This window comes from Carya illinoinensis, chromosome 1 (genome assembly GCF_018687715.1).
Source record: "Carya illinoinensis cultivar Pawnee chromosome 1, C.illinoinensisPawnee_v1, whole genome shotgun sequence".
NCBI classification, from domain to species: domain Eukaryota; kingdom Viridiplantae; phylum Streptophyta; class Magnoliopsida; order Fagales; family Juglandaceae; genus Carya; species Carya illinoinensis.
Genome location: NC_056752.1, coordinates 29,530,951 through 29,603,039, shown reverse-complemented (window position 1 = coordinate 29,603,039; position 72,089 = coordinate 29,530,951). Strand labels below are relative to the sequence as shown.

The 72,089-nt window shown below is 36.5% G+C and overlaps 2 protein-coding genes across 6 annotated transcripts; one reads left to right on the top strand and one right to left on the bottom strand.

Annotated features, from left to right (window-relative positions):
• Positions 1-45,229: 45,229 nt before the first annotated feature.
• Positions 45,230-64,007, top strand: LOC122314816 (UDP-glycosyltransferase TURAN). Of its 5 annotated transcripts, XM_043130442.1 has the most exons (18): positions 45,233-45,894; positions 46,075-46,224; positions 46,797-46,872; positions 47,446-47,479; positions 49,306-49,361; positions 49,443-49,583; positions 51,665-51,813; positions 51,898-51,987; positions 52,089-52,155; positions 52,238-52,301; positions 52,394-52,508; positions 56,279-56,445; positions 56,560-56,670; positions 56,753-56,814; positions 56,929-56,981; positions 57,105-57,180; positions 63,015-63,143; positions 63,724-64,007. In XM_043130442.1, exons 5-18 carry the CDS (start codon positions 49,359-49,361, stop codon positions 63,742-63,744), a joined length of 1,248 nt encoding a protein of 415 aa, XP_042986376.1. In that variant the 5' UTR covers positions 45,233-45,894; positions 46,075-46,224; positions 46,797-46,872; positions 47,446-47,479; positions 49,306-49,358; the 3' UTR covers positions 63,745-64,007. The 5 variants fall into 5 exon arrangements, 4 of the variants coding, with proteins under 4 accessions (XP_042986375.1, XP_042986370.1, XP_042986376.1 ...); XM_043130441.1 differs by lacking the exon at positions 46,797-46,872 and having other exon boundaries at positions 45,232-45,803; XM_043130436.1 differs by lacking the exon at positions 46,797-46,872 and having other exon boundaries at positions 45,232-45,884.
• Positions 64,008-69,543: 5,536 nt separating this feature from the next.
• On the bottom strand, positions 69,544-70,808 carry LOC122282243. Its single transcript, XM_043094213.1, has 2 exons — positions 70,745-70,808; positions 69,544-70,250 (listed from the first exon to the last, which is right to left on the bottom strand). Exons 1-2 carry the CDS (start codon positions 70,806-70,808, stop codon positions 69,544-69,546), a joined length of 771 nt encoding a protein of 256 aa, XP_042950147.1.
• Positions 70,809-72,089: the final 1,281 nt, after the last annotated feature.

The window sequence follows — 72,089 nt, the reverse complement described above, 5'->3', positions numbered from 1 at the left end:
CTTGTCTACTCAAAAGAATGGTCCTTTCAACTGTTTCCCAATGATCAACTGCTTTAGCGCTATCGATAATCTCTTAACACAATTTCGATTTGGATCGCGTAAGGACCCAAGAATACCCTCTCTGTTTTTTTTTTTGGGGGGGGGGGGGGGGGGGGGGTAAGTGAGTAGTAGTATAAATGAGAAAAGACTGTACAAAAGCACGGTTGTTCGGAAGGACAAAGCGGCTCAACCAGAGGGCCAAGAATGTGGCCAAGTCGTCTCACTTGAGAATTCCAGAGTTGGGCAGCAGCAAGGACTTCTTCTTCTCCAACATATTATGCCGCTGGACTTGTGGTAGAATGGAAGTAGGACTTTTCTTTCTTCCCCTGCCCCTGAATCCCTTCTCTCTCTTTCTATTCTAGTAGTCGCAAGTAGTAAGCAGGAGTCAGGGCACAAAAGCCTCCTTCAAAAGTGGATTCTTAAGATTTTGAACTCCTAGTACGCCCGCCATAGCATCTTGGAAAGAACAATTGCACTGTCGAAGTGTCCTTCGTAGGCTTTAACATCCGAAGCTAGAGTCATTTCTGAGCTAGAAGCCACATCCATATTCACGTCCAAGCCCTATAAAGTAAGGGGCCCGATTCCAGATCTGAAGCAGTAGCAGCCACCAAAGAAGGAGCAGCTTATGACTTTGAAGTAGTAGGATATGCCTTTTCTTTCCATTATGTACTTTGGTGGTTTGAATGTATGCATGGAGTATGCCTATTGTAGAGTCCATAGTCCATATACTCTTTGTTTGCATTATTTTGTTTTTTGTTCTTTGGATTTTTTGTTTCGTTGGTTTTTTTCCTTTTTTTGTCAATGCAGAAACATCTACCCCAAGCCAACAGATATATACTTCAGGGAAACTTCAATAATAGTTACTTGCATGTTATTGGTTTGCTCATGATTTACATGATAATGGATCGATTTGCCCAGCGATGGTGCGGATTGAATTGACATTAGTAGGATCAAATCAAATACTGAAACTTGTTTGCTTGACTAATTCAACAAGAATGATGTGTATGAAAATCATAATAACACAAAGCTTCAAAACTCATAGTGACCAAGAAAAAATCATCAAATAAACCATGGGTTTAAAACTTTAAACAGCTTGCAATGACAACAAATCTCTGCTCTAAAGTCATTTTTTTTCAATCCAGTTATATGAAACACAAGAAACGTCATAATCTTTTTTTTCAATCCAGTTACAAAACTCAAGTATATATACTTGAGTTTGTGGAAGGGTGGTAGCCTATATTAGGAATACAGAGCATGGCTTACTTGGGAATATATTGGGAATACATAACATGGCTTATTCATTGGGAATACAGAGCATGGCTTACTTGGGAATACATAACATGGCTTATATATAGGGAATACATGGCTTATATAACTCAAGTATACATACTTGAGTTTTTTTTCAATCCATACCATCTGCTAGTTAAACTAGATAAATCATTCAAGGGTATTTATTCAAGGGTGAGTTGAAAGTAAGGTACCAGAATATGGAAACACGTCATGAGTTTTATCAGATTTACTTGGCAAATCTGATAATTAAACCTTGAGCTTTATTCAAGGCTGTAATAATTAAACCTTGAGTTTTATCATAATATCACTCTCTGTTTCTTTTAGTTATTTTAGTTGATTTATTTTCACTTAAGCACAATCTTTAGTATCTTTATTTTCCTTTGTTTGGAGATGCTACTAATCCTTTAGTGAGTTGAGTTCAACTTATCAAGCTTAATTGTCTAGTTATTTTCAAAGTTCAGAGAACAAGGAATTACAAGAAAGAGTGAATAGCCTTTAGTAGTTGGTCTCATTCATAGGTGATAAGTCATCAACGTCTTCAGAATAGTATGTATCTGGAGAATGTATATTGATGAATTGAAAAAGAAAATTCAGTCTCAAGTAATCATATGGCCTATTTTGGATTAGAATAGCTAAAGAGATTCAATTATTTTGGTTGTTGAGGTGGAGAAGAATGCATATTGTAATGGGACTGTGGTAAGGGTGTTTGTGTTTGTAGAGTTGGTTTCCAGTGGCAAGGGTGGTTGTTCTGTTTCACATACCAAAGAGTATATATTGTTCTATTTCATATACCAAAGATGTGTAGAATTCGAACTAAAGAAGAAGAAGTTGGATGATGTACATTTTATGTATGATCTAGTGCTCGGACCCTTGATTTTTCCTTGTTATTTATAGGGTTTCATTAGCTCAAATGAAAGTTTTTGTGCATGAAGTAGTACTGCATTCAGATTAAAAAGTTGTACTATGTAGGAAAATATGAGTAAGGAGATAATTATTATAATTTTTTTTTTCCTTTTTGGTTTTGATTTATGTGCATTATATTTATTAATTAATATATGGAGTGTATTTGTAAAATTTTTAAAAGAATTATAAAATATTATTAAAATATATAATATTATATTACTATTTTGGCTTTAAGATGGCTAGTCCAACATGGATTCACCTAGCCAGAGTTTAACTTTATAGCCAAAACTTGAAATTCTAGCCAAATTTTGGACTTGGCAATGGCTAGGCCATTACCAATGCTCTTAGCTATAGTTACTTTAGAAACCAATGCATCTGTATTAATGCATATACTAAAATCTCACCTATATCCCATACGTCTTAACTATCTCATCATGATCTTAAAAGTAAAGCCACTAAATTTATATTGAGAAATTACTATTATAACTATCTTTTTTTTTCCTAAGCACTATTATAACTATCTGATCATGCATGTTCTCCTTTCTTTCTAAAGTTTCGTCCTTCTCAAGGTTGCCTTCATTTTTTCTATCTTTTTTTATTTTTATTTTTTTCATTTTGTCTCTCTTTTTTCAATATATCCGCTTTTGGCATGAGATTCTAAAAGTGTGGTTTGTATCGTAAGGTAGATCTAATGGATTACAGAAAATTACGTAATTTTGTGAATTTATTTTTGTGTAACCCCCTTTGTATCTAAAGCATTTCTCTATTCAAAAATTTAAGCTAATAGGAAGAGGTGGTCCAGACTCATCTTCAATAAGCCTAACACGTGGAATATTTAATCGAACGAGGTAGAGTGTAAAAAGTCAGTTTAAACTCAGAGCCTCCACTCTAATATCATGTGAAATCATAACTACGTATCTCAAAAATTTAAGTTAATAGTAAGACATAAATTTAATTATTTGTATTATATTCTTAACAGAAGATACCTTGACTTCCTATTATGTGTATCTCAACATGCATGGTAGGCTTTGTTTCTTTCCTCTTGGTATGCTACTAAAACCCTAAACTTGTACTTTCTAATCCTTTGCATGGGATGAGTGTGATGCTCCCAAGTTTTGACTTTAATCAAAACATCTCCAAAAATTTCAAAAAAAATAAAACCTTACTTCTAATATATTCATAACATTATCTTAAGATCAACTATACTTTAAATTATCAAACAAAAATCACCAAAAATCACAAAACAACACTTGGAGTTTTTGGTTTTACACTTAGTCCAAAAACAAAAACTTTTTCTCAATTAACTTTAATCAATCCCTTGATCCATGACTTAAAAAGATGAGTTCTTCAAACTATAACATGGTTTACAAATGTGTCCTAAAGAAGATCCAACTATCAAACTTAAAATCACATGGCTAAAAATCAATAAAACATGGATCTAATCCAAAAAATCAAATCTTAAGCCTAACTGAAATCCTCTTGCATAGAAAAATCATATCTTTGAAACTAATACTAAATATTTTCAAACTAATATTCTAACATGCAAATAAGAGACTTAGGATCATTATATAAAATATATCAAAGCGTTTAGAGTAAGATCAAACCACGAAATATTCAAATTTTCTTAAAATAAAAACAGCTTTTCCACTTTTAGTTTTCAAGTTTCTAGATCTAAGAAAATTTATCAACAAAAGCTTTAGTCATGCAACAAAACCTCAATAAGCACACATAAACACATGCTAATAGCACTCCATAAAAATTTTGAACCAACATATGTCCATTAGCTTGGTCAAAAATTTCAAAACATAACATATTCTCTAATTTCACTCCTAGAATGACCTTTGCATGGTTAAAAATACTTTTGACTAATCCAATGACCATGAAATGTAAAGAATAATATATCTATGAAAACTACACTTAAAGAAAAAAAATATGAATGAGTCATCATGCGAAAATACTTACAAAGTGTTGAAAATCTCCACGTAAAAAAACTCATAAATCTACCCAAGAGAGCTCTTTTGAAATTCTCTCCAAGAGTGGGGTGAAGAAGTGATGAAAGAGAGTAAAATATATCTTACACGACTTTAGAATTCCGGAGGGGGGAGGTATGGGCTTGAATGACTTTTGATTGGAGGTGGCTATGTCACATAAAGTGAACAATAGTGAGGGGCAAGGATTGCCTCATGCAACTGTGAGGTATAGAGGGTAATGAGATGCATTTCTCCTTTACATCAAGACACTATTGGGTGCAGCTAAGGGCAGTGGATGACCTGTCATGTAGGGGAGGAATTTTCTTCAAGAAGCTTTTCAAGGTGGCCAAATTCATGGGTCTTGGTGGGCCTCAACCAAATGGGCTTCAATTTGGGGTTTAAAAGGGGTTAAGTAAGGGTTTGAAATGCTATCAACCCAAATCCAATTTTTCTTGGCTCAATCAAATTTTTAAGATTTAAAATATTGGATAATGATGTCATAATAAGAATCTGGTGAATTAATAGCATGTGAAAGTGATTTAATCAAGTGATTAAACACAATTCTAGAAATTGGATCAAAAAGGGTTTGGAGGCCAACTTTAGGGTTTGGGGAAACCGTTTAGGTTTCAATTTTAAACAAGTTTTTGAGATTTCAATTGGATTCCAACCATTTAGGATTTCACTAGGGTTGAAACTCTTCTTGATTTGGCTCAATTTGATTGATCAGATGAAAGAATAGGGTTTTACTTAGGTGGCATGATCTCACACTTTGATTTCTTCACAAGCCATCTCATGGTTCCTCTTTGTGCCAAGTGTCCAAAACTATTCACAAAGTGTGGCTAAGATCTTGTCAAGTGTCCAAATAAAACTTCTCTAACCTAATTTAAACTATGATTTTAAAAACACAGCACTAGATGCTACTATTGAGGCTACTATTCACTCTGGAAAATAAAAAATAAATTTTACACTGTAAAATCCTAAATATTCGTACAAGCCTAACTATGCAATTTGTTTATCAAAATTCAACTCCGAAATGCTTCAAAAAAAGTAAAACAAATTTTTGAACAAGCGTATCGTCTGAAAACTGAAAATGAGATTATTGCGCCATAAGATCCTAAATAATCAATTGAGTCTAATAGTGAAAACCATAGCACATTCTAACACTTCTAACTACCTCATATAAATAAAATTGCACTTATGGCACCATAGTAAGTCATAACACTGACTATGCTGACAAACTAAAACCTATACGATTAGTCGATTCATGAAAACTTAAGGGGTTTTCATGATATTCCTAAAGTCTATAGAAATTCCACCATTGAATTTCTAGCGGGTTGTTACATCTACTATAAGAACCCTACCTTGGCCGAAACATCTAAACCCTAATTTTCACTTGATGTATTTTTTGTCCTCCTTGTATACCATTTATGCTATGATCCGAATTTAACACATGACCAACTTTTAACTCTTGGTTTCGTAACAATGTAAGACACCATTTGTACAATCATATTCACCATATACTGGACATATGAAGCATTCAACTCAAAGTATCAATAACTATGCAATTTGAATCCTCAAGTGGCATTTCTAGCACCTCTCTTGCAAATGACTTCAAGACCCTTAATAAATCACCAATCTTAGCTTCTATCATGCTAAATACACATTCCTAGCCTGATAATACATAACAGCAAGCAATAAAATTCAAGATAACAAAGAGGTAGGAGCCGGTTTGTACCATAAGTGCCCTAAACAAAATATACATGCTTTGTTCTAGACTATTTTGACTAAATCCTTATGTAGCATATAAGTTTTCATGAACTAAATAATCCATACACTTCATATACATGCCTAGTTAGGCTTTAGCAATATTTTAAAGCACATCATAACAAACTTCAATACTAAAACAATTAACATGTCATGATCCTCAAATTTTGCATCAAACCATGTGTTCTTGCATGTTCGTCAAAACTCAACCTAAACCCCAACTCAAAACATAGATTCAACTCTTATTAACAATAATTTATAGGATACAATCACCAATCCAAGATTCTAGAGGTCAAAGAATAATCCTAAACAAAGAATTTCATGCTTAAAGATTTCGGTTTTTATAGCCCAAATAGAGCATTCAATTTGTTCTAATTAAACCTCTTGTGCTAATCAACCAGAAGACTTGCAATCCAACAAAATACTAACATCATTAGAACTGAAATATCTAAGACCAAACAATACTTCAACTCAAGATCTAGCTGGCAAACTAAACATGTTAGCCAAAACATTACTTTCATATTGTCAATATTCAACCACCAAGACTTTAAGGAAAATAATCCAAGCCTCAACTAACAAGATCATGACTTAGGAGAGCATAAAAAGAAGAGAAGAGGTGGAGAAAAATAGACTTACAAAGCTTTGAGTACAAAGAAGAATAGTCTACCTCTTTCTCACTTAGTCTCTCACTTGGTTTTGCTCTCAAACTTTCAAGGAGTGAAAGTTTGATTATGTGCAAAGTGAGGAGAGGTGTGGGGGCGTGTAGGACTAAGAGAGAATGAAGGATGTCTAACTTGGTGGGGTTGGTTTGGGCAAGTTAAGGTGATGGAAAGCTTGTTTGCTAGCTTGGACAAAGATCGTGGGTGGTTGTCTTGAGTTTGGCCAATTGAGTGTTGGGGAGGAAGTGTGTAATTTTTGCTTGAGTGTAAGACCACTATATGGGCTTACATGAGTGTAATTGGTAGGTCATTTAAGTGGTCAAACACGGCTGTCTTGGCTTGTGGAAGAAGCTAAGGGGTTGGGGCATTTGGTTGGTGCAATTCCATGGCACCCGATTCTAACCCCGATTCCAATCATTTGGGATTTGGTTAGGGTTTCAATCCCTAATGCAATTAGGGTTGGTCATGGATGATACTATGGTGTAGGAGAGTGGATGAGGGTGTAAGATAAATACTTGGAGGTGTGAGGGTTGCTTTTAAAACTTGCTTAAGTCAAGAGGAAAAAAGGTTGTCAAACCGAGTGGGTCTATTTGGCCAAATTTGGGATTTCAGTTTTCACTGGGTTTTGGGATTTCAATTTGAGGTCTCAAACCTCCTTTGAGAGCTGACCAAGAAGTATATGTGTGGGTGGAATAGTGTGGTGGGTGTAAGAGAGGCATGGTCATGTAAGAAAGTATGTAATTTGCTTGATTTTCACTCAACCTCCTTACACAAGTATACTTCACTTAACATGTGTAAAGTTAGTTACAATTGAAGGGTGGTGATGGTGTCATGTGTCCATGAATTTTCCTAATGATCCTAGGCTGATTTGGACATCCTGCATGGCGATGTGATAGCTAGTTAGTGATGTGGCACGCTGCCTTCTGATTAGCCCATTTGGGGCTTGAAAATTACAAAACTTTTTATTGCATCATAAAACTCTAAAACTTCATACAAACGTAAGAATGTAACCCATTTTGTCTAATTTTGAACCTAAGTTCCTAATAAAATATAAACGGAATTTTGTCCCTTTAGCATATCATAGTTTGACTTAGCTAATGGACCAAGACATTCAATCCATGAAATTCCTAAGCTTTCATGGCATAAGTCGAAAGAAATTCTTTCCATTAAATTTCTTTTGGGACATTACAATGAGATATTAGTTACATTTGATGAAGTGAAAATCATCTTGCTTCTGCCTATGATTAAAGGAAATGACTTTCTCTTTGTAATAAACTTTGCTCCAAATCATTCACCAAGTACCTTGCTTAGAGTTCCAATGTTAACTTCCAAACAACTTACACACACAACTATTAAAAAAAAATGATATGAATGATAAAACAGAAATATCTAATAAAGAACATATTATCATGAATAAAGACCTTTTTCTCCTGAATCCCAAGTCAATAAACCTGAACTAAACTCCTAATTTTCAGCTCCTAGAACAGAGATCCAAGACTAACTTTATTTCGATGCATTGTGCATGAAATAGGTTCTATAACTAGATTTCCTATCGATACATGAAAAATTCTTTGTTCATTTCCAAATCAAGAAAGAAAGGGAAACACATATATATAGCCTAATTGGTCCTTAGAGAGTGGCAAATTGAACCACTTCTAGGATTAGGCTTTTCTTACCTCTTTTCTTCCACTTCTTCTGCCTCTCAATCTTAACGTAGATGAACTACCCCCACTTTCTTCTGCTTTTGCTTCTAAGTTGTTTTACGATAGTGTCCTTTCTCTCTTTATATATCTTTTTTACTTTTTTACTCTGGGACAAACAATGTTGGCAATCCCATAAGTGAAAACTATAAATACAAGAAAAGAAGGTGACAGAAAATATTTTGCAGTATAATGCTGGCTAAGATTAAAAAAGGAATTAAAAGCAAGTGGAAGAGAATAGTGTAAGAAATTAAGAACAAAAATAGTTAGTAATTACACAATAGGGTGACAAACAATAGGGTGACAATCTTGTGAGGGTATTATTCCACAAGTTGATGATGTACAGAGGAATTGCAAGTGCTTGAATTGTGCACATATGGTCTCCATTTATAGACAACAGAGCACTAGTTGGTAAAGGGCACAAAAATTGGTAAGGGACGCAATTGTTTGACTCAATCAAACAGTTTTGTCTCTTGACACTTCTTCAACCAACACCTTATGAGAACCATCACCATGGGGAGGATACAAATCCAAGGGGTTCACCATTTTGTATATGATCACCACCCGTCAAATCTACATCTTCCACTTCAACACACAACAACGATGATAAATCCAGTTGAGTATGTTTAGCTTGGTATCAATATAAGCTTCCGACAAAATAAACTCTTATATGTCTTTTCTGCACTTCCTGCATATTAATGTCGAAGCATGACAACCCTTTACGTTTACACGCTTATGTCATTACGTTATCTAACCACACCTTTTATCATATGTTCTTCCACTGATCACATATTAAGAGTGATTTCATTTCACTAAATCTTTAGTGAATGATATCAATTCTTAGTGTATAGACCTACGTTGAACTTTTATTAAGTACTCTAAACGCCATTCCTAAGGCTGTCCTTAATTACTTTATTAGCGACCTTACAAATGATCAACCATTTACTTGGGTAATCAACATGCACTTAACTCTTATTATGTAATTCTTCTAACATCATTTCTGAGACTTTCCTTAATTACCTTATCAATGACTTTACAAATAACCAACCATTTACTTGGGTAACTCCCCATAACTTCTGTTATCTAGGCATCCACATAATTTCCTGATTTATGTATGCTAACCATGGGTTACATAACTCATGTATTTTCAACCCCATTTTGGCAACATGTTCTAAAGATTTTTCTAGAGACAATCCTTTGGTCATTGGATCTGCTACCATCCCGGATGAGGAAATAAAATTAACCTCCTCTTTTCACCATATCTAAAATATAGTGATAATACATATTAATGTGTTTTCCTTTGGAACTCTATGTTCCACTTTTTATTAATGAGATGACAAATTGATTATCATAAAACAAATTGACTAGATTTGTGGATGTATCCAAACTTAAGCTTTCAATAAAATATTTCATTGATACCGTATTACTGCAGTCAATATACTCTACTTCCATTGTGGATATAGCAACACAACCTTGTTTCTTACTTAATCACGAAATTGTTGTTCTACCAAATAGAAATATAAATCTACTTGTAGATTTTCTATCATCTACATCACTATACCCGATTAATTCCAAATCATTGATTCTTCTTATTTTTTGTACCTTGTAAATATATTAATTTATTCTTTATTCCAGAGCATTACTAATTTTCAATGCTCCTTACTTGGATTAGATTAATATCTACTTACCAATTCTATTATATGACAAATATTGGGTCTTGTACTTGTCATTACAGAAATGAGGCTTCCCACAACTTGAGCATAGGAAGTTTTAAGCATTTATCTTCTTTTCTCATAGTTTGGGCACATATTTTTACTCAAAGTATGACCTTTGCAAATAAGAGTACTTCAGGATTTACAATTTTTCATAGTAGATATTTTTCTTGATCTAGATATAATATTTTTTTAATTCCTATGTCTTGAAATTCTTATGCCAAGAACATAGGTGGCCACACCATGCCAAGACTATTTTTGGACTAACGTTACGCTACGTTAGGACTTCTGTCCTTTCATATTCATGTCATGTTTGGTCTCAAATATAGTTCGTGTATCTTGAGAATAGTCATGTTAAGTTATTTATGTCAATCACGACCCTAAGTGCTAGGATGGGGTAATATTCTAGTGGAACTCCTATGTTTATGTTGGAGTGTCTAAATAGGTGTGAAATTTCCAGCGTTGGCAAAGTACAGTCAACAGGTTGCAAATGGGACTTAACTAGCTAGTCACCAGAGTGTGCCAGGCACTAATGCCGATGGAACCATATTTTATTTTACGTGTATTCACAGCAAATGTGGCATAAACAATTCATGGGGTCATAACAACTGTGGACCATATACTACGTGAGACACAGTAATTGTGATACGTAGAATACATAGGGCCACAACAATTGTGGAGTACGTTAATAGATGGTGTAGATACCTATGTTGTGATGCGGTAATCGACAGGGACACGGCTCAAGCGGACCTGTGTAGCACCCATATGGTCACTTTATTAATTAAGTCTATTAAATAAGATTCCAAGTTCATGTAGTTCATGTTCAAGTCATGTTTCACGTTACATTATGTTTAAGTTTATGTTCATGCCAAGCTTCAAGTTCATGTCCATGTTATGTTTCAAATTCACGTCCATGTTATGTTTCAAGTTCACGTCCATGTTATAATTCAAGTTCATGTCACGTCAAGCTAAGTTTCAGTTTTAGTTCAAGTTATGTCAACTCATACCATGTTATGTCAAGTCACATTATGCTTATTATTTTATGCTATGTTATGTCAAGTTATGTTATATTTACTATTGACTTTGATGGTGCATTCATACCTTTATTGCTATGCATGCTAAAGGTATGCATGCATCATTAACCTGTATGAAAGTTTCCTGTTAACTTGCTAAGATTTGTAATCAAATCTTACCGTGGTAGTCCCAACTACCATTCCCCCCGAATAGTAGATGATGTGTTAGGATCAAAACAGGGAGCAGACACCAATAGGCTGGATGAGGTTGACTATACGCCACAAAAGCGATGCAGAGCTTTTAGCTTCTATAGTTAGTTTTTTTACAGTATTCTAACCTCATTAGTCAAGTTACTTGACGAACTGGCTCAATAGTGTATTTTGGTAATGTAAATATGGAATCTGGTCTCCCATGTTTTTGAGATTATAGTATTCTGAAACTCGTATTGAAATCATAGATGTTTATTTTGTTAAGTATGCTTGGATTACGATTTAAATATTTGGGATATTATAAGTTTGGTGCATAGTATTGCTCAAAAAAAATTATCCATTGCTAGTGCATAATGCTAGATAGATGTTAGGAATATTGCATCTTATATGTCATGAACAGGGGTAGATAACCATGTGTTGCATGTCCCGACACTTCATATATTTGTTCGATCCCAAGCAGAATCTGGGGGTGTCACACAGTCTGACTCGTGTACTGTTTTGCACATGTAGATTTGTGGAGGCACTTAATGACCACACAAGGTTTTGGCAGACACTTGTATCTCCGCTACTCCATTTTGGATACCACTTAGGGAAATTGTAAATCAACAACCTCTATATCTACTAGTGGGGTGCGTACATCACTTAAATTGTTGGAAAAAGGTAAATCTAACATTCTCGACCTAATTAAAAGGAAAAGAAGGAAAAATAAAATAAATGAAAAACGAACTAAATTTCTAGTACATTAGTAGAGGAAAGGAATAAGTGGAGAAGAGGAAGAAAATTTTTCTTTTAGAGAGAGAGGTTTCAATAGCAGGCTTCTCCAACTGAAATTCCCTTTTTAGACTTAGAGAATAGATGATTTTCTATTATTTATCTTCCACTCTTGGTTTGTCTATGCCCTTACCATCTCTTATTGACTCTCTATTTTATTCCCCTCTTTTTATTTTAAACAATTGAGGAATGATGCAATGCAAATTTTTCTTTGATGACAAAAGGAAGCCTATGTGTGGAAGCTTTTCATTAGAAAATGTAAAACCACAAAAGGAAGCCTCTGTGTGGAAGCTTTTCATTAGAAAATGTAAAACCGTACTTTTACACCTCATTCAGTTTAGGTCTATGGGTGAGTAGCTGGAAATCTCGGCCCTGCACCCACTTGGTTGGGTGGCCGAATCTGGTGTTTGGACCCTGCCCTATCTTGCATGGGTGGGTGACCCAACCTAGTTGCCGGGTAGGCAAATTGGCCTACAGACCATCCACCCACCTTTTAGGCATCAAAGAGTCTATGCATAGATGGTCCTTTTTAGGCCCATTTGGCCCTTTATAGGCTCAAAACCTATTTTTCATTCCAAAAATATAATATAAATTTGGGTGTTACAATACATAAAAAATAAAAAAAAAATTAAAAAGAAAAAAAAAAGAAACAAAAGGTAACAAAATAACAAACATTTGACAAACTTTGTTCCTCCAACTCCAAGTGTTCAATAAAAATATGAAAAACAAAAACAAAACAAAAAAGTACAATGAAAATGAAGAAATTGATATCTCAAGAAGAAAAGAACTTCAATTAGAAAAAATAAAATAAAATAAGTACTACAAAGAATTAAATAACAAACTAATAAGGTATTAAAATATCAAAGTAGATTGAGATGGAGCCTTTTTTCCTGAATTAGTCCATGCAACAATTAAAATAAAAATTAAATTTGTCAAATAAATATAAAACAATCTATATAAGCAAGGAATAGATTAAAAGTAATTACCACTTCCAATGTGATCAACATCCTTCTCCTCATAACTGTCCGTAAAGTCCACCACTATCCAAATCTAAATTGACTTCCTGTTAGTTCAATTCTAAGTGCAAATTAAAGCCTCCATGGTGCTAGGAGACAACAAACTTCTATATGCATCTAATATGAGTCCCTTAGTGATAAATGCGAACTTTGAATCTATGATAGAAATAGAAATGGCCAAAATATTGTAGGCTGTCTCTCCAAGTGCAGGATAGTTGAAGGCATTTACGTTCCCCTAACTTGAAATATAAAATTCCTCCACATATGGGTGTAACTCCACTAACAAGTATCTTTCAAGTCTGATTAGCCGACTGAAATCTTCCAAAGTTCATGGGTATCACCAAACTTCATGTCCCACTTACACTTTTTCAGTTAACTAGCTTTGGGAGGAAGCAAAATGATGGATGGTGGAAGTTCTATATTAAACTCCAGAATGTCACAAACTCATCATATAACCCATTGAAGGTCTCATTAACCCTTAACAAAAGTTGATCCTCCAATCCCTTCCCTCTAGTGCTCTTAATCCATACAATATTCCATCAATTCTATATCGCGAGTCAAGAATAATAGCAACATATAGTAAAATATTGACCCTACTCAACTCCCCCCAATGTTTCTCATACTTGTGCTTCACGTTTAATGACATAATACGTAAAGTAAGATCAACACTATTGCACATTTCATATAATTTCCCATTTACTTTACAAATTTTTTGACAATATTCATTTGATGTTACATATAAAGAACCAGAAATGGTGGATGTGACATCATAAAAAAGCCTCATGAATTCTACAAAAACTCAAACCTCCCTTCTTCCTCATCAAAGAGACATATCTGTTGCATATCCTTATCTCTAATGGCATCAAAGGTCTTTTTATGCTGTTTGGTCATTTCTAACATAAAAAGTGTTAAGTTCCATCTTGTAAGAACATCAAGACACAACATTATTTTACATTTAAAACCTATAATATGAACAAAGGTCTAGAATTTCTCAAGTATAACCGGTGAATATCTTGCAATTCTCACTGCATTTCTTACTCATGCAACTGACTCATGAATGTGAGGAACTGCTTGGTGCGAAAGGGGACAGACCATTCTGGGAGTTGAGTGAAAGGTAGAAGATGGGGAAATATTCCAAGGGTCTAAGGAAAGTGACAATGGGAGATGCAAAGTGCTACTAGTCCAACATTTGGGCAAGCTAGCACCCTGTAGGAGGCCCAACTGACATGTCCTAGAGTGAGGTGGAGATGAGTGCCTCAACCATAGTAGGTGAGCTAGAAAATTCACTTGCCTTGAAGGTAAGAATGAGGAGCTAAAGAGGTTGGTGAACTCGCATGAGACAAGAGTCACTTGCCCAAGGCGAGAAGGGATTACTCACCTAGGATGAGCAACGGTCATGGACAGACCAACCCAGATATAGGAACTTTCTGAGATAACATGGAAGGACTTGGAAAGGTGACAATGTCATAAGCAGAAGTCCACTCCATCTGAAGGATCACATCTAAAGTGGTTCTACAATTAAAGGTGAGACCTTATTTACCAAAGTTATTTACCAAAGAGTTCATGAAGTTAACTGTTTTGTGACACGTTCGGAAATGTGTACTTCCAAGTGCAGAAGCGTCAAGTTGTATCAAGGATAAGTCCAGGATCGTATTCCACAGGGACAATGGGTTATCAGAGCATATATGAAGTATTTGGGTAACAGTTGTCACTATTTTGAAAGATGAAAATAAAATGTGATTTTTGATTTTTGGTAACAAGATGTTGATTATAAGTGATGAAAATAAAATTCAAAACAACGCAACAAGATAATCGAAATTGAAATTGGAAAAACAAACAAATTAACGAAAACTTGGGTTGGGTTTGAGACTCTCTTTATTTCGGATTCTAGATAATTTTCTCGATTAACAATCCAGTCAAGGCATTGATAAACGGAAGATAAAAAGATTAAGCTCAAGTTTTTGTTGCAATATTTTCCTAAGGGATTTTCTATTTTACTAGCCGAACACACATTAACAAACAATCGAGAGAAGCCTTGATAATTTTCAAGCTTTTGATGTGCCTTACGTCAACAACAAAACAAGAGCAAGAGCTTCAATCTATTGTTTTTGAATCCTAAACAAATCACGTTCCGTTCAAGCTTTTGCTGTGCCTTACGTCAACAACAAAACAAGAGCAAGAGCCGTAATCTATTTTTAATTTAAATCCGACTAGTAATATAGTGAAATCATCAATCAATCACAAAATATTGCAACGATCTAGAATCTAAAATAAATTAAATCTCATTCCACAACCCAAGGAAAATGCGTAAAAGTTGAAATTGGAAAAACAATAGAACAAATACTCGGGATGCAATTTTCGCTCATTTCTAATTTGAAATTGGCTTTACCTCGAAGGTGCTCGACAGATTTTATATCAAGTGTAAAAATGCAAGAAAGCTATCAAAATCTTGTTACAAGTTCAAGCATCAATCGTGCCTTCACGTCTACGACTGATCAAGTTCAAGCACATAGAATTTTAATCCTTCCCAAATGTAAAATGAAATATAATCTATCAAGTTAATCATTTTAAAGTTCCATAATCTTGAAGAAAATCCAACCCCAAACAGTTATGAGCTACTCATTGAATCCCAAGCTAAAAATTAATTACACATGATGCTTCTAGCGATAAAAATAAAATGAAGAGCAAACAGAAAATAGAACGAAAATCAACCATGAAAAATAAAGTGAATAAATAGCCGAATAATAAAAACTGAAACGTAAATTGCAGAAATTAGAATAAAGAGTAAGCATGAAAAATAAAGCGAATAAATAGCCGAACAAAAATAAAGATACTTTCTGAAACGAAAATGAAATAAAAATAAAACTGTTGCAATTAAACCACACAATAACATAAAACGAAAGAAAATAAAATAAAACTTAAACACTCTAAACTTAAACACTCTAAGAAAATAAAATTCAAAACCAAACACTCTAAGCTTAAACAAATAAAAGAAAACAAATGAAAGAAAAATAAAAAAACTAAACTACACTACTCTACAAAAGGAAAAAAAAAATAAAAACAAAAACTTCAAACTAAAAACTTGCTTCCCGGTTCTCCCCTTCTCCTTCCTTTTATAGTCATGCTTATGTGCAAGTTGCTGAGTGAATGAAGTGTGTTTGCTGTGATGCATGTGCTTGTGTTTCTTGAGTGATGATTGCTGCTGTGTTGTAAAGCTGAGTGACTTGAATTGCCGAGTGATGATTGCTGTGTTGAGTGATCTGATTTGCTGCCATGTGCTCTTCAACTCATTTGTGCCTCCGTATGAAAGCAAGGCAAGCCCCCACTCGGTCTCCACTTCATTCCACCAACCTTTGAACTATTTTTTTTCTTTTCTTTTCTGTTTTATTTTCTTCCGTAAGCTCCCACTCTCACTATATTCATGCATTCAGCCGAACCGACCCCACTCTCTCATCGACCCACTCTCTCAATTCTTTTTTTTCTTTCTATTCTAATCAATCAGTCGGTGCCTTCGTCTAGCAATATATATAAATATGCACGTACAGCTGCCTCTTTAAGCACAATAAAATCCAGCTACACGGCTCAAATTCCAATTTAATTTCTTCCACGAGTTGAACGGAAAAGAAATGCTGCTGCTCGTGTCCCCTGCTGTTACGATTACCATCCATTTTCTTTAATTATGAGCCGTAATCATCAGCACATATCACTTACTCCACTCACTCATTTCTCCCTCTCTACCACTTTCCGTATAGTGCTTCTCCCACTTGCCTCTCCACTAGCATCGCACTCCTTTTTCTATTCTATTGACTGGAAACTTGGCCCCACAGCTCACTCATTACAGCTAACACTCATTATGCTGCTCAATGTAATCAATAGCATCCTGTCGGCAGCATTTACACTTCTCCACACACTTCTCTTATTCAATTTCTCTATCTCTTTCAATTTCAGATTTCTTTCCGTCCTTTCCGGCTATAGTCTTCTCCAAAGTCTCAACAACCGAAGCCTTCTTTGCAACTTCTTCCCTCAACCCATTCATCGTTGCTTCAAGCTGAGAAACCTCAATGACAATCTCATAATTCCTCTGCTCCATCTATTTGATGCGGAGTAAACTCTAGCTCAAAATCAGCATCATTATCTTCATCTTCATCATCAAAATTTTCGTTCTCTTGATTTGGCTGATCATCACCATCTCCACCATGTAGAACAGAAGCAAGAAATTGTCAACAGTTCCAATTGGATTTATTTGAACTGAAAATAAAAATAACACTCAAAAAAAATAAATTAAAAGAAAAATAGATTATCACAAATAAACTATATATGTGAGGAAATATTGTCCCATTAAATTATAGTTATAAAATTAAGCATAAACTCATGCTTTTAATCAATTTAAATCATAACTCGTATTTATGCTTATTAACTATTTTTCCATCTAAAACCAATAATAATGTCATGATGAATTTAAAAAACATTGGTTTTAAATAGCTAAAATATGCAATATTCTAGCTCAATCACACCCCCCAACTAGCATTTTGCTAATCCTTGAGCAAAATAGTGAAAATTAATTGAGATGAATATTGCATAAAGCTCGAAATTCAAACAAAAACAATCAAACATAATTCTGAATTCTCACAAAAAATCGATTCGTGACTACTCAACACCAGGAGTTATATCCACAAAGAAAGTCTCAGTAATTGTTCACATAGAATTGGAGCAAATGTATCAGAACTCGAATATGTGTGTGTGGCTACACCTCTGTATGTTCCTCACTAATAAACATGATTTATCATAGGATTTTTCAACCTTAAGATTAATCATTTTTTATTCTAACTACCTCAAAGCCAAAGGGACTAGCAGTTTTCACGCCAACTCTGTTTAAAGGTTGATCATTCAACCCCCAAAGTTTTGGGTAACTGTTTCTAGCCCTTTATTTAAGAAAACTTACACGATTTTTCTTTTTTTTTTTTTTTTTTTTTTTCGTTTTCTTTTCTTTTCGTTTCTTTTTTTTTTTTTTTTTTTTTTTTTTTTTTTCTTTTTTAACATAAGGCTCGGTAGTCCTGCAGTTTACTTCTCCTGTTTTAAATCAATGAACATTAATGAGGAACACTACAAGTGTAAGCATGTGCAAAATGTTCTTTCAAAAACTTGCCCTTCATTCTATATAAATTATACTAATTCTCATTTTTGTAAATATCGCATCCCGGTGTTTCAAGTCACTCCTCAACAAAATATGATGCATCATAAGTCATGTTCTATGCTTAAGGTTGAAAATAAATCTTCACAAAATAATTCCGCTCAACTACTCCACCAAGATATTCAAATCTAACAAAAATACCAGAAGTGTGTGTTAATAGTGCACCTCACAAATTTTATTTTAATTTTTTTTTTTTTTTTCTATTTTCATTTTTTTTTTTTTAAAGGAATTGAACACAATTAACAGAAAACCCTCCCCCCAACTAAATGTGACATTGTCCTCAATGTTCAGCAATGAATATCCGATGATGTATGTTATACAATCATGATTAAACAGAGAGGAAACAAATTCACTTGAGATATTTGAGTGCACAAAAGGAGTAGATTTCTGTCAAAGTTAAAAACATAACAGAAAACAAAAGAAGGAAAAACAAAACAACACATATGGTATATACAATGATGATTCAGAAATTAATTCTGATACGCAGGATCCTCCAAAGTAGTGGACCCAAAACAAAATAAACAAAATACAAAACAAGCAAGAAAGAAAATTTTTTTTTTTTTTTTTTTTTTTTACATAAACTTGAGGTTTTTAGCCTCAAGTTTGAGATGCTCATGCTCTTCATACAGCATCAGGTCATCCTTAGCCATGGGAGCTGGCAAGCGAAATGAAGAATCTAAAAGAGACTTCAAATGTCTATTCTTCTGCCGTTCGATTCCTTCCCTTATGTGGGCCTCTTGAGAAATTCGTTGAAGTACAACGATTTGTTCTTTCAGCCTTTCAACCTCATTGTTTTTGGCTTGTACCCTTTGGGAAAAAGCCACAATGGAGGATGAGTAGCGAGTCCCAAGACTCACCAGGTCGTAGATAGCATCTGTGTCCGACCTATTAGCCATACTATTGTTTTCTAGTTGCAGCACGGCACTAATGGTGGCTGCAGAAAGAACAGGCGGTTGGGATGCAGAAGGCCTCATGGATTGATCTTGAGGAATGTTTGAGGAATGAGCCATTGATAGAAAAATAGAAGGTTTTAAACACGAGAATGTTGAAAAAAAATGCAGATGAGTTTCTGGAGACGAGAATGAAAACTTGATGCAGATTTGATGGAGTTCACGACTGATTTTATAGAGGTAGTACAATGAACCAGACGAGCTGTCATCCACGTCAAGGATAATGTGATTTCGGTGATATGACAGCTCGGAGCCTCAAATCCCGTTTTCCAACAACATCATGTGATCTTTTTTTTTTTTTTTTTTTTTTTTTTTTATTTTTCAAATCTCCAGCCACTCCTGTCGGGTCACGGACGGATCTAACTATTTTTTTCACTTTCAAATTTCACAGCCCCACTTGTCAGATCATGGACGGACCCAACTATATTTTCAACTATCTACAGTGTCTACTAACGCACCGTTTTATTCAAAGGTTGAATTATGCATGAGGGTGTGCTAGTTCTAACAGGCTGAAGATATTCTCGAAGTGTCCTATTTGGATTCCTCATTTCTCTATCATGTTTCTCATTTTCAGCCATGATGCTATCAGTGTCTGATGATGATTAGAAGATTATGCAGAGCTAACAGATGTCAATGATTCTGTCCTAAACAATCGAGATGTATGGATTCTAACCCAACCAGTCATACAAACAGGAGCAGAAAATCAAAGACCATGAAAAATAAACAAAGCGAAAGAAAGAAAAAAAAAATTTAGAAGTCACCCAGGTTGTGAAGAGATTCACAGCTCCACGAACGTCCTCTCAGCAGTAGATGAATGCTCTGATAAACGCCAGTTATCCCCGGCAACGGCGCCAAAAACTTGACACGTTCGGAAATGTGTACTTCCAAGTGCAGAAGCGTCAAGTTGTATCAAGGATAAGTCCAGGATCGTATTCCACAGGGACAATGGGTTATCAGAGCATATATGAAGTATTTGGGTAACAGTTGTCACTATTTTGAAAGATGAAAATAAAATGTGATTTTTGATTTTTGGTAACAAGATGTTGATTATAAGTGATGAAAATAAAATTCAAAACAACGCAACAAGATAATCGAAATTGAAATTGGAAAAACAAACAAATTAACGAAAACTTGGGTTGGGTTTGAGACTCTCTTTATTTCGGATTCTAGATAATTTTCTCGATTAACAATCCAGTCAAGGCATTGATAAACGGAAGATAAAAAGATTAAGCTCAAGTTTTTGTTGCAATATTTTCCTAAGGGATTTTCTATTTTACTAGCCGAACACACATTAACAAACAATCGAGAGAAGCCTTGATAATTTTCAAGCTTTTGATGTGCCTTACGTCAACAACAAAACAAGAGCAAGAGCTTCAATCTATTGTTTTTGAATCCTAAACAAATCACGTTCCGTTCAAGCTTTTGCTGTGCCTTACGTCAACAACAAAACAAGAGCAAGAGCCGTAATCTATTTTTAATTTAAATCCGACTAGTAATATAGTGAAATCATCAATCAATCACAAAATATTGCAACGATCTAGAATCTAAAATAAATTAAATCTCATTCCACAACCCAAGGAAAATGCGTAAAAGTTGAAATTGGAAAAACAATAGAACAAATACTCGGGATGCAATTTTCGCTCATTTCTAATTTGAAATTGGCTTTACCTCGAAGGTGCTCGACAGATTTTATATCAAGTGTAAAAATGCAAGAAAGCTATCAAAATCTTGTTACAAGTTCAAGCATCAATCGTGCCTTCACGTCTACGACTGATCAAGTTCAAGCACATAGAATTTTAATCCTTCCCAAATGTAAAATGAAATATAATCTATCAAGTTAATCATTTTAAAGTTCCATAATCTTGAAGAAAATCCAACCCCAAACAGTTATGAGCTACTCATTGAATCCCAAGCTAAAAATTAATTACACATGATGCTTCTAGCGATAAAAATAAAATGAAGAGAAAACAGAAAATAGAACGAAAATCAACCATGAAAAATAAAGTGAATAAATAGCCGAATAATAAAAACTGAAACGTAAATTGCAGAAATTAGAATAAAGAGTAAGCATGAAAAATAAAGCGAATAAATAGCCGAACAAAAATAAAGATACTTTCTGAAACGAAAATGAAATAAAAATAAAACTGTTGCAATTAAACCACACAATAACATAAAACGAAAGAAAATAAAATAAAACTTAAACACTCTAAACTTAAACACTCTAAGAAAATAAAATTCAAAACCAAACACTCTAAGCTTAAACAAATAAAAGAAAACAAATGAAAGAAAAATAAAAAAACTAAACTACACTACTCTACAAAAGGAAAAAAAAAATAAAAACAAAAACTTCAAACTAAAAACTTGCTTCCCGGTTCTCCCCTTCTCCTTCCTTTTATAGTCATGCTTATGTGCAAGTTGCTGAGTGAATGAAGTGTGTTTGCTGTGATGCATGTGCTTGTGTTTCTTGAGTGATGATTGCTGCTGTGTTGTAAAGCTGAGTGACTTGAATTGCCGAGTGATGATTGCTGTGTTGAGTGATCTGATTTGCTGCCATGTGCTCTTCAACTCATTTGTGCCTCCGTATGAAAGCAAGGCAAGCCCCCACTCGGTCTCCACTTCATTCCACCAACCTTTGAACTATTTTTTTTCTTTTCTTTTCTGTTTTATTTTCTTCCGTAAGCTCCCACTCTCACTATATTCATGCATTCAGCCGAACCGACCCCACTCTCTCATCGACCCACTCTCTCAATTCTTTTTTTTCTTTCTATTCTAATCAATCAGTCGGTGCCTTCGTCTAGCAATATATATAAATATGCACGTACAGCTGCCTCTTTAAGCACAATAAAATCCAGCTACACGGCTCAAATTCCAATTTAATTTCTTCCACGAGTTGAACGGAAAAGAAATGCTGCTGCTCGTGTCCCCTGCTGTTACGATTACCATCCATTTTCTTTAATTATGAGCCGTAATCATCAGCACATATCACTTACTCCACTCACTCATTTCTCCCTCTCTACCACTTTCCGTATAGTGCTTCTCCCACTTGCCTCTCCACTAGCATCGCACTCCTTTTTCTATTCTATTGACTGGAAACTTGGCCCCACAGCTCACTCATTACAGCTAACACTCATTATGCTGCTCAATGTAATCAATAGCATCCTGTCGGCAGCATTTACACTTCTCCACACACTTCTCTTATTCAATTTCTCTATCTCTTTCAATTTCAGATTTCTTTCCGTCCTTTCCGGCTATAGTCTTCTCCAAAGTCTCAACAACCGAAGCCTTCTTTGCAACTTCTTCCCTCAACCCATTCATCGTTGCTTCAAGCTGAGAAACCTCAATGACAATCTCATAATTCCTCTGCTCCATCTATTTGATGCGGAGTAAACTCTAGCTCAAAATCAGCATCATTATCTTCATCTTCATCATCAAAATTTTCGTTCTCTTGATTTGGCTGATCATCACCATCTCCACCATGTAGAACAGAAGCAAGAAATTGTCAACAGTTCCAATTGGATTTATTTGAACTGAAAATAAAAATAACACTCAAAAAAAATAAATTAAAAGAAAAATAGATTATCACAAATAAACTATATATGTGAGGAAATATTGTCCCATTAAATTATAGTTATAAAATTAAGCATAAACTCATGCTTTTAATCAATTTAAATCATAACTCGTATTTATGCTTATTAACTATTTTTCCATCTAAAACCAATAATAATGTCATGATGAATTTAAAAAAAATTGGTTTTAAATAGCTAAAATATGCAATATTCTAGCTCAATCATTTTGGAAAAGCAAGGAGTAGAGAGGCAATGAAAGAACTTTTGACGTAGGAAGATAGGTTAGCTTTTAAGGCAGTGCTGGGTAATGTGGGGTAAATATTGTGGATAAGAGGCATTGCATTATATCTATAATTTTTCCTCCTAATATACAAGAATGAATAAATATTTTAGTCATTATGTTTATATTTACATTTATGCTCTGATTTATGATGTTTTGAAGGATTGAATGTTTTAGATATTTTCAATACATGACTCTGAATCCCTATGTGGGAACCCATTATCTTAGTGCGAGAATGTCTATCTCAATGTGAGAAGTTGATTGCATGAACCCATAATTATGGGAAGGGATGGAGAATTCCCCGAACCATTTTGCAAAATGTTGTCACATGTTTTATAAGAGAAGGAGAATGCCTCATGCGGATTGGGGTGAAACGTTATCGTATTTGGCCACACCTAATAGTCGGTTTGTGGAGATCCATTGGCATATCATGTTGTGGTGACCTCGAGTTGGTTGGCCAGGTAGAAGCATTCCCAGTGTGACAAGTATCTCTATGTGAGAAGATTGTGTGACGAATATCTATTTGTATGATGAATATATGACTATGTGGCAAACTTGTGTGGTGAATATCTATGTGATAAGCACCTATGTGGTGAAAGTATGATAATAAGTTGAAATAGGCCGAATACTAGTTTTCATAGGTTTTATACTTATATTAGAGATGGATTATTTCTCGCCATACTATTACTAATGTATTTATGTATTATTCATAAAGAATGCAATGGCCATAGAGGGTGATTCCTCACCATGCCTGTGTTTATGCATGTGTTAACTAAGAGGGTGATGTCTTACCTCGCATATACGTGTCCGTCTCGTATTTTCATGAAGAGTGATTATAGCATATTCGGTAGTATTATCTCCCATTAACAGTCTTATCATAGTTGCCTAACCTAACTATGGTTTCATTCTCGGGACCATAGATTTGTTATAGGTCTAGATCCTGGCATGATGCTCGAGAAAGAAGAGTCAATCTCGTTCGAGTCCTGAGTGTGGAGACTAGTACTCACCTTAGTACCAGATCTATCGTAGCTACCTTGTCCCTTCCACTAGGATGTATATTATTAAGTCTGGTGACTACTTGTAATTAGTTTGTCATCTTATGACGAATAATCTTATATACTTTTGGATGATGTAATATTTTAATATTTAATAAAGGCCGAGAAGCCCTCTTTTGTTGTAAGGTTTCATATTTAGGTACTTAATAGTAAACATTGTTACCACAACATATTCTACTTAAATTTCTATAGAGATTTTTTAAATAAACATCTTACACATGTACTTTCTTCTAGAAAATTACATACTTATTTCAATTCTCTCTTGAGTGTTGATGATTGAGCTAAAATATTGTATATTTTATACATCTAGAACCAATATATTTTAATTCTTTCATTACATTATTATTAGTTTTATATGAAAAAAATGATTAAGATGAATAAATCCAAGTTGTGATTTAAATTGGTTAATAGTATGGTTTATACTTAATTTTAGAATTTATGATTTAATTGAGTAATTTTTCTTTATATACACAATATATATTTTTTTATATATATTTTATTCTTTTTATTTTATTTTATTTTATTTATCTTTATATGTAGTGGTTAAAATAAATACAAGTTGGAGTTAATAAAAGTGACGCCGCACGGGACCTGAATGGGAGAATAGAGACTTGCTTTTTGGTCTTCGCATGTGGCACGGATTTAATGGATTCACTCTTTACTTTTGACCTAAGACGCACGGCAACATATTATTCTATTAGGCATTCATGCCTCACGGGAAAAAGGGATATACATTACGGGATTGGACTTGGGGGAAGGGCTTTTCATTTTATTTTCATTAAGCGCCGCATACATACTTTTCACATAGCCAATTTCAATTCACGCCGCACATTGATATTTACATTTTGGGACATTTATTCACCCAAGGTCGTATGCATATAAATTCTGCTAGGTAATTTAGCACCGGTTGCACATATATTCTCTGGGGCATTTTCATCATCGTACTTTTATTTCTCTGAGACATTTTTCAGCACCGTTGAAGAACTCCTTGAGGGGTTTAATTGCTACTACAGTTAAGCCCCCTCCACTACTTTCAATCTCCATCTCCGTTCATTTGGCTTGATCTTTTCATTCCCTACTTTTTATTTAATTTCAATTTAAAGTTTATAGTGTATGCTTGATATTTTTGGCTTAAAAGTTTAGGCATTTTATTTGCTGTTTATTTTATTTTATATTAGTTATTTTTCTTGTTTATTTAAACTTCTATTAAATATGCATTACAATTACATATTAAATTGATTAAAGGTTAATTAGAATTTAAATAATTTTAGTTTATTATTTAATTTTCAGATTAATTAAAATTGTTTAGCATAGTTGAATCATTAATTGTTAATTTCAACTTGTTAATCTTTTACGTTCCATTTTGACCTTAAAAAAATCCAAAAGTATGAATTTAGTCTATGACTAGTGCCTTTTTTATTTCCGTTGCACTCTTCCATTCATTGTACATACTATCACTTTTATTTGTGAAACTTTTCACTATTTTATACGAATTTAGATTTAAATAACTTTTCCTGAGGAGACGATTTAGGAATTTTATTCCTAATTATTACACGACATCCTCCTGTACTTAGGATAGCCTTTGTGCTACTCATTTTTGAGTGAGTTAGTTGACCATTGGCCATCATCCTTGACACCATAGATTCTCGCCTAGATCTTAATGAAGGACGGGGCGCCACAGCTTGCTAACAAAGCGCATGTCTATACATGACTCTAGTTGACTCTTAGAAATATAGGACAATACCAAAAAATAGGAGTTGATCGAGTGTCGTAGGCTGAAAAATTAGACTTAAGCTTGAACTGTGCTTAGGACGGTAAGATGAGATAGCATGTAATAGGCTTGGGTTATGTGGTAGGAATTGAAGATGGTACGACCAGGAGTTCCACGAGGAGAGCAAACACCGAGTGGTCGTAAGGTAGGATCGTCTAGCTAAGGAAGAGATAAAGAACTATTTAGAGCACTAAACAAAATATTGGACATGTTGGAGCAACAACATGAGATGTATTCTTGTCACATGCAAGTTCAGTCGCTAGGATCCCCCAAAGAGGAAGGAAGCGGAGGTACATACGAGAGATTTTTGGCTCATCGCTACCCAAAATTCTTCAAAAACAAGGGACAACAAGGGCAGGGAACTGGGAGCCATGGGAAGGATTTCATGAAAGAGGTTTAAAAAGGAACTTGATAACCATTATTTGGAAAAAAGGGAATATGACAGTAAAGTAGTATGCCGCCAAGTCTATAGAGTTGTGAAGGTTTACCTCTATCTTATGTCTATAGAAACCATGAGGGCGATGGGTTGCAAACTCACATTAGGACACAAGTAGCTTGTTTGGAGATTATGAATTTCCAGAAATTAGTCCATAAGGTGTCCATAACCTATTGGAAATAGGGAAACTTGTTGGTTGTATCCCCGAATCTGAAGAAATGTATTGTAATAGGCAAAGGGAGCAATTCAAGAGTTCTATAGAAATTCATGTCAAGGATCTATGAGTGACCGCCAATCATTTTAGGCACCCCCAGTGTAATGAAAGGTGCCAGGAGAAGGAGGACATGGAGGCCTAAGGCAGCTTGTGCAAGCTAAGGTATAGAAACACATGAAGTCTTGGTCATCACAAGTATGGAGTTGTAACTCAACTTCGTTAACTTCCTTCGTAGGAGTCCTTTATGTATAGTGTAGTGGCGATTATCATAGGGAATGTTAGTGTGTCATAAGTCTACACGAGCACCTTATTTGACTTGGGAGCTTCCCAGTCATTTGCATTTACCACGTTGATTAGGATGGTTGGCCCTCAATGAGCTAAGGAGTCACCATGGCACTACCGAATGGAGAAATAATGTTTTGTACCAAAGTAATTAAGGGATGTCTATTGGAGAAGGAGTTTATTTGGAAGTTGATTTAATTGTATTTGGTATGTTAGGATTCGACATTATCTTAGAAATGGATTGGTTGTTTAGGCACTTTGCAAGTATAGATTGTCGTTCAAGAACTGTAACCTTTCAAGTACCAAGAATGGAGGATAGAATCTTTAGAAAAAGCAAATTGTGCCCACTACCAAAAGTCATTACCTCACTTCTAGTTTAGGATAAGAAAGAGTTGATAAAAGGAGCTAAGGCCTACCTAGTACACCTGACCTCAAGGAAAATGATGCGTAAGGAAGTGGAGGACATACCAGTAGTAAGAGAATTCCTGGAAGTTCTCAAGGAATTTCCAATAATGCCCCATGCCAAGGAAATTGAGTTCACACTTTATTCAAAACTAGGGACTATTTTAGTCCTTAGAGCACCCTATAGGATGGACCTGACAGAGTTAAAGAATTGAATAATCAATTACAGGAGTTATAGGTAAAAGGGTTCATAAGACCTAGTAACTTGCCTTGGGGAGTGCTGGTACTATTTGTGAAGAAGAAATATGGAACCCTAGGATGTGCATTGATTATCGAAAGTTGAACAAGGTGAGTATTAAGAATAGATACCCATTGCCAATAGATGATCTATTTGATCCGCTGTAGGAGCTGTAGTCTTTTCTAATATCAATCTCAAATCTAGATACCATCAACTAAAAATTAAGGAAGGCAATGTACCTAAGACAACTTTTCAGACTAGGTATGGTCACTATGAGTTCACTGTAATGCGTTTCGAGTTGGTGAATACCCCAACAGCTTTTATGGATCTCATGAATAGGGTGTTCTGACCATTCTTATATTTATTTGTTGTAGTGTTTATAGACAATACTTAGCGTACTCTTGAAGTTTTGAGGAACAAGATCACTTGAGGATAGTGCTAAGAACCTTCCAGAACCATCAAATGTATGCCAAACTCAGCAAGTATGAGTTTTGGTTGGAGGAAGTACGGTTTCTAGGCCATGTAGTTTCCAGGGAGGGAATCATGGTAGACTTAAGCAAGATGTAGGTGGTGATGGATTGGAAACCATCTCAATACAAGAAATCAAGAGTTTCTTATGGTTAGCCAGTTGTTATTATAGGTTTGTAGGAGGAACTTCTAAATTGTCGAGTCCTCTCATGGCATTGACAAGGAAGGACGTTAGGTTTGTCTGGATTGAACGATGTGAATGAGGTTTTAAAGAATCGAAGAGACCGCTAACCATGAACCATATTTTGGCTCTACCAAAGCCTAATAAGCTACTTGTAGTATTCATTGATGTGTCATAGTATGACTTAGGTTGTCTTCTAATGCAAGAAGGCAAGATAGTAACCTATGCATTGAGACAAGTAAAAGATCATGAAAAGAATTACCCCACCTTTGACATGGAACTAGCCATAGTATTGTCTGCCCAGATAATATGGCAACACTTACTATATGGGGAAGCGTGCAGAATTTACACTGATTACAAGAGCTTGAAGCACTTGTTTACATTGAAGAACCTCAACATGAGACAATGAAGATGGTTGGAGACCACCAACCATCTCCAGTGCAAGATTAAGTACCACCCTAGCAAGGCTAACTTAGTCGCTAACGCCCTAAGTCACAAGTCGAAAGAGATCTTGGGTGAGGATGGGATCTTGTTGTTCAAAGGGTAGAAAGAGATCAAAAATAACATAGTGGTTATACAAGGAATTTTGGTAGAGGCTCATTCCTAGCCATACACCATGCATTCAGGAGGAACGAAAATGTATGGAGATCTAAAAAACAGATACTGGTGGGAAGGAATGAAGAGGGATATCACCCACTTCATCTAATACGTTTAAGCGGGTAAAGGCAGGGCATCAGCATTAGGCAGAAAACTTGTAACCTTTACCCAATTTCCTAATGAAATGGGAAGACATCAGTATGGATTTTGTAGTTGGATTACTTCGAACTCCTATAAGTAAAGATGCAATATGGGTAATAATGGATCGGTTGACTAAGAGCACTTATTTCTTACCGGTCACTACTAGGATATGATGGGCAATCTCACTCAGTTGTACATAAGGGAAATGGTGTGCTTACATGGAGTCCCCAAGACTATAGTATCGGATTGGGACTCTAAGTTTATGTCTTACTTTTGGAAAGTCTTACAAAGGGAGATGAGTATGAAACTAAAGTTCAGCAGTGCCTAATATCCTTAGACAAATGGACAATTAGAAATGACCATCCAAACTTTGGAGGACATGCTGACATCATGTATACTAGATTTTAAGGGACCCTGGAAGCAGCACGTCCCACTTATTGAATCTGTGTATGATAATAGTTATCAAGTGACTATCTAGATGATTCCTTATAAGACACTTTATGGACGGAAGTATAGGTTACATATCTATTGGGATGCAGTAGGAGAAGCCCAAAAGATGACAAAGCAAGTCAAACCCATATGGATAAGGATAGGTACAACCAAAAGTAGGTGGAAGAGTTACGCCAACAATAGGAAGAGAGAACTAACTTTAACGAATCCAATTGGGTGTACCTTAAGGTATCTCCAATGAAGGGTGTTAGACAATTTGGGCTAAAAGGAAAGTTGAGCCCAATATATATTGGACCCTACCAAGTGATGGAAAAAGTCAACCCAATAGTATATCAAATTTGGTTGCCTATAGAATACGAAGGTACTCACAACATGTTCCACATTTCCTTAGTTAGTAAAAGCTTTAAGAACTAGCAACCTCGGGTAATTGAACCAGATATAGTTTAGTTACAATCGAATCTTACGTACAAAGAAAGTTCGTTATGTAGTGTAGATAGGAAAGAGTAGAGAATGAGATCGAAGGTCGTACCCTTGATAAAAGTGCAGTAGGGAGATATGAGAAAGCGAGCGAGTCATGCTGGAGTAGTTCTAATATTTATATGAGGCTCAATTATGAGTTGGAACAATTGAAAAATGGGTAAGATAGACAATAAATAAGAAAGCACACTGCTATAAATAGGTCATCATTCTCCCTAATCTACAACTTAAAATCAGCAACCTTTGGGAGATGAAATGGTGAAGGAGTAAAGAACTACTAGGAAGGTAGCTATGCCTCTTGAAATCATGCACTAATTCTTAGAAGAGCAACATGAGAAGGAGAGAAGAGAGGCCGAACAATGACAGCTAGAGGAGGAATGTCACTGAGACAAGGATAGTGCTCAAAGTGCCAGGGATCTAATATCCAAAATGCTAGAACATGCTAACACGAGTACATCACAGAGAGAATGGAAGAGGAAGATGCTGAAAAATGATTTGAAAGATGAGGGCAAGGGTGAAGATTCACCAACATCTTATGAAGTTGAACCTAGCCTAGGCGCTAGAATACAAGAGACCACAACCAGTGGACACAATTGAAGAAGAAGACATATGGGACATTAGGAGTTATCCTATTTCTCGACCTCCAATGAAGAAGGTCAGCCCACTGATGCAATTAAGGGAAAGCCCCATTTGCAGTCAAAGGTGACCAAAGGCATAGATGAGTCCCCCTTTTAAACTCACCTCCTTTGAGAGGACCAAGCAAGGGAGAGCCCTACTGAATTTTGAGGACGAAATTCTTTACAAGGTGAAAAGGATATGAGAAATTGCATAGTGTGAAAGGGTACACACCATTCTTGGAGTTAACTGGAAGGTAAAAGATGGGGAAAGACTTTAGTGATTTTAGAAAAGTGACAGCGAGAGATGCAGAGTTCAGCTAGTCCAACATCTGGGTAAACAAGTACCTTGTAGGAGGCCTGGATAACATGTCCCAGAGTGAGGTGAAAATGAATGTCTCAACCATGGTAGGTGAGCTAGAAAATTTGCCTACTATGAAAGTGAGAACGAAGAGATAAAGAGGCTGGTGAACTTAGAGACGATAAGAGTTACCTACCCAAGGCAAGAAAGCACTACTCACCTAGGATGAGCAATAGTCAAGGATATGCCAACCCATAAATGAGAACTTTTCGAGATAACATGGAAAGACTTAGAAAGGTGATAATGTCATACGTAGAAGCCTACACTCCATCTGAAGGGTCACATGTGGAGTGGTTCTGCAATGAAAGATGAATGTTTGATGAGTCACATCATATGACACAATAGGATGACTTAGGCCACATTCAAGAAAAGCCAAAGGACCAAGCGTGCGGACCATGCTTGGTAGGCTATTTCTGTCATCCTATAGTGTGAGATGGGAGGGTTAAAGAAAATTCTTACCGAAGATCTAGAGTCAGAAATCCATCAAACAAGACATATAACAATCCCATCTTATTTAAAGGACCTAAACATGGGATATGATCTTATTTTTGAGACCTTATGCATGGATTTATGATTGTTTTGAAGTTTTGAATATTTTAACTGTTTTCAATATGTGACTCTGAATCCCTATGTGGGAACACCAACTATCTCTATGTGAGAATGTATGTCTCTGTGTGAGAAGTCGGTAGTGTAAATCCACAATCAGGGAAAGGAACAGACAATTCACTGAACCATTCCTCGAAACATTGCCACATGCTTTACATGAAAGGAGAATGCCTTGTAGGGATTGGGGTGAAACGGTGTTGCATTTGACTACACCTGATAGTCAGGATGTGGAGATGCCTCAGCATATCGTGTGATGGTGTGACGCCCCCAAATCCCACATACGCACACGGGAAAATCGAGACGTCGGGATGATGGCATCATGGGTCACCACCTTATTGCCAAGTGCCAAGTGTGTGTACATGCAACAAGTGTGCAAAAGAAAACATGCAGCGGATAAACAAAGTCATATAACTAAGTACCATAAATTTTCTTTGTTTAATACAAAGACGTTCAAAACATACATAATAAATATTACAAGCTACAAATATTATTTCAAAACCAATTATAAGACATAAACTCCAACTCAATACTCTGGCGGAGCTGCCTCCTCAGGCTCAGCCTCTTCCTCCTCCTCAATCTCTGCATCAAAATCTACGGTACCAAAAATGGTGCCACAGGTAAGTAAGATCCAAACGTCACTAGATAAAAGCATATTAAAACTCAAACAATATGCATAAAAGATTGCAAATGCACATGACCTGTAAACCACATTTTTCCACGCACGCCAAAAAAATCTCATTTGGCCCCAAAAACGTATTACTTTCCAACTCACACCAAAAGTCTCATTTGGCCCAAAACATATCCTTTAAACACAACCTCGCCATTATCCCCGATAATGGCCCAAAAACCAAACCATCAGAGTATTATAGGCGGGAATCGCAGGCAGGACTCTACCACCATCCCTACTCACCACCGTCCCTATGCGTGCATTGTAGGCAAGAATCACAGGCAGGATTCTACCACCATCCCTGCTTACCACCATCCCTACGCGTGCACTGTAGGCGGGAATCATAGGCGGGATTCTACTACCGTCCCTGTTTACCACCATCCCTACACGTCCCTCTGACTCAAACCAATCAATCCAACCGTTCACATATACCATAAATCATTTCCCGCTTATGAGCCTAGTTTTCATTTTACAAACACATTTACATGCATGCAACTACACAAAAACTCAGTTTTCTCTTTTTAAACATGAACATGCGTGTACTATACAATGCAAATATCAAGGCACAAATATCTCAAGCAAATATCAACATCAACCAAACAACTCTGTCCTCAATCCATCCGACCCCCGAACTCCTCGGACTCAGTCCGGAATCAACCAACCAATCCAATAATTTATTGTAAGAGAAAAAATATATTTAAATCTAAATTAGAGTTTGGAAAACACTTACAGCGCTATAAGGTATTTTTTGAAAGCTCACGACGTTGCAAACGGCGGAGAAAAAGTAACGTAATAGTGTATTTTACACTGTAGCCGTGGGTTATAAATTACCCACTTTCAAACGGGGACAAACCGAGACATGAAATTGATAGGAAAAGGTTTAGAGATTTTTATGAAGCTAATGGAAGTGAGCTTTGGCCGTGGGAGGCGGTGGAAATGGCGGTGGAAGTGCAAAAAGGGACAGATCGGAGTTGAGCTCGTGGGAGCTGCTCCGACAACGGATCGGGACCGAAAATGGGTGGTTTAGGATGACAAGAGGTAGGTGATAAAGTACTAAAGAGATGGTGGCTGGAGGTGGAACAACGGCGGTGGAAAAACACAAAAACCGTGCAGCTTGGAGGAGCTCGTGGCGACTAACGATGGCTTGGATAGAGGTGAAACTTGGTGGAGATATTCACCGGTCGAAGGGGAAGAAAACTGGGTGGGTGGTGTCGGCCATGTCGCTGGCGAGTGGCGGTTCTAGGCTGAGGAAGCAACCGGTGACAAAGAGAGAAGGGAGAGCTGGTGCCGTGACTTCCAGCCGAGCGTGGCGGCTAATGGCTACACGGGTTGGCCTGAAAATTGAGGGAGGTGATCACCGACTGAAGGGAGTCGACTGGTGGGGGCGGTGCACTGCACGGTGGCGGGACGGTGGTGAACTGGGCGGTGGAAGAAACGGACAGAAATGGGGGGGCTGGGTCGCGCGCACGGGGGAAAAAAGAGGAAAAAGAAGAAGAAATAAAAGAAAGAAAAAAAGAAAAGAAGAAAAAGAGAAATAAAAAAAGGAAAAAGGGAAAAATAAAAAGAGAAAAGAAAATGAGGTCCAGTCCTCACCTCCGGAATCCAAAAACTGATCCGACGAAAACGATTTTAAAACCATAAAACGACTAAAATAAATTAAACTCCACATTAAATAAAATAAAACCAATTTAAAATACAATAATTTAAAATAAACGAACCAATATATTAATCAAATTAAAAAACTCCTTTAGTGAAAATACACGTAAAAATAGGGTATCACAGATGGTGTCCTTGAGTTGGTTGGCTAGGCAGAAGCATGCCTAGTGCGACAAGTATCTCTATATGAGAAGTCTGTGTGATGAATATATGCCTATGCGATGAATATATGCTATTGAGCCTAATGTCTCAAGTTTCATATAATTATATATCCACATATGGATTTTGATGATAATAAATAAATTCAAGCATAAAGGAGTCTCAATCTCAAGTTGTCTACACAATGGAGTCAAGCACATCAACGAACCAAGCATGAGCAAAAAGAGAAAAAAACTCACAAATAAAGCTCTTAGAATAAATTTGTACATCTCTTGAAAATTTTGAAATTGGATTAAAGTTAAAAAAATAATATTTTCTCATAAAGCATCAAATTGTATTTTCTACATATGCATGACATGATTAAAAGTTTGAATGTTAGAAATTTGAAAGATGATTGATCACCATCTTTCACATGTGCATATTTTGTTTGAAAAATTTTGAAAAGTGATTGATACTGTTTTTTACATATGCAAAAAGTATATGATTTTATTTGAAAATTTTGAAAAGTAAATAATGCTTATTTTGTCGTATGTGAAAAGTAAAAGGTTAGGTTTAAAAATTTTGAAAAGTGAATAATGCTCTTTTTGATATATGCAAAAGATAGATGATTTTGTTTGACAATTTTGAAAAGTAAATATTGTCCCTTTTGTCATATGTGAAAAGTAAAATATTACGTTTGAAAATTTTGAAAAATGAATGATATTATTTTTGACAATTGCAAAAAGAAGTAACTTTTATTTGTAATGTTTGAAAAGTGAGTGGTGCTCCTTTTTAATATGTGAATATTTTTAAATTTGAAAATAAAATCTTATATGGCTATAAATAAATCAATTGAGATCTTCAAATACATAACAAGAGCATACACACATCAATTGCAAGTTATACAATATTCATTCAAAACTTTCAATATCTCTTCTCTAAGCATTGAGCCTTAACTCTTGTTCATTTTGAGAGAGATATAGTTTGCGCTGTATTGTCCTTATTCCACTCATTGATGAGTGTTCCTTGATAACATAGTCACTATCAACTCTTATATCAGTAAAAGGGTGTGTATAACCTTTATGTGTGTAGAAAGTATTTTACATAGGAAATAGTTGAATCACCAAGTGTAAGATGAGTGTAAGTGTAGAGGGTAATCTACACAAATTCTTTGTAGCAGTACTGCTAAAAAGTGTAATAGGCTTTTATCTCCACCTGAAGAAGGTTGAATAATAAATTTGAAAATTTTCATGGGGTAACTTTAGGCAAGGACGTAAGAAGTGGAGCTAAACCTTGTTAAAATACTAAGTTTGATTCTTTTTTACCTTTACTCTTTATATTTATTACTGTTTAGTATTTTGTTCATATTTTATATTGTATATTTGGTTTATAATTGTTAATTTTTAAATACAACCCAATTCACCTCCTATTGTGTTAGTCATTTGGGCAACATATGCTTTTGTGATGAATACATGAATATATGCATGTGTGGCAATAATATCTTTGTGATAAGCACCTATGTGGTGAAAGAATGATAATAAGTTGAAATAGACCGAATACTAGTTTTTTCAGGTTTTTATACTTATCTTGGAGATGGATTATTCCTCGCCATACTATTACTAATGTGTTTATATATTTTACATAAAAAGGGCAATGGCCCCAAAGGTTGATTTCTCACCATGCCTTTGTATATCCATGTGTTAATTGAGAAGGTTAGTCATTGGAGGATGCACGTAACTTTAAGAGTGAGGGTGATTCCTTACCACGCATATACGTGTTTGTTCAGTATTTTCATGAAAAATGTTAATAGCATCTTTGGTAGTATTATAACTCATTAGAAGTTTTGTCATAACTGTCTAACGTACTTATGATTTCGTTCTTGGGTCTATAGACTTTGATGCAAGTCCAAACCTCGGCATGATTCCCAAGGAAAAAGATTTATCCCACCTGAGTCCTGAGTGCGGAGACTGGTACCCGACTTAGTACTAGTACTCGCCATAGCTACCTTGTCCCTTCCGTTAGGATGTATATTATTAAGTCTGGTGATGACTTGTAATTAGTCTGCCATCTTATGGTGACTAAGATTATGTACTTTTGGATAATGTAATATTTGGGGATTTAATGTAGGGTGAGAAGCCCCCTTTTGTGGTAAAGTTTAGTATTATAGTACTTAGTGGTTATTGTTGTAACCACAACATATTCTGCTTAAATTTTTGCAATGATTTCTTAAATAAACATCTTACATGTGGACTTCTCTTTGGAAAATTATATGCCTATCAATTCCCTATTGGGTGTTGACTGTTGGCTAATATTCTTGGCATGACAAATCCCCTAAACCCTCGTGAGGAATAGGGCAGCACCACAATGAACATCTTTTAAATCATCAATCACATCATGATTGAGGACATGTGCACAACATCAAACATGCAAAAACTCTCATTTTAATACGGACATATTTTCCTTTCGAACCCTATTAATATTCAAGTGCGATATCATTAGATGAGGCATTATCTATTGTTATTATCACCATCCGCTCCAAACTTCACTCCCTTCACAATGGTGTCACTTTTATGATTGACGATTTTTAAACAAAACTTAAAAATCTTTTTGTGTACCCTCCAATCACTATCTACAAATGAGTAGTTAAACACATGGAGTTCAAATTTTGGACCGGTTCCATGTATTAGTCGTGAGGCAAACTTTATGACCCTTTAATAAATTTTTTAACAAATTATTCTCAAGCTCATATATTTTAAAAACATCATTCACCATCCTATAGCGAGAAAGAATGTTAAACCTAGGTTCCAAGTTTTTACAGTAGGCTTGGAACCCTTCATCCTCCACAAATCAAAATGGTAGCTCATCAATTATGATCATACGAGCCAAAGACCTTCTATACCTCTCCAAGTCAAACTTCACAAATCCTTTCAAAGCATTACCCTCACTACTCACTCATATTCACCATCTTTTTAAGTCCAATCATTAATCTTAATTGATTTTTTTTTCAAGTACTTCATATATTGCAAGACTCTTCTTGCATTATTCTTCTAAATAAGTTTTCAGTTAGGAAGTGTCATGTGGTTTATAGTGACAACCATAAAAAAGTCAATAATTATATTTGTTATTGTGATTCATTGGAGTCACCTCCCTTTAATTTTTTAAATGTTCCCATAGGATGGAGACAATTTTTTTTCTTTGGTGTATGGTTAAGGGTAGGTGTAGGTATGTAATACTAGTGTTGTTTGGACCTAGAGGAGTATTGTCATCACCACTGACACTAGCATAATCACCACTATTTATAGAATTTATCAAACACCTTACATGATGCAAAGTATAAAAAATTATAGGTTTTAAAAATCACATAAAATTACAAAATATCACAAAATCAAACAATCTAGTTTAGGATTTCAAATTGAAACCCCAATTGAGTGTAGGGTTTCAAATTTAAACCATAAACTAGATTGGGGTCTAGGATTGAGACCCCAAAATTGAAACCCTAATTAAACATTAGGGTCTCAATCTGAAACCCCAATTTATTTTAGGGTTTCATAATTTGAACCCTAATATAAATTGGGGTTTCAGTTTCTTTCAATAAACTAGATCAATAACATCATATTAAGTTCGGGATAAGTTCAAAATAGGGTTTCAAGTTTCATTCCAAAATTAGATTTCCAAAACCCTAACTTCTTTCCATCATACAAAATCAACTTCACATCCTCCATTTTAAACAATCCCAATCTCCATGGAAATTAGAAAATTTCATCCAACATAGTCACAACTATATTGCCATGCTCACTTGAGAGTGAAAAGTAGAAGATGACACTTAGAGAGTAGCCTATGACGAGGATGACTGTGACAGCGACAACAATTTGAGAGACCAACAGAAACGACTCAGAGGCTATAGAGAGAATATCAAAAGTTTGAGAGACATGAAGAGGGGAGGAAATTCACAAGAATTTAGGTTATACGATCTCTAAATGATGTTTTGATTATATATATATAATTATTTTAAATATAATATAAAATACTTTTATATGAGAAAAGATATTTACAACCGTGAATTATATAACCGCTGCGTAATCGCTTTGAAAAAAGTGAATAAAACATGGGACCTACATAAAAAAAATTAATTTTTTAATAGTAAATTTTACTCTTTTTCAAATCGATTACGCGATATTTACGTATTTCATAGTTGTATGTAAAATTACTCTTTTTATATATATGTAGGTGGGAAGTGGAGATCCACATTAGACCCACCCGCATGTCATCATTATTTTTAAAAAGCTGTCTGCCTGCTTCATTTGGGTGCTGGGCGGGATGGATGCCGGGCATTGATCTGGACACCTGATTCTGGACTACAGGTAACCCTTTTCCTGTTTTGGTAATGGTTCTGTGCATCCTAAAGCTTGGTATGAGCCAAACAATTCTTGCAACTTGAACACCAAAACCGAAAACTCGCTTCCTCTCGAAATGTTATGAACTCAATTGTATTTGTTTATGTAAATGTAGTGTTGTGACAAGAAATCGATGGAATGTAAATGGAAGCTTCTGTGATGAAAGGAAACAATGCAGGAAATGTGTTTGATGAAAAATTTCAAAGTCATACGTGTATTGGATAAGGAACTTCAAAAGTTTCCAACCTCCATACATATAAATAGCCTTGACAATTTTCCAGAATGACCATTCCCTCTGCTCACGTCCCCTATGTTCACTAGCAGGGTAACAAAGTAAACCAATAACCGACTAACACGTGGATAGTAAAGTAACTAACTACTGAAAGATAAAAATAGAACCAAGTAACCACTCTCCAGCTCTCTCTCTCCAGAATAGAGTTCTCTCTAACACTTTGATAGTGCCATTTGCTTAACCTGTTACCTTCATCTCTCCCTCTCATCTTTCTCTCTATCTCATCTAGTTTTGGAAATTATGGAAGAACTGATCTCACAGACTGAAGCACTCTCTTGGGAGAGTTTGAATTTATCTCCTGAAAAAGATAGGATAAAGGATGATCCCGATCTAGCTCTCATTGGTAGATTAGTGGCTCTCAGACCCTTAAATAGAATTTCAATGCATGCAACAATCAGAGCAGCATGGTCATTCCTCAGCAGTTTCCACATTGAGGATCTGGATGCCAATATGTTCCTCTTCACTTTCCACAATGCCAGAGATAAAAGCAGAATATTGAACCAAGCCCCATGGAACTTCAAAGGACATCTCCTCATCCTCAAAAGCTGCCCTGCAAATGCTACTTGGAAAGAGATCAGCCTTGAGTCCTCACCATTTCACGTTCAAATCCATGGGCTGACAAGATTCCACATGACAGAGCATGTTGCTTTCAAAATAGGAAGCGCTTTAGGTAATTTTTTTCAGTGGATGTCGATCCTCTCTTTGGTTTAGCTTCTAAAAAATTCATCAGGATTAAAGTGGAGATTGATATCTCCAAACCACTGAAACAAGGTCTCTGGGAACTAAGAGATTTTAATCCAGACACATGGGTCTCTTTTAAGTACGAAAGGCTTTCTGATTTTTGTTATGCCTGTGGGAGAATAGGACATTCTCAGATTTTCTATAAATTTCTTAATGAAACTCCAGAACAAATGCCTTTTGGGCCTTGGTTAAGAGCAGAATCTCCTCTTTTCATGACTGTACAACCCCCACACAACAATCAGGATCAACAATTGTTGTCTTCTTTTGGCTCATCGGCTTTGTACTTGCCACTGCCATATTCGGTTGAAGATAACATAGAAGCTACAAAAGCAAATTCTCTGTCAGAACCAAGAAAAGGCAAAGAAGTACTGGAATCTGAAAATTTTCCAATCAGAGGTAATTCATATGTCAGAGGACTTTCGCAGAACAATATGGATTTGGATCAAAAGAACACTCAGATCTGTATTGGGAAGAAAAACCCAGTGAAGAGCCCGACCAGAGTAAATAGCCCTCATGAATTAATATCCTTTCCTCCTCTCTTGGAAAGTCAACCCAAAATACCAACAGAAGTAGGCAGTCTCCTTTCTCCCAGGCAATCGGAACAGCAAAGGAAGTGTTTTCAAGAAATCGTTTTCCGTCAATATACCTCAACTCCTTGCGGTGGTCCATCAGAAGCAGGAATCCTTGACAAGCCGAAAAGCAAAAGCACTGTGGACTACAGTAGCCACCTTATACCGGAATTAAAGGATCCCTCACCAACCGAAAGTCCACCCATTCAACTCTCATCAATGCAACAGCCACCTAACCTCTCCACATCAATCCATCAGGCCGTAATTCAGAACCATGCTCTTGTACCTTCTTATCCATGCAATAACATGATGCAGTTCGGTCAAGGGAATTGGATAACCGGCTGGTTGAAGACAAGTGCAGATTTCATGAAGCAACCGAACAAGCATAGTGGAGAGTTAGTCAAAGAAGGAAACCGAGTAGTAAATGAAGCATTAAAAGATCCGGGCCCACAGAAGGATAAAGGGAAAGGCATTAGCTTGGAAAGTGAACATATAGGGACCGACCATGAATTCCACGTAGCCAAAGCAACCAATGTTTTCAATCTATCGGGTCCTCCTCTAGTTGAACCGAAGCAACCTGAACCGATGTTGGGCCCCCCTTACAACTTGCACAACCCGATTGGTCAAAAGCCCAAGGTACCAAATTACACTCCTTCTATTGTTTACAAGCCCGTCCAACTCAAGGCCATTTTCGACTCTTTCTCTAGCACACACTCTGTCTCTGAGAAGCCGACAGAACAAGAAATTTTTTTCAGTCCTATAGGAAAAGCCAGTCTCTCTTCTCCTGGAAGTCAAGTTGTTTTAACTCCCAAAACAGAGATAGAAGCTCCACACAAGAGATTGGCTCCCTTTAGTTCTTATGACTCCCCATTTCATCTGAGATCTAAGGCAAAAAAAAAACCATCAGAGCATGGCACACCAAAATCTGGACTCATAATTACAGACATTGACGAAGAAGAGAAAAAAGCAGCTGATTCACTCCTCGCCATCAAATCCAAGTCACATGGGAAAGCAAAAAAAGGAAAGGATGAAGCAAAGAATAAACCCTACAGCAGAGTCACAAGGCAGACACTCTCACAGAAACAGTTCAAGAAAGCTGATGAGGCGGGCTCTACCATGCCTCCAGTGGATCCATGAAGACGCTGGTATGGAATTGCAGGGGTCTAACCCGCCCCAAAGCAATCAGAAGTATAAGGGCTTTTATAAAAAAATATAACCCTAATATAATCTTTTTGTCAGAAACCATGTCGATAAACGACAGAATCCCTACTATTGTAAATAGTCTAGGTTTCCACCATTTTGTAACCGCCTCAGCCTCGAGAAAAAAAGGAGGCCTTTTGTTATTGTGGCGACCGGGTGTTGATATTGAACCGGTCAATATTAATAGTAATGTTATTTCAGCTTTGGTTTACTCCGACCCTCCTAATCATCCTTGGTTAGTTTCATTTGTTTATGCACCGGCTCAATGGAAACAAAAAGCGAGTTTCTGGAATCATCTGAACTCTATTCACAGTTCTTTCACTGGTCTTTGGCTTTGCATTGGAGATTTTAATGATTTATTAAACCAGTCCGACAAGAGTGGTGGTAGACCAGTAACATCTTCTTCTATTGGGGGTTTACAAAATTTGATGGACTCGTGTGGTCTTATTGACATTGGTTTCTCGGGACCCTCTTTCACATGGTCAAATAATAGAACAGGGAGAGCGTTAATCAGAGAAAGAATCGATCGAGGTATAGCAAATGCTCAATGGAGATTACTATTTCTAGAAGCCATTATCCAACACATATCTTCTGCAACCTCATACCATAATCCCCTCTTGCTGAATACGGCAAAGATAAAGAAAAATCCCTCCTCTTTCAAATTTGAAGAATTCTGGATCAGAGAGCCACTCAGCAATATTATCATCGAAGAAGCCTGGAAGAAGCAATTCTATGGAAATCCATCTTTCATTCTATGCAGGAAAATCAAGGAAACAAAGATGGCACTCAAACTCTGGAACAAGAACCACTTCGGGAAAATCCAAACAAATATCCAACATCTAGAGAAGGAACTAAGCAATCTTCAAAGCAACTCTCAAAACTGTTGGAATATGTAGAAAGAGAAAGATCTTCATCTCAAAATCAAGAACAAATGAAGCAAGAAGAAATTCTGTGGAGGCAAAAATCAAGAATAAATTGGCTTACAACCACGGACCTGAATACAAAATTCTACCATTTGTCAACCACAATCCGGCGAAAAAGGAACGGAATAGAATCGATAAAGCTTGGACCAGGTAACTGGACTATGGATCAGAATATTATTGAATCTACTTTCATTAATCATTTTGAATCCATTTATGCCTCTACAAATCCCTCATTTCCAGAGAATCTAGAAAACCTTTTTGTAAGTCAAATTTCAGGAGAGGAAAATGATATCCTAATTGCGATACCCTCGGATGATGAGATCCTTGGAGCCCTAAAGCAAATTCCAAATAATAAAGCTCCAGGTCCAGATGGGATGACATGTTTATTCTTCAAACATTACTGGCACATAATCAAGCAAGATGTGATTGCGGCAGTGCAGAATTTGTTTAGAAGTGGCAGACTTCTAAAACAAATAAACCATACCCATATAGCCCTTATCCCAAAAAATGCTAGCCCAAGAACCCCACAGCACTATAGACCCATCAGCCTGACCAATGTCATATACAAAGTTATCACAAAAATCTTGGCAAACCGCTTAAAAAATATCCTTCCAAGTATAATCTCCCTTTTCCAAACAGCCTTTGTTCCGGGTCGCAATATAAAGGAAAACTCCATCATAGCACACGAAATGTTTCACCACCTAAAAAATCACAAAGGAAAAAAAGGGAAGATGGCTCTAGAACTGGACATGGAAAAGGCTTTTGACTACATAGAGTGGAACTTTCTGTTTGCGGTATTGAAAGTCTTGGGCTTCAGCTCAACTTGGATAAATCTCATCAAGGAATGCATAACAACGGCAACCTTCTCGATACTCATCAATGGTTCTCTGAGGGGTTTTTTTAAAGCAGAAAGAGGTCTCAGGCAAGGTGACCCAATCTCACATTTTCTTTTTATTCTCTGTACAGAGGTTCTCTCAAGACTCTTGGCAAAATCAGAGGTTTTAAGGGAAATAGAAGGTATAAAGATTAGTATAGAATGCCCACCCATCTCCCATCTCCTGTTTGCTGATGATCTAATAATTTTTGGGAAATCAAAAGAAAAGTCCATCAGAGCCATCAACAAAGTCTTAGAGAAATATCAATCTTGGTCTGGCCAGCGCATCAACCAAAGTAAGTCTTCAATTTTCATCACTCAAAATACCAGTCAGGCAATAAGAAGAGTAATTTCAGCGAATTTACCATATAAAGAATCATCCTAAAAAATGAAGTACTTGGGAATACAAACAACTTTCGGAAGGTCCAAAAAGGAAGACTACAAAGAGTTGCTGGCAAAGGTAAACAAAAGGTTAGATGGCTGGAAATCAAAAATACTTTCCCAAGCGGGTCGAACAATGCTAATCAGATCAGTAGTGAGCTCCATTCCATCTTACCAAATGTCTACTCACAAGTTCCCTAAGTCCATTTGCAAGACTCTAAATGCAAAATTTAGGGATTTCTGGTGGGGAAAAGGAAAAGATCAAAGGCAAAAACTCGACTTGAAGTCTTGAGAATCAATATGCAAATAAAAAAGAAATGGAGGCTTGGGTCTGCGACAGATGGAAAACATGAATATGGCTTTTCTAGCAAAAACAGGATGGGAATTGAGCAAAAGCACCAACAGCATCTGGCAAAATCTCCTATCAAAAAAATATCTGATTTCAAACTCATTCAAAGAAATGATTTCAAAGGCCACCGACTCTCCTTTCTGTAAAGGCATCCTCAGCACCAGATCATTGCTGGCAGAAGGCCAGTGCTTTAAAATTACTAATGGTTTGTCTGTAAGTGTTTGGTCCGATCCATGGATACCCACAGTTGAAGGTTTCAAACCTACCCCCATTAACCACTCTATAGACACTTCAAGTGTAATGAAAGTTTTTGAGCTGATTTCTCATACCAATGGCCTTTGGAATCTACCCATCCTTAGATCTCTTTTTCGGCAGGACAATATAAATGAGATTTTAAAAATCCCTTTGGCTCAGACGAATCAAGGCCCAGACACTCTTATATGGACCAAAACACATAATGGGATCTTCTCAGTCAAAACTGCTCATCATATAGCATCTAGTATTGCCTCCCATTTGCCGTTCAGGGATCTGAACCCAGATATCCAGTGGAATAAAATATGGAACCTAAAAATCCATGACAGGCACAAACTTCTTCTATGGAAAATCATTTGGGATATTTTGCCAACGAGAGAGCGACTCAAAAGTTTCATCCCTTCTTTAACTTCCATAAACTGTCCACTCTGTGACGAAGCGGAAGAGACACTGCTACACCTCTTCATAGCCTGCCCAATCTCAAGAATTCTCTGGAGTCAAAGTAAATGGCCTCTTAACCTCAATTCCTTGGGTTTATCTTCTATAAATGATTGGATACAGTTTATTTTATTCCCCAAGATGAAACTGAGATTAACTACTGAAGAAGAACATCCTTTCAGGATATTTGCGGCACTGATTTTAGATTTTATATAGAGGCTCAGAAACGAAAAGATTCACAACCAGAAAGATATCTCACTACAAAAAATCTCTCAACAGCTGAATCGCTCCTATGAAGAAAATATGCATGCTTGGGGGGAAAAATTCAGCAACCTCTCACTGAAAACATGGCAAAACCCTCCAACAAATCATATATGCATCTCGTTCGATGCAGCAGTTAGAAACTCTTTCTCAGTAGTCGCGACGGTAAGCAGAAATTCGAAAGGAGAGATAATAGACATACACACTGAGAAGAACCTCTCCACAACTCCTCTAATGGCTGAAGCTCTAGTGGCAAACTTGGCCCTCAAAATGGCAGAAGCAATCAAATTTCCTCGGATTTCATTAGTTGGAGATTCTCAACTGGTTATTTTCTCTATCTCAAAACATGAGGAGTCTTGGCAAATATCTTCCATCTCGAAAGACATAGCAAGATCGTTAGCTACTCAACCGGAATGGAGCTTCTACAAAATAGATCGATCTCAAAATCGACTTGCGCATTCCATAGCGCAATGGGCTGCTACAAACAATTTGTTTGGTAGCATTTCTTTAGATTTTATTCCACCTAGTATCTTGCTTTTGGATAGCGGGAAAGACCCCCCTGATGCTTTGTAATCGTTTTGAGTTTCATATATATAAGCATGCTTGATTAGAAAAAGAAAGAAAGATAAAAATAGAAGTAATAAATTGAAAAAGCTCTTTACGTGCGAAACGGTGCACTTCCCGAACAGCTTCTAGTAAAATAGTGAGCTTCCTTCCGGCCCAAATGGGTGCGTTGCCTTCCTTCCATTTATTCAAGTGCCAAACGGTGCGTTTCTTCCCTTCTCCACGCTGCGTTTCGAGTCCCACTTCCCACGTCACCTCATCCCCTTCAGTTCAACAGAGCCATTTCGAAATCCTGTCAACCCTTTCCCGACTGCAATCCCTTTCTTGCCTCTTCTGACTCCATCTCTAGAAGAGGTCATAACACGAAATTAGCCACCTGATTCTGGAATCCCTTGATGATAGCTCCCTGCAAGTATTGCTTTTACTTTCATTCTCATTGCCCCCATTTGTCATCATCAACAAACAAGCTGCAACTTCGTGATCCTCTTCACTCATCATCACCAGACCATCGAAACTACTCACCGGTAGCAATACGGGTTTGCGCATATTCGGTCGGGTGGCACCGCATGTGCCCGAACAAGGCCTCCAACTACCAGACTTCTTGCTGCACTCGCTACAGGGCCGCGTGATCTTGGGCGCACTTGGGGTCGGGTTTCTTCCCTTGTTTAGGCTTCGAAACAACGCCGCTTGAACTCACCTCCATCACTCCATCAATTCTAACCGGTTTCAAACGCTTCTTGCGGCGGGCTTTCTCGTCGTGAGGAAGGGTCAAAAAGGGTAAGCAGAGATCGGGTGGGGGTTGTCTTTATAGAGATTGCCTACGGGTTCTTCTGGAAAACTTGTTGACCCAGTGACAGAGTGAGTCTGTGTGAGTTTCGAATTTGGAAACTTTTTTCAATGATTGTTAAGCTCGTGTACTTTCTCTGTTTCCTTTCAATGATAATTTTTGGTTTAATTTAGTTTGTTTTTCTTGAATCGATGGGAATTCTACTTATAACGACCGATTTACGACTAGAGTAACTGAATGGTTTTCCCTTTCTTTTTTCAGTTTTCCTTTGATATGATAATGAACGAAATTCAAGGGAAAAGAGGGGAAAATGAGAGGAAAGGAAGGGGAGGGAGGGCTTGCGTGGTGGTATTAGGGGACCTCGGGCGCAGCCCTCGTATGCAGTATCATGCTCTTTCACTTGCTCGTCAGGTATTTTTTCCCTTTCTTGATTTCTGGTTTCAATTAAACATTTGTAGAGTATGTTTAATTTCTATTTTGTGTGCCTCTTCAATAAGTTTGATAATCTGAACTGCCAATTATGGTTGCAAAAGTTTTAAACGCAGATTGATCTTAGTTTTCTATAATCAATTTTGAATAGGAGAGAACCTGATTTCTAACTTAGAATAAAGTGCTTTTTCCCTGATTAAAAAAAAAAAAAAAACATAAAATGCAGTGTTTTTTTATTTTTTATTTTTTAAAAAAGAAAAGAAAAGAAAAGAACTTAGAATGTAGTGGTAATTGGAGTATCATTTTTTATAAGTATTCAACCGGCGTTTTACTGTGCTTGAATAAATTCTCTAACGCATCCTCATGTCAATTATGCTTTCTTTTTTGGTTGTTTGGTTATTTGGGGCCAGGAATATGTCCATTATTTTTATTTACTTATTTCTTAACATAATTGAGTTAAAGTGGATAATTTCACTGATGTTTGTATATTCGGTTTTTACCAATATGATATTGTTCATGGAAATTGAACTTCAACACTTGTATACCAAATTCAGGTTTTTGCCAAACAATTATTATTTGAGGGGCTAAAAGCATAAATTGCATCAGACGTGGTTTTAGAGATTGTGGAAGGTGAGATATTAAAAGCATTGTGACACTACTTGAGTTAGCACTTCTTATGTGCTGCCTCTATGGCCTGAGCCCCTTCTGTGTTAGCACTTCTTATGTGCTGCCTCTATGGCCTGAGCCCCTTTTGTGTGAGAGATTATGGGCTTTTGCCATCTTCGCCTGTGTTAGATAGACATTGGTATGCCAAGGATTGTGCAGCTATAATTATTTTTGTGATTGCTTTCTATTTTCTAACCATTTCTACTAACCCAATCTCACTCTGTCAAGTTGTTGTTCCATGTGTTGTATGAATATTGTCCATGTTGGTTAGAACCTTTTTAGTTAATCATTTCTTATATTGATCTTCATTTACTTGTAATAAAAAATTTAATATTGATCTTTATATGCATAACCATTTTCCCCTATTTTGGTTAAATTAGAAATATCGATAGAGAAATGTATATCTACTGTGTCAACTTTTTCACTTTTGATTTTACATTTATTCATGTTGTATGTAATTGTCATTTTCATTTAGATCTCTCATGGTTATTAGGTTTTATTGTGCCTTATCTGAAACATTTTGTATTAATTTTTCAGGCATCTCTTGAGGTGGACATTGTTGCATATGGGGGTACGCCTTTATAAAAAAATTTAAAATGTGATATGGTTTTTTAAAGAATTTACTTTTCAATGTGATATGCTTTGCTTGGGAAGGAGAGGTTATTGCCCTTTATAAAGAATTTCACGAGGTTCCAATTGCAACATTAACTGGTACTTTTGGAGTATGGGACCACTGCCTTCCTATACACAACTCAGGGTGTAACAATCTCCACTCTAAATTAACTGCAGTTCAATTAAAATTTGCAGTCTTCCTTGGGAAAAAAATACAACATTATTGAAGAGAGAGGAAGCTGACAACATCACAAATTGTGCACTTAGAGCTGAAAAAAAAAGTCTAGGATGGATTGTTCATTCATAGCATGAATCCCGACTTCTTGTGTCAATTAGCCCTAAAAAGTGAAAACATTGAACACTTGTAAAATGGGGTTGTCACTAAAATATGTAAAAGACAAGAATGCCAATGTGGATCTTGTTTACATCATCATGCATGAATTTTACACAAGAATAATGGCAAAACAAGAAGTGTTCTCTATTTATTTTCTTCCATGGGTGATGTATCTTATATCAATAAAACTTTACTTTTACCTATAAAAATATATTCTTCCATATGGTGGTCTCCTGACATTGAACCACTGAAATTTCCTGTTACTTTTGTGACACACACAACAGAACCCTGTACACCCACATGCCCAGTGTGTGTTTGTACTGTAACACTGTCATCTCATTAAGGATGCTTAAAACTGTAAGTGCTTGGGCATTGACATGCACACGTGCTAAAGGTGCCAATTGTGGGGTGTATGATGAAACAATGGGTTTAGTCTAAAGATGTGAGGCTGCAGAATCTTATGCTCATTTTTTTTTTTTCGTTATATCTATTGCCTAGGTTAGATTTTGTGGTTTTGTTGCATTAATCTTCATTAAAATATCATTCCCTACTTCACACCTGTATTTGGGAAGAGAAACTTTCTTCTTGGTTTAGTATTCATAAAATGTTTTTCATCAATCTAAATTCTTCTTTATAAACTGTTTCTCATATCATTTGTCTTGTGTATCATAAACAAGTCTCTTTGGAAACATAGCAAGTAATGTTCATTAACATAATCATTAAGTTGCAAGTAATGTGCCTTGTATCGAAAATAGAAAACAACGGTTTTTTATGTTATAATTTTAAAATGTGATTGTTTGCTGCATTTCTTTTTGGTGAAGTACATAGATATTTTCATCTTGAGCAATGAGGTTTTTTAATTTATTTTTAATTTTTCATATGAAAAATGAAATGTAATACCCCTGTGCCTCAATATTAAGTGTGTATAGAATAGAGAAGTATAATTTATTATCTTGTGATTTCTTTTTAATTACATTTTAATTTTTGATATATAGTTTTTTAAAATTCCCCTGCAATGGAAATTACTACTCTTTTCAGTGGATATGAATGGAAAAATGGCTTCTTCTTTTTTTTTTTAATTTTTTTAATTTTTTATTGTAATGACATATGGATGGCGCTGAATATTGAGGAGGAAAAGTTTGGAGATCGCAAAAGATTTTGAAGGACAGCCAAGTGAATACATATTATCTTTAGCATTTTGAAATATAACTGAACATTTGAGGTGTCATTTATGTCAGATAATGCTTTAGAATCCACATGGTTAACCTTTGATTTCAAAATATTGGTTATGGAATCTGGAATAACTTTATTTCACTAATTTTCTTTTCCTTTTAATATAGAATAAGTTATAGAATAAGTTAGAATTTTTTCCCTGGATGCTCATTGATATGCAGGATTTAATATTACATTACCAACTGCAGCGTTAACCACAATTTTGGATGTTTGAACAGGTTCCCAGCCCCACATTGCAGTTCTATCTCAACCATCTATACATATTCACACAATGGTACTGCTGTGGAGATAATGTAATGTTATATTAGATTTGCCTATTATATTATTATGTATACTTTTTTACCTGAATCTGCAGCCACCGTGGCTTGTAATCCTTGAAGGCCTACCGAAGATGCTCCGCCCTATAATGCTTTTGCTCAAGCCATTAATTCAGTTTTTCATGCTTCTTTGGTTTCTTTGCATAAAGATACCTTCTCCTGATGTCTTTATTGTGCAGGTGAGTTCTCATGTTTCACTTCAAAGCATATTAGGTATTTTATTTAATGGAAAATTAGGCTTAAGTTCCTCGACATACCATGACTTTTGCAATGTGACATTCAAACTACTAATTTCTGCACTTTGCACTCCGATTTGAAATTTCAGTTGTGATGAAACAAAAAGACAATGATGTAGGTGAGGGCAACCTGTTCCTTCTAGGTTTTAAATTTGCTTGAAGGATGCATGTCGAAATTGAAATTTCAATTAGGGGTGTTAAGCATTGAAATTAGTAGTTCAGAGGTTACATTTTCAGGGGGGTGGTAGTTTGGCAACGTGGGTGGGGTGTACAACTGTAATTTCTTCTTTATTAACAACAAAAAAGTATACTCATCATCCCTACACCACACACTACACAATTTTATTTTATTTTTCCATTACCAAATGTGTGGTGTATGGATGATGAATAGAAGAATTCCTTTAGTTTAGCAATAATAGAACAAAAAAAAAAAAGTGTGGTGTAGGGATGATGAGTAGAAGGGCTCACTAACAACTTTGTTGCTCATGTCCTTTAGGTGACTACTAATTCTTTAGGCCAACAAAAAAAATATATGGCCATTGAGCATTATTTATTTTACTAAGAAGGGGAGGTTTGGATAGCGAGTTGAGTTGATATGAGATGAAAGTTGAATAAAATATTGTTAGAATATTATTTTTTTAATATTATTATTGTTAACCCCGAGGGGTAGCTCAATTGGTCAGGCTTTGGGTTTGCTCCCCAATGGTCACTAATTCAAGTCCCCTCAGGGCCACTGGAGGATTTACCTAGTCGTTAACTTCAGGGCCCCTTGGGATTAGTCGAGGTGCGCATAAGCTGGCCCGGACACCCAAGGTTATCAAAAAAAAAAAAAAATTATTATTGTTTCGGGATTTGAAAAAGTTGAATTGCTTATTATATTTTGTGTGGAAATTTGGGAAAGTTGTAATGATTAGATGAGATGAGTTGGGGGGACTTTTTTTTATCCAAACCAGGCCTTGAAAAAAAAAAAAAGAATTATTCATCTCTTATGTGTGCTTGTGTTTGTGTGGATTACGAAGGAATCTAACATCTCTTGTAACACTTTTATGTTGTATACAGAGAAACATTTGCCATCACAATTTTCTTGTAATTAGGTAGTTACTGACAGAGGAGGTCAAGTGATAGCTAAATAGAAATGATAGTATATTATTTATTAAGTCATGCGATCACTTCTATCGCTATCTGCTCTTGTATAATTCCTGTGTACTTGGCTTCGCCTTTTTTTAATAAATTTCTTATTTACTGATAAAAAAAAAAACTTCTATTACTCCAATTGCTTCTTATTTTATCTAGGATAAATCTGGGGAAGATTGTAAGTTTAGGTTTCCTTTTTCAATAAAAATATGCTTTTGCAGAAGAGAACTTGCAAAAGTAGTTATTATCAGTCATTGCATAGCATGAAACATGTTTAAACTTGGATCTATCACTTGCTATGTACACCTTCCTTCTAGTGCTTACTGGCACTCAACTTCATGGTTGAGGTTTAATTTCAACTTCTACAAATCATTTGGCTGGCCAAGTGGAGGCATTTTGTGCCAACTCTTCATGAATTGTTTTTCCTGGATAACCAGTGCCCTACCCCACCCCCAAAATAATAAAGAAAAAGAAAAAGAAAAAGAAAAACGATGTTGTATAGGGAGGTTCATTGTTTTTTAAGATTTTCAGGTGATTTTGAGAGTGTGGGTTTAATATTTGGAGGATAACAGAGTATTCTGATACATATTGCTGAAATATTTGAGAGATGATCAGCTTGGGCACAGTGTGTTGCTTTAATATTGGAATATCTGGATCATTGTGTTATTGTATATCGTGAAGTTGGAGAAATTTGGATGATACACTTGGGGTCCTTTATTGTTGTTCAAACATGTAGTTCATCCGGAGCCTCTTATCTTTTAATATTTTAATAGTATATTTAAACATTTTAAGCCATTTGAATCTGTTGCAACATGTGCATCCAGGATTTTTTATTTTTCTATTTTAGATTGCTAAATCATTTGAGTTTGAATGCTTTCTATCTTTTGTAGAATCCTCCTTCAGTTCCTACTTTAGTGGCTGTAAAATGGGCAAGCTCATTGAGACGCTCTGCATTTATAATTGATTGGCATAATTTCGGATATACCCTGCTTGGGTTGTCGCTTGGGAGAAGTAGTCGCTTTGTCTCTGTCTATCTTTGGTATCGTTTGGTTTGTTCGTGAGTTTTGCTTTTGCTTATGATGTTGTCTTTTACAAAACATGTAATTTTTGGACACATGCTTAGGTTTGAGAAGCGTTATGGGAAGATGGCAGATGGGTCCCTATGTGTGACAAAGGCAATGCAACATGAATTGGCTCAAAACTGGGGAATTAGGCAAGTGAATTGACTAAAAAATTCCCATTTTCTTTTTTATGTTTTCTTTTTCATTATAAAAATTTTACTATCATTCTGATATCTTCTTGTCAAATTGATAGAGCAACAGTGTTATATGATCAGCCTCCTGAGTTTTTCCATCCGGCTTCACTTGAGGAAAAGCATGAGGTGAAGCATGCATTTCTTTGTCAAGTTCTTATTGGGAATGTTTTGATTGAAAAAATATGTCTAACATCTGGACTGCTTGTAGTTATTTTGTAGACTAGATAAAATTCTCTGTGAGCCTCTTGGTGTACGGGATAGTGTACACAATGGTACGGGTAACTTTCCTTGAATATTTGTTATTCCCACTTTAAAGTCGGTTGAGTGGAAACAACTCTTAGTTCATGTGACACACTTCTCGCAGGACATTTAGGAATGCAGAACCATGAGCTAAATGAGACTCTGCTGACTTCCCAGGTTGGCAGTGACATTTTCTTGAAACCAAACAGGCCAGCACTTGTTGTAAGCAGTACGAGCTGGTGATTTCTTCTTCCTTTGATAAGTTTATCAATCTTGTAAATTCTGAATGTTTAGTGTCATAATCTTTGTATTTGGTTTGGCATGCCCTGTTTTTATTATAATTCCCATTTACTGCTTCTTCAGCCTTGCTGCTTCTTCAGCCCCAAGCTCTTCATCAGCTGCCATGGATTACTCTGAGCTTCTCTGTTTATTGGGTTTTCTTCTTTTTCTGAAATTATTAGTATTTAGTAAGGTGGTCACATTTTTTTCTTTTTGATAATTAATAAGAGAATTTGTTTCCCAGTAAATAGGCATAGCCCAAGTACACAGGTGTACACAAGTGAATACACCTAAATACAAGCTAAAACAGAACTCGAATAAAAGAGAACATTACAAATGTTCCCATCCCTTGCAAAATTCTTTACCCAAAAACTTAAAGTGCTAAAGAAAAACTCCCTAAGTTCCCCCATAGAACGTTCACAATCTTCAAAACATCTTCCATTCCTCTCCAACCATAGGCACCAACAAGGGGATCATCCTCCACACTGCTGCACTGCCTCTACTCCCCACAAGATCTTGCCAGCAAGCCAAGAAATCCACCACATGCATAGGCATCACCCAAGCAATGTCTGCCCTTGCAAAAATCTCATTCCACATCTTCATCACCACTTCGCAATGAAGAAAGAGATGGTTAGCAGATTCACCATCCTTCTTACACATATAACACCAATCAACCAGCAGTAAACCTCTCTTCCTCAAATTATCCATGGTTAACATTTTCCCAAGAGACACCAGCCAACAAAGGAAAGCAACCTTGCTAGGCACCTTGGCCCTCCAATACATTTCCGGGGATAATCTTTAGCTCCCTGATTGGTTAACACCTTGTAAAAAGATTTCACAGAAAATCTGGAGTTATTACCTTGCACCCACAGCGGACTATCCTCCCTATTCTGATCAATCTTCATATCATATACTCTTCCAAAGAAATCAGATACTTCCCCCACTTCCCAGTCCTGCACATCTCTGTTGAATTTCACAATCCAATGTAACATGTTATTAGAAAACTGATAAGAATCAGCCACCCCTTTATCTCTAGCAGTCCTAAAAAAATTAGGATATACATACTTAGAGTTGAATCCCCGCACCAAGCACCATGCCAAAATAAATTTTTGTCCCATCTCCCACTTTGAATTTTATGTTTTTGACAAAATCCCCCCATTCCAACCGAATGGAATTCCACAAACCCACCCCATGCACCCCTTTTACTTCATTTGTACACCAACTCCCCCACATCCTCCCATATTTAACAACCACAATTTGTCTCTACAATGCATTACTCTCATTTTGGTATCTCCAAAGCCATTTCCCAAATAAAGCTTTGTTAAAAAGCTTTAAATTTCTCACACCCAAACCTCCACATGAAATCGGTTGACAAACTTTATTCCAACTCAGCAAATGAAATTTTCTTTCCTCCCCATTACCATTCCACAAGAAATTCCAAAAAGTCTTCTCTAATCTTTTCTCCACCCCCATAGGTAAAGGAAAAAGGGAAAGGAAATATGTAGGAGGATTAGACAATGTGCTTTTAATCAAGGTAATTCTTCCCCTTTTTGATAAGTAGAGCTTTTCCAGCCACCTAACCTCCTCTCAATCTTCTCAATAACCCCATCCCAAATAGAAATAGATTTGTGAGGAGCACCCAGAGGTAGACCAAGGTATCTCTCAACGGTAAAGAAGCTACCTTAAAACCCAAAATATTAGCTAAATCAAAAATATTCCTGACCGTACCCACAGGAACAAGTTCAGACTTAGATAAATTAATTTGAAGTCCTGAAACAGCTTCAAAGCAAAGCAGTAAGGCTCTCAAAGCTCGGATATGATCCTGATTTGAATCACTTATCAAAAAAAAAATTGATCCTGATTTGAATCACTAAGGATTAAAGTGCCATCTGCAAAAAGTAAAGTGTGAAACTGGAATGCTGCTCGGTGATCCATCTCCCACCATAAATCCTGACAAAAAACTCCCTTCCACAGCTGCTTCAATCATACGACTCAAAGCATCCATAACTATTACAAAAAGGTAAGGAGATAGAGGATCTCCTTTCCTTAGACCACGGGAGCTATTAAAAAAGTGAACCGGAGTGCCATTTATCAATAAAGAAAATCTGACCATTGAAATATAAAATTTTATCCACGAACACCACTTCTCCCCAAAACCAAGTCTACCAAGTAAGTAAAGGAGAAATTCCCAATTGACATGATCTAACGCCTTTTTCATGTCCAATTTAACTAAAATTCCTGATTCACCCATTCTTATTCTGCTTTACAAGCATTCATTAGCTATTAAAACCGAGTCTAGGATTTGTCTTCCTCTCACAAATGCATTCTGAGTCTTCAATATAATCTTGTCCATAACTACACTTATGTGGTTAGCTAGCATCTTGGAAATAATCTTATACACCCCATTCACCAAGCTGATAGGGCGAAAATCCCTCATATCTACAGCACCCACGTTTTTAGGAATGAGGGCAATGAAAGTGGTATTAATACTCTTTTCAAATTTCAAGAAAGAATAGAATTCTTCAAATACTTTCATAATATCTTCCTTCACAATATCCAAACAAACTTGAAAAACCGCCATGGAAAAACCATCTGGACCCTGTGCCTTATCCTTAGACATACCTCTAACCACATCAAGTACTTCCTCTTCCTCAAAAATTCTCTCTAACCAATCTGAACTAAATTGATCAATGGACTCAAAAGTCAGCCCATCTAACTTGGGTCTCCACGAAAATTCTTCACGGAAAAGCTTCTCATAATAATTCACAAAATGATCTCCAATCTCCCCATTATCAGTTAAAACATTTTCTCCTACATGAAGAACCTCAATAGCATTGAATCTATGGTGTGAATTAGACATTTTGTGAAAGCATTTCGTACATTTGTCCCCTTCCTTCAACAAAAGAATTCGTGATTTCTGTGCTTTTACAAAATCATTAATAATTTGTGATAATGCTTTTATCGACTAGGTCTAAGACATGTAATAGTATGTTTAAATAAAAAGGAGTGATGCTTGGAGTTCATTATATAAATGGGACTGGTGGAAGTAAATGTATATATTCAAAGTGGGCAGCATCAGTTGATTATATTATCCTGATTGACTGCTTGAGGAACCAATTACTGGTTACTATAATCTATTCCTAGTCATTTACAACCAGTTGGATAAAATGCAACGAAACTTTCCTCCAGGTAGATTAGGTGATGAATATAATTTCATCTAGTGGATTAGGGAATCAGCTGTGGTCTTGTAATGGGATCATAGTTTTGGAAATGGTTGATTGGAGTAAACAATGGAAAGTCTGGGCCAATGGACTTCTGAGATCTCAGATAGGCTTTCAGTTTTTATTAGTTTGAGAATGGAAGATGGTAGGCCAGGTTTTCTGATTTAAAATTGCTGTGACGTTGCTAGAAACAAATATGGTCTTGGTGCCAAATATTGAGTGCATGTAGACATCATTTTTTGTAAACTACTATCCATTTGATTTCTTCCTCCAAAAAAGGGGAAGAGCGCAAAAAATGAAGGAACGAGTGCTTTGTTATTATTCATGTTAATAGTCTGTCACGTTGCTGGTATAATGTTTGTGATGTGATCACTTCTGTGATAGTATTGATGTTTTGGTAATTGATTCTCAGACAAGTGCAATATTTAGTTTTTGTTTGTTATAGTTTTTTTCTTCTTTGCTGCTTAGCTGATCAAATAAATTATTCTAAAAAATGATACTTTTTTCAGGACCCCCGATGAGGATTTTGGCCTTCTATTGGAAGCAGCAGTAATGTATGATAGGCGTGTTGCTGCAATATTAAATGAAGATGATTCAACCAATGAAGAGTTTGTGTGGAAGGAAATCTCTCAGGGAAAGCAATACTTGTACCCTAGATTATTGTTCATCATTACAGGTAATCTCATAATTTTGGGCATGAGTGTGCACACACGTGCACTTGTGTGTGTGTGTGTGTCATCAGCTATGATGCCAACATCTTCTGACTTGGGATCTATTTCTCTTCATGAAGGTAAAGGGCCCGAGAAGGAAAAATATGAAGAGAAAATAAGGAGGCTACACCTCAAACGTGTGGCATTTCGTACGATGTGGCTGTCAGCTGAGGATTACCCGTTGCTCCTGGGTATGTTCTTTATTCTTGGTTTCTTCTAATTTTCTTTGTTCTACTAAGCTATATAATTTCAATATACTTTCTATATTTGCAGGATCGGCAGACCTAGGGGTTTGTCTGCACACTTCCTCATCGGGGTTAGACCTTCCAATGAAGGTAATTCTTTGTCAAATTTTCTATAACTGAAAGGTTGCTTAGGTCCCTTAAAAATTATTCTCCTTATATTTTTTGCTACTCTTGTATTTAAATGTTAACAGTGTTGGCTATCAGGTTGTGGATATGTTTGGTTGTGGTTTGCCTGTTTGTGCTGTTTCCTACTCTTGGTAAGCTTTTATTCTGCATTTCTTAGTACATTTCCTTTGATCTGTGCTTGACTGATGTGATATATTGTTTTAAGAATATGTTCTAATTAGTAATTTTATTATTGCTTTGATGTTTTTTTGAAGCATTAAAGAACTTGTAAAAGTTGAGAAGAATGGTGTCCTCTTTTCATCATCTTCAGAGCTAGCTGATGAACTCTTGGTGAGTTTAATTGATTGACTAAGGCCTTGTACTACTGTCAATAATTGTCAGATAATGAACAATCTCTGCTGTTAAATGTCATCCATATAATTTGAGGTAAATATAAATGCCTACTAAACTTATAGAATCAATTTTGTGACTTCCTTGTGAACATTTGAAAATATTCCATTGAATATGAGAAATACGTGAATGTCCATATATTTGTAGTGTCATAAGAGAGGAGATCCTAGACAATTTTCTCATAAATAACTTTTCATGATCCCTAACCCACCTGTCAGGGCATAGCTTTGTGGTGAAAGGGTAGCTTTTTAAAGCTCTTTAGAATCGCTCACAATCTGGAGACTTATGTGGCATATCATTATCATATTACCAACGGCTCTACCTAATGGAATCTTTGTTAGGGAGGCTTATGATTGGGAGGTGGACCTCTTCTTATCATTCTTTGACCGGTTATATTCATGTAGGATGATATGGTGAAGATAAACGGGTTTGGGGCCCATCTAGGAAATGATTGTTTGAAGTAAAGTCATTCTATAATGTGTTGTGCATTAAAGAAGGGACCTTGTGGAAGCTCAGCAGGAAAAATATACGCCGCTAGAGTTGCTTTCTCTTGGACAATGGCATTAGGAAAAAAGACAATGTGAGGAAGAGAGGAATAATGGTGGTTTATTGTTGTTACATGTGCAAAAAAGTGGGGAATCAGTGGATCACCTTCTACATTGTGATGTTGCTATCCTTCTATGGTGCATGCTTTCTGTCCTCTTTGGGATGGATTGGATTATGCCCGCGTGTGTGGTGGATCTTTGAATATGTTGGATAGGGAAGTTTAGTAGTGATCAAGATGCACCATTATGAAAATTGATCCTATTATGTTTATTGTGGTGTAATTGAAAAGCATGATTTTTGTGGATTGGTTGTGGAACAAGATGTATGTCTTTGGTTTTTCAAACTAAAACCCCATGGTACCTTTATCACATAAAACTAGTTTGGGTTCATCTGGAGAGTTTCTATCATTGCTGCCATTTCTCTCACTCTTCATATGATTGTAGATACCAAGTGTAATATAGGATTTCAGCATAACATGTACTGTGAGAAATTCAATCAATGCTCTAATGTATGTGATTGCTTAGGGCAGGAATGCTATTGTATTATGTATAATTGGCTGTCTGGTTTCTGCAACAGTAGAGGACATCAACAAATTTTGCATAATTTAGGTAGCACCTTCTGGCTACTGAGGATGGAAGATTTAGGTTATTCTATGGCCCATAATGGGGATCGGGGGAACCTTTGTGTTGTGACCCTCTAGCTGTGGCCTTTTTCAGAGGGAGAGAAAATGGGAACTTTTGATTGGGTATATGTGGCCATTGAAGCAAACAGAGCTGGGAACTTGAATTGTGGCTATAAATCTACCTTGAAGCATGAAAGAGAGTTAAACAAAATTTTTTGTGCTATTAATTATGATGTAAGGAGTGGAAGTGCAAGCTGAAGTCTTGCTAAGGAGAAGGGCTCTCACATCCATTTATGAAAACTGAAGATCTTATCATGGACTGTTGGGGGTTTGAATGCTGAGCTGAATTGTCTTCGGTTTGGGAACTTGATTGGAAGTTGGAAGGCAAATGTTTTTTGCCTTCAAGAAACAAAGGTGAAGTATATGTCTCGTTGTATGGTGCATAAATTGTGGAATGGCCAACATGTAGATTGGTACTGTTTACGGTAGGGGCATTGGAAGGTATTCTTTTGATGTGGGATAGAAGGATGGTGGAGAAAGTCGATATTTGTGTGTGTGATTACACTATTGCATGTTCATTTTGAAATGTGGAAAATAAGTTTAAATGGGCATTTGCAGATGTCTACGGACCAAATTATGATAAGATGAGAATACTTTTTGGGATGAATTGGTTGGAATAATGAGTTGTTGGAACATTCCTTGGTGCATTGGGGGGACTTCAATTTCACTAGATTCCCTAGTGAAAGGTCGGCCTAAGTCCTCCTGAAGACATAAGCTTTCTTCCTCTCATGCTCTAGGAGGGGGAGGCTCCTAGCACTCCAGTTCATAAATAGGTTTATGGCCCCACTGGAACATCGTTCATCCCCGTAGCAGAAGCTGAATTCTCTCCCAATGCCTGCCCATACTAGACACCCCCCCCGCGCGTGCCCTCCCTCCCTTCCCCACTGCTTGAAAGTCTAGAAGACCTCCCACATATGACCTTTCGACACTTTCTGAGCACAATAGGTGGTTATCAAGCCAAAAATCTGCAACTGAGGTGATTCAGAGGCTCAGTCCCCTGTTCACTTCGGGTGCGTTTTTCCCCTCTAAGTGACTAATAACAATCATTGTCAGCACCACTGCTACGTCTGACATCGATGTATGGTCCTCACCGCCCAGACTGTGTTGCCTTTTTTCTCCATTGCCCGACTCAAGTATTGGGTCCTTGGAGGAAGACAAAGCCCCTATATCCCTGACACCTACTTTGACCCACCATTGAAGCTTGGGTCAGGCTATCTCCTTCATCAAGCCCATCAGTTCTTTTCCTTTAAGTGAACCTGAGCTCAGCCCATTCCCTTTCTCAACCCTCCTTTTTTCCTTTATAGCCTGGCCCACCAGCCTACTTGATAGTAGATGCGATTTGGTCCAAGCATTCTTGCAGCCCACTCCACGCCCAATTCTCTTTAACATACCATCCAGAGCCTTCAAGAATATTGAGACTTCTCCTCTCTTCCATAGCAGGTGCATCCAGAAAAAAGCCAATGTGCCAACATGTGCATACCCTGCCCATCCTCCAACATTTCACTACCTAGGGTGTTCATATTATTAATAACAGTCCCAACTATTTTCTAATTTGGACACATGGTTGTCACTTTCGCCATGACAATTGGGTCTTCCATTCCCATTTTGCCACTAGGTTCTCTGTTGATTGCTGGGCTATTCCACCTGCTTGCCACCACCTCGGCATATGTCGAACTTCCTCTATACCAAAATACAGCTTTACATGCCTCTGCCAATCAATGAACCTTTTTTTTCTGTGTGCATCTCATCACCGTTACCCCATTGGTGAAGCTTAGCTTTGTTCCCTTTGTCATTGGATGACTGATACAATCGAACACCTTACTGAGTTCCCCATGAAAGGCTCTCCACACATTGCCTTCTTTTTCCTCCAGGACCACCAATAGACCTCTTTGACCACCCACTTCATAAACAGAGTTCCAAAAAGCAATCTTGGTTGTTCAAACAACACTGCAATAAGAGTGCTCTGCTTCCTTCTTTAGAATGATCCATGAATTCCTTACCGGTCATCAACTGTAACATGTCCTTCACACTGGATAATAGTTACTTCACGCCCAGTTTTCCCAAAGACATTGATTGACGTCCTCCCATGATCGATGCCAAGGAACCTTTCCTGTTGAAGCTTGTTGGGAAGAATAGGGTTCCTCCAAGGGTGGCTTTCTTCAAGTGGACAGCAGCTCTAAAGAAAATCCTTACCCTGGATAACGTCAAGAGGAGGGGCATGATAGTGGTCAACTGGTGTTGCATGTGTAGAAGAAATGTGGAGACCAGGGATCTCGTACTTCGACATGGTGAGGTTGCTAGCATTTTATGGAGTATGTTCTTCGTCTCTTGGGGACTAAGTGGGTGATGCCTTCAAAGATGGTGGAGGTTTTAACATGATGGAATGGACAGTTTAGCCACTATCAGTATGTTTCATTGTGCAAGATGGTCCCATTGTGTGTGCTATGATGCACATTTAGAGAGAGAAACTGGCGTAGCCTTGATGATAGCAAAAGCTCAGTGTTAACCCCCTTGTGCATTTTTTTTTTTTTTTTTTTGATAGGTAAGAGAAAATATTATTGATATGAATGAAAAAGGCATGAGCCATGTACACCGGAAGTACCCCCTTGTGCATTATGGTGCTTCCTTTTCTATTTCTAATTTTCAGGACTTTATAGCTCTTTTCCCCTTCGTCGGCTTGAGTGAATTTAACTGGAAAATTTAGTCTTTTCTCATGGTTACATTGGTTATCTAGTCCTGTGCTATTTTGAAAGAAATCAGTCATCTTTAACTTGAGCACATCACTATGAGGGAGAAATTTGTAAAATCTTGTTAGCCTCTTCTGGCTCCTAACAATTCTGAGAACAAGAAGGGAAAATTTTAAAAGCAGAATGTTCAAACTTTTCAATGTTTGTTACTGTGAAATGTTTAGGGAAAAAAGCATATATCAGAAGCCAAATACAGACAAAGAAAACGAATGAGAAAAATCAATTTATTGTAGTCTTTTCTTTCTTTCTGATTGTTAAGAAAAATGAGTTTGTTTATTCTTCACATTATCTCACAAGATTTTCATGTCACCTAGTTTATTTATTTTACACGAGAGCTAACTAGCACAGGTGACCTCTGTCAATATTTCAAGTGCATAGCTAATTATTATCATAACATGAATACTTACCAACCACACATGGATCATAATCTGAAAAAACTAGCTTCCACTGTCCAAATATGATGAGGTCAGTTTCTCTGAACACAGGTTTGCTAACTATCTGTGTCATGAGATGAAACACTCTGCTTATTGTCCAAAATTTAACATTCATATTCTTGATTTTGTGATTTTCTTTTTGTTTTATTTCTTTGGCTAAAAAAATGTAGAACACATAAATTTTACTTTTGTGTTTTCAGCCTCTGATATGTCAGCCTTTCTAATTGTATTTTTTTCACCTACTCATTATATTTGAGCCCTTAAATATTTTTTTTATCAGAATTTTTTTTTTACCTATTAAGAGAGAGAGAGAGAGAGAGAAATGCTAGATCTACAAAGAGATCCTTTTTTATAGGTAAAAATAACTTTATTAATAAGAATGAAATACACGTTGCCCAGGACGCAGGAAATATACAAAAGAAAACACCTACTACATTCTATAAGAAACGAGAAAATTATGAGCACTAGTTCCATCAAGTACAATAGCAGAAAACCAGAGCAGTAAAGTGTGCACAAAGAGCCTTTGAAGTTCCTCCAAAGTGCACTCCCTATCTTCAGAGCATCCATCATTCCTTTCCAGCCAAATACACCACAAAAGAGCATCCGTCATTCCTTACCATTAAATAAAAAATAGTATTTTAATAATACATATGAAAGAATGGATCATCCAGTGTAGGTTGTATTTTATATAGATTAGGCAAAGTAGTAAACGTGACTTATTTCAGCTAAATTTGACTATAACTTGGCGCAATCCAATACTAAGGCTCTAAAGAAACAAAGGAATCATTCTCCAAACCGCAGCCACCAGGGGGCATAACCTTGAAGACCATTCCAGTATGCTAGGAGATCGCCACCCTCCCCGGCATCACCTATGCAATACCTGATCTACTTAAAATCTCATACCAAAGTGCCCTAACCACCTCACAATGCAATGATAAATGATTGCCAGATTCACCATTCTTCCTACACGTAAGTTTACGAACTGGTTTTGACTAATATGATACGTCAAATCTATTTTATATGAAAAAGTGTTTTACAATCCAGCATATCGAATCAAGTCACATCAGTTTGTAAGCTTACTTTTTGTAAGATCCATTTATAAATCAAGCATTATTGTATTTATCAGACAGTTTTAGTTTCCTACCTTTGCACCCTTCACTAAAATGTATCACTATTGCATTTCTATGCGTTTTTTCTGTTTCCATATCTCGCTGCATTATCTAAAACATCTTTAGGAGGCCAAGAAACCTGGAACCTTCCTAATGCAGTTATTCAACTCAATAGATGCGTAGTTTCAGTATATTATTGACCTGTATGTCAATGAAAACTGGAAGATTTTTAATGCACTTCTCTGTGAATCTTCAGATGCTCTTCAAAGGTTTTCCAGATGGATGTGATGCGTTGAAGTTGCTGAGAAATGGTACCTTGGAAATGGGTTCATCTGCAAGGTGGGCTACTGAGTGGGAAGAGCATGCCAAACCATTAATATCTGAGGCAAGTTAATCCTTTCATAGCCATATCTATAATGGTCGGTGACTTTACCACCGTATGATTCCACCAGAATTGAGGAATTATTAATAGAGACCTGCTACTGGTACGGGTACCAATAGCAGGACCAATAAGTACATGTTTTTTTTATCTATTTTTTAAACATCTTTAAATATTTAAAAAAAAAAAAAGAATACACAAATTCATTAATAATTACTTCCTTAATCATTAAGATTTCAAAAAAAAAAAAAAAAAAAAAAACACAATCGGTCAAACCATCGGTCAAACTATTGGTTCACTTAGCATTTCTCTTGTTAATAACATCATAGAATGCCGTCCTTTTTAAATAATAATAATAGTAGTAGTAGTAGTAGCAGCAGATGATATGAAAGATAAGCATTATGTTCATGCATAAAAAATAGTTAAGGATTATAAGTATTATGTTCATATTTATAAATAGATATTCATATAAATGTATGTATGTGTGTATATACTAATAAAAGAATGTAAAGATGTGTATATATATATTCTATCTCTTAATAATTCAGGTAGCTTGTGAACCTGATAAGAGAATTTTGACTTGTAGGTTATCTCGCAGAATATCTGATTTCTGATATCCAGCTAAAATATACAAAGGTTTTAAGATTAGCAACTCCAGTTCATCGACTCAGTTATTTGGATTATAGCATGAGGCCGGCTACTTTTTTTTTAGTTTGATACTTCTCCAGAAAACTGTGCTCGGAGTTGGTATTTTCATCTGTTGATCCTCTCTGTTTTGATTTAATGAAAACCCGCCTTTCTTTTGTTTCTTTATGGTGTAAGGGTGATTCTACTGTTTTCTTTTATTATATATGTTTAATTTTTGTGTCTCGTGGCTTGAGAGAGCTCACCATTGCGGTGCTAAACTGCTGAAGGACCCACCGAATTGGTATGCGGTGGATCTTACACAGATAACTCGCATTAATAATGGCATGTAAATCTTCTGTCATGTAGCTTTTAGACCGCTCAATTGTATCCAAATACTCCCAACTTTCTGTGTTATTTGTCACTTAAAGATTTTTTAACTGTGCCAAGAGCTTGATGCTCTATGGCATATCACCCAACTCTCCATATGAAAAATCAGGATTGAAACCCCCCATCCCCTTTGTCCAAAAAAAAAAAAAAAAGGGTTTTTAACTGCACCATACGACTGGCCTGTAATATACGTTGACATCAATCAAAAACCCAAAAGTAAATGTCTTAAAAAATAACAAGAGTAAAAATAAAAATAGGACCCAGTATAACAAGAAGACGCTAGGATTGAAAATCTTTTACGGTTTTGACATTTAAGCTAAAATTCCAATTGATAGATAATATGATGGCTCATTTTCTTTTAAATCTTCACCTCTTATGTATGAATCGACAATTACGTCGAGCTTCTCATAACTATGAGAGATGTAGAGGAATATAATAGAATTAATGTGATACTCTTCATTTCCTTGTGTTTTTAATTAGTTATTTTACTAATTATTTTATTGGTTCTTTTATTTTATTATTTTATTTTTTTATAGGAAATAAGCAACCTCATTCATAAAACAACATTACAATGATGAATCAATCCAAACAGCTTGAGATATACAACCTGGAATAGAATCCCACCATAGAGCTATATCATCAAGATGTCATGCAAATTTAGCTAAAGAATATGCTACACCATTAGATTCACGGCCTCTGTATTGAATAGACCAATTAGAAATCGTGGATAGAAGGGCTTTGATTTCTTGAATAAGTGTACTCCACTAGGTTGATGACCTTCCTTCCTTTTTGAGTTCTTCAATTACAAGAAGTGCATCACTTTCAATTTGAAGCTCAGCAATACCTAGAGGAATACGAATACACAACTGTACCCCTCTCAAAATAGCAATCGAATCTATTTCCAGTGGATCAGCAAGGACATTTTCTGGTTTACTAGCAGCAAAAGTCATTTGTCCATTGTCATCTCTTAATACCACACCAATACTAGATCAACATTGATCACTAAAAGTTGCTCCATCCATATTAAGTTTTAAGATTCCTGCAGGAGCTGGCTGCCATCTGCAACTGTATTTCTATTTTTTCTATTATGCTTCCTTTGCTACATTATGCTCTTGATATAAGGTCAGAGCATGTTGAATGACTTGGTTTGGTGTCAAGATGTTGTTCTCAAACAACTTTTGGTTTCGCCTATACCATAAGCCCCAAGCCATTAAAAAAAAAAAAAAAAAAAAGACTTCTCTAACTCCCCTGCCTTTTTTCTTCTCATAACTAAATGAGCTAAATGTAAGCAGTCCACTCTAGGAGATAAATTAATTATAATTGGAAGGAACTGAATCCAATTGTCTCTAATAAGAGGACAATAAAATAATGCATGATTTTAATCCTCCTCTTCTGTATGGCACCACTGGCACTTGGCATTGTCAATCACTTTTCGTGTTTTAAGATTCTGCAATGTAGGCAAAATATTTTTACATGTCCTCCATGCAAAAACTCTAACTCGATGAGGTATATTTAGCTTCCATAACTTCTTCCATAAAAGATTTTGGTCTGTAGCACTAGAACACTCAACGCTTTGTCTATCTGTATCCATAGAGAGAAAAAACTGATAAGCACTTTTGATAGAATACATCCCACTTTTCTCATGTTCCCATACCAGTGTGTCAGGTACATTCTCAGATGGTAGTATGATACAAAGCACCTCATTGGCCTCCCTTGTTGGTATCAAGCTTCTTACCTTCTCCATATCCCATCTTCTAGGATTCTGCATCATCAAAGAAGCCATAGTATTGTCCATCTCAAAAACTGAACTTGTTGTAGTTATAGTAGTAATAATAACCAACTTGTGGTTTGCAGCCTTTGAGTATATTTGTTTTAGCTTCCCAAATTCCTCTCCAAACAAAAGGTGCACCACCTAACTTTGAATCTTTAAAACTAGAAGTAGGGAAATATCTAGCTTTAAAAATTCTACGAAGTAGAGATGATTCCTATGTCATTATCCTCCAACCTTGGTTTGCTAAAAGGGCCATATTAAACATCTGCAAATTCTTGAACCCCAAACCACCACTGAGCTTTGATTCACACATTTTCTTCCAGCTTATCCAACATATTTTTCTTTCATTTGATTTCTGTCCCCACCAAAACCTTGACATCATCCCTTCCAATTCAAAACATAATGATCTTGGTAGCTTAAAATAACTCATAGTGTATGTTGGTATTGACAATGCCACAGCTTTTAATAAAATTTTCTTGCCCCCTTGTGATAATAGCTTCTCTTTCCACCCTTGCATTTTGGCCCAAACTCTATGCTTTAAAGCTGAGAAGGCTTGATATTTACCTCTTGCAACCATTGGTGGTAATCCAACATATTTATCATATTGTTGAAACTGATGTACTCCCCAGAACTGCATAATCTCCTCCTTTTGAGACTGGTTTACATTCTGACCGAAGACCATTGAAGTTTTCTCACGATTAACCTTTTGATCAAAAGCTTTCTCATAAAAATCCAGCTTATGTTGGAGAGTTAAGCAAGTTTGCATATTTACTCTACAGAACAGAACCACATCATTTGCAAATAACAGATGATTTAGCTTAGGGGCTCCTCTACGAACTCGAATCCCCTCTAGCTAATTATGTGAATTTGCCTGATCCAACAATAGAATTAGACCCTCAGTGCAAAGTAGAAAAAAATAGGGAGAAATAGGGTCTCCTTGTCTCAAACCACGTGTTGGAAATATGGGTCCCTTTGGCTCTCCATTCACAAGAATAGAGAAAGAAACTGTCTGAACACAAAACATAATCAATTTCACCCATTTTTCACTAAACCTCATTTGTTCCATCACTTTCTAAAGAAAACTCCACTCTACCCTGTCATAAGCCTTACTCATATCCAATTTTAGTGACATGAAGCCATCCTTCCCTTTTCTCTTCCTTCTAAGAAAATGGACCATCTCATAAGCAACTAACACATTGTCAATTATAAGTTTCCCAGGAACAAAAGCTGTTTGAGATGGTGAAATGATAGCAGGCAAACACAGCTTCAGTCTATTAACTATAATCTTTGAAATCAACTTGTATATCACATTACACAGGCTTATTGGTCTATAATCAGACACTAGCTCAGGGTTTTTTCTCTTTGGAATCAAGGTGATATAAGTGTGGTTAATAGCAACTGGAAATTGACCATTATTCAAGGCATGAAGAACTGATTCAGTACCATCCTTGCCAACCACAGACTAGAATTTTTTATAAAAGAGAGGACTCATACCATCTGGACTAGTTGCCTTTTGGGTGCATCTCATTTAAAGCATTCTTAACCTCTTCTTCTGTAAAAGGCATATCCATTTGTTCTACCATATCAAATGTTATTCTGCCTGCCAAACTTTGTAAAAAGTCCATACTTCCCACATCATCAGCAGCTTTAAAAAGGGAGTTAAAATAATCAAGAATAGATGCATCTCTGCCTTCATTATTCTACCAAACTCCATTCGAATCCTTCACCTCTTTTATCCAGTTTTTCTTCTTTCTCTATGTTGCCTTATGATGGAAATACCTTGAATTCTTATCCCCTTCAGCTAACCACAATGCCTTTGACCTCTGCCTCCACATTACTTCATTTCTTGCTAACCACTTTTGGACCTCATTTCTAGCCCTCTTGTATCTTCTGCCTTTCATCAGATAGAGGGTTTGCTTGATGTACCTTAAAAAGTTGTTCCTTGGCCTTTCTTAAATGCCTTTGCACATGTCCAAAGCTATTTTTATTCCACACTGTAAGCTTCTCACCATAATGTTCAATTTTCCTCATCACAGTTCTCAATTCTTTCCTTCCTTCAATGCCCCTCCAAGCCTCTTGAATAACCTGATTACAGTCAGCAGCATCAACCCACATTGCCTCAAATCTAAATAATTTCTTTCTTGGAACTTGTGCAATCCCTGCTGTAAGCTTCAAGATTATAGGCACATGGTTAGAGTAAGCTATGACCCCATGAGTGACAGAAGCCATTGGATAATAAGAATGCCACTTCAGATTTGATAAGAACCTGTCCAATCTTTCACCAATGCAATGATCCATTTCTCTTCTATTACACCAAGTGAAAGGGTTACCATTAAATCCCAAATCATGTAAATGACATTCATCAATAACATCTCTAAATGCCTTCATTTGTCTATCAGGTTTGTCACTACCTCCATTCTTTTCAGCATTGCTTAGAATCTCATTAAAATCACCCAAGATCAACCATCCTTTTTCACTAGGTACCTGTAATGATCTCAATAAATTCCATGACACATGTCTCTTACTCACATCTGGATTACCATAAAAACCAGTTAACCACCATGGATCAACATTCTCCTCCTCCTCAATTACTTTTGCATGAATGTGAAACTTAGAAAAAGACTGAATCTCCACTTTGAACTGCTTCTTCCAATAAAGAGCAATCCCTCCACTCTTACCTTCACAGCTAACAGCAAGGCAACTTTGAAATCCCAACTTATACTTCAACCTTTCCATTACACGTGCATTTAGTTTTGTCTATCGGAGAAACAAAATTTCAGGAACTTCATTTCTAACCAAGTCAAAAAGGGCCTGAATTCCCAGTGGGTTCCCAAGCCCACGGGAGTTCCAACTTATGAAACTCATTGTTCCCGACAGGGCTGTTGAACAACCACTGCCGATCCCAAAATAATGCTACCCCTTTTATCAGTTCCACCCTCCCGTCTTAATACAACAGTCATGATCAGTAAGAAAAGTATTAAACTCACCTTTCTTAGATGCTAAGAGATGTGATGGATCCAGAGACAAGTCTTCCCCTGATCTTTTTCTATTTGTAGGCCTCTCCAATGATTCAGCAGGTATAGAGCTCCCTCTTGCCTTCTTCTTCCAAGAACTTCGGGTGTACCTTCCTTGCTGCTGTAAAGGAAGTTGATGGGATGCATTTTGTTCCTTCTCTGTCACCACCTCAAGGCCTTTCTGAGCCAGATCAGTCTCATTAAGCCCAACTTGTGAATCAGCAGGCCCACTAGCAAGCCCAAATGATACCTCAGAAACAGTTATTTCTTTCCCTCCTATATTGCCTTCAGATGATAACATATCAATGTTTTCCGTTACAACTTGATTTATAACTTGCACCTCGTAACAATCAGTAACAATTTTGCCATTCATATTGTCATTATCAGCTCCTAGACCGTAATCATTAATGCCATCATCACTATGCATTGATGATGATAACACATTACAGGTCTTCTTCATTGCACCACCATGATCAGCTGCTCCACCATCAGCCACCATGTTCTGCTCCATTTCAGCTTCTGAACTACTACCTCTATCAGTTGAGTTTTCCTTTTTTATTTCCGACCTCTTCTTTAGAGATGATTTTGCACGTAGCCAGGGCCCAAATTATGTTGATGAATCTTTTTCTAATTGGCACCTTACATTCTCATGTATAATTCTGCCACACGTGAAGCAAAAACTAGGAATTTTCTCATACTTTACAGGAATCCATACTTTGATTCCATGCAAGAAAATGGTTCTTCCTCTAGCAAGAGGTTTCTTCAAATCTAACGGAATTTTGACTCTCAAACTCCTACCCCAACCCACATCATCTTCATCCACCTCTACCTCCTCCACTTCTTCGATTGTACTACCCAACTTTTCTCCACATTCTTTATTCATCCCCAACAACGGTAGGTTATGGAACTGCACCCAAAAGGATGCACGATCAAACTTCAACTCTGAAACTAGTATGGATCCATCGAAAGTATTGATAACAAACAGTTGGCCATCAAAAAACCATGGCCTTCCACCTTCAACCCTGTATTTATCAGCATAAGTAGCAAAGATCAAAATAAAAGTGTTACGACCAACCTCCCTCAACACTATAGGTTTACTACGGAGCCAAATCTTTGCAAGCATAGATTCCACCACATTCTTTCCCACCTGTCTATCAGTCCATATTTTGCCAATCAAATTGCGATCTCCTTTACGTAGTACCTCAGAACATGCATTATCATTGATGACAATAGCATCCTCTTCCTCTTCATTCAAGTGGAGATTACCCCACATGGAATGTAGACTATCCATAGAATAGACTGTATCACGCCAACCTCCAAAAAAATGAACACAGAACAATAGGAAACAAAAAAACTCACCACCACCTCAATTCGCTCATAGCAAAGCTTGAGAGAAAATGAGAGGAGACTCCTATGTCCCTTTATTTTAAATTGATCATCATCATCATCATCATTATTATTATTATTACTTTAGTATTTTATTCCTTTTACTATTTAAGTTGTGTAATTTATTTTAATGTGTTTTTTCTTGTTATTAATTACTGTCTATATTTATTAACTCTTAATTTCAAATTATTTTTATTGTTAGATTTTAGTATTTTATTTTACTTAGTTACTGTGGTTTTAAGTTAAACAATTGTTTTAATCATTTCCATTGGATCAAATTTGAGCCCCCAAGATAAAAGGTCTGGATTTAATTTCCACTCTCTCTCTCTCTCTCTCTCTCTCTCTCTCTCTCTCTCTCTCTCTCTCTCTCTCTCTCTCTCTCTCTCCAACCCGTGTCCAGCCCCTCCTCCACTGAAGCCAACCTCTTCTCTCTTGCCTCAACCATCGACCACCACCGAGTTTCCCTTCCCTGGCAACCTTCCCCATGCCAGCCTCCACCCTCATGGCCTCTCTCTCTCTCTCTCTCTCTCTCTCTCTCTCTCTCTCTCTCTCTCTCTCTCTCTCTCTCTCTCTCTCTCTCGTAGCTCACATGTAACCCACACGGGTTCTCCTCCATGTGCCATTGTGGTGCAGCCAACGCCATCACTCCACCACCAGCAACTCCCACTCCCCCCGGTGAATACTCCCTTGGACCCCAGCCACCCCTAGCTCCTCCACCTTCCCTGATGCACAAACCAATCTCTCATGGGTTTCCTTCCCTCTCATAATCCAGATCTGCCATCCACAACCTCCAACTGCTCACGACCACCCTTTAGCTCCCCCTCCATTTTCCATGCTTTGAAACCTATGGCCAACCACTTGAAAAACACTGCTCCATCGCTGCTCTGCCACTTTTGGCATCACCCATAGTCTTGCACACCTTTGATCTTCCAAAGTTTTCTTTTCTATTGTTGTAATTAATTTTTCAAAGAATTTTATTGAGATTTAGATATTTTTTTACACAAGTTTTCTGCAGTTTGATTGGTGGTGACAGGTCTTGGGTCCGAGAAATGTTAGTTTTATGGATTGTGGTTGTTGTCTGATGAGTGATGTGCCATGACATCCATGATATTGTTGCATGCATTTTCATATCTCATAATTGAAAACCGGATTTTTGTGTTGGGAAAGGATTTTTGAGTGCGTGCGTATCACAACCCCAAGTCGAGATAGGGCATTATCTCGGTAAAACTCCTCTGGTCACTTGAGAGCATATAAAACTTGGTGATGTACCCTGAGTTGTTGTTGGGCAATAAAGGGATCGGACGAGATATTAACGTTCTTGTACCGACTCCCTGGCTCCTCTGCTGGCGAGGGCTGGGCATTGTTTGTTACAAAATCACACACACGGTCATTATCTATGGTGCAACAACGGGAGCCAAGATGTGCAGATGGTCCTTAAGGAAGATCATGGTACATGCGAAATAGGATACGTTAGATCATTTTCTGAAAAAATAGTAGATTTTAATGAATGGATATATGTAAGCCATTTTCTAGGAATTGGTGAATTTATAATTGGGCTATTTTCTAGGAAAATGGTAGTTGGTTTTTGAAATGGATGTATTTTGGGCAAATGGGATGTTTGGAGTGCGTTGGAAAAATGGTCATTATCGGGAAAAATGATGGCTTTGGTCTCATGAATATTTCATCATGTGTATGCATACATGTTGGTTGTTTTAATATGTTTGTATCTCTTAGATTGTTTGATTGATCACTTACTGAGATTCAGAA

Coding starts and splice junctions, on each gene's coding strand:
- LOC122314816 (XM_043130441.1), top strand. CDS start 46,087: ATGATAATGAACGAAATTCAAGGGAAAAGAGGGGAAAATGAGAGGAAA. Junction 49,584..51,664: donor CTGATGTCTTTATTGTGCAG/GTGAGTTCTCAT, acceptor TATCTTTTGTAG/AATCCTCCTTCAGTTCCTAC. Junction 57,181..63,014: donor AGCTAGCTGATGAACTCTTG/GTGAGTTTAATT, acceptor GTGAATCTTCAG/ATGCTCTTCAAAGGTTTTCC.
- LOC122282243 (XM_043094213.1), bottom strand. CDS start 70,808: ATGGGGAAGGTTGCCAGGGAAGGGAAACTCGGTGGTGGTCGATGGTTG. Junction 70,251..70,744: donor GTTGAGGCAAGAGAGAAGAG/GTTGGCTTCAGT, acceptor ATTTTTTTGGAG/GTTGGCGTGATACAGTCTAT.